Here is a 71,426-nt window from a genome sequence, read left to right as displayed (position 1 = left end):
TTTCATTAAATTTCACTTGACCCATTCAAAGCATGAAATGTGACATTTGACAGGCAAAGTCTTGGTTTCAAACCTTCTTACAAATGATACTGATTGTATTAATCGCTCCGTTCGATATCGATTCGAGTACAAGCCTGCCTGTCCTTGATCCTAATCTACCTGACAAATGACGGACAACCTATGTCCGACAATGTTCATTGATATTGATTGAATTGTAATAAATTTCATTAAATTTAATGTTATTTCAAGGTAATCCAAGTAGTTCTGTTAATTTACTTCAATTCCTTGACTGATTTTATGATTTTTACCAGTCATTTTACTTTAGTTCAAATCGGAGCAACTACTATTGTATAGCAATGCAATTCACTTACTGTTATTGTATAATTATTCAGGTCAGTTACTGGTATTTTACTTTAATTCATTGAGTGTTTTAATGCTTTGCAGTGATAGATGTAATATAATCGAACCTATTGATCTAGTGTTTTCTTAGTTTGACGGAATATGTCAGAAACAATCTTGATTGAAGAACCTCACTATCTCCTATATCTCCCAGATTATTAGAGATTAGGTGAAATGTGTGAAGAATTAGAGCCAGTGATCCCCATGTACAGATACTTGTCCAGTGCCTTGTTTGGGGTGAAGATATAGGAAGTGACCACGCATAATATATTGAGTAAGATTGGCTTAGTGGTCAGTATAAGATTGGTAACCAATGATTCAGATTATAACGGAGAGGGGCCCTATACAAAAATTTACCTGTCCTATTGTCAAAGAAGACTGCACGCGTTCGAATCCGTTTTATCTTCTAAGTTAAAAGCTCGATTTTGGCTCGAAATTTAAAAACTTTTATAGGGGTGAACGATATATCTGCAATCATAATTCACCCTGTTACGTCATACATGCTTGGTTACAGCGCAGTTTCATTTCATGCCTCCAATATTCACAGTTGATCACGCTTGGCCTATGAATAAATCCAAGTGTAATTCATAGATATGAGCTAGGCCATGCATGGTAGGCTCAAACTATACCTTATACACTGTAAGTCTACATTATTAAAAGCATTTACATAGGGATTCAAGTAAAAATACTGCCAGGTATTATTGTAAATGTCCTTGAAGTCCATATAAGTTTCCAGCTTTTCATCTTTAAAGGTGGGTTACCACGCAAACATTTTTGTAGAAAATTTGATTCTATATAATCTATTAAGATTTTTGGCGTTTACCGTTTGCATAAAATGGACTTCGTTTGCGAGACTCGAATTTTTAAAAGTCGATCCTGCCGAAATCGAACGCAAATTAGTATGTCCCTTTGATGACGTAGTGGTGAGAACTCAATTATAGCAATGAGTGAGGCAATTATAGTATTCTGTGTACTTATTTTGAACCGTGTGCTAGTTCTATTGGGCGGTGCATTTGGAGGAAGGTTTGTTATTTAAAACAATACCAATATCTTTAAATAATATTATTGCAATATGAGAAATTACAGTAAACTCAACTAATCGAGGTCAAGACGTACTCGAGTTCTGTGCCGGACATTTTGCTGCAATATATTTTTTAGTGAAATAGCGCATACCAGGCCATTTTTTGTCTCAAATGATTTAGATTTTATAATTGATGTGTGTTTACTATACTTATCTAATTCTATAACTAATCTTTTTGTTATATTTTCGGTATATATAGACTATCTGGCTATACCGGTATACCGTAAAGGTAACACTACCGTAACGTATGGAATGTGTAGTTGGTGGTTACAGCAGATTTCACAATGATGGAATGTCTCGAAGCAGGAAACAAGGAGAAAACTATGGATAAAATTTTCGCAAGTAACCTTTTCTGATGTCTTCATGGAACTAAAAGAAGACCTCTAAGTCGAAGGATCGTTTCAGCCTTAAAATTATGTTTGAATCCATGCAAACTTCAACCCACTGCCCGAAACAACAATACCTCACGCAGTTATTCAAATCAGTTTTTATTTATTTTTAATATTTTATTACAAGTTGTGTAAGTGCAAGTTGTGTGTTACAAGCATCATATGTAATTCATTATTGCCAAAAATGTGTTGTCACGAATCTCCATTAGTTGATCGATAACAGCTGGACTGTGTTGTTAATAGCAGTGTGCACCGGAAAACAAAGTATACAAATTAAATTGATCGAACCGTAAATATATAGAGGATTTGCAGGGGTCACGTGACTTTGTTGGACGGCAAAAAACAAAAACGTCCATTTGGCTCCTGTCAGTTGCAAGTCGGATTATACGTTTCCGTTTTGTTTGGCTGTTGAAAATGAGTTTTTTGTATTGTTCCGTTGGCTGTACGTATAATATACTATAGACAACGAAATGGATCTTCGGTATATTCCACTGTTTTCAAAAGATCCGGAACGTCGCGCAATGTGGATATCATCCATTGGCAGGACTGTTTGGTGTCAAGTCCAAAAGTCATATCGCTTGTGTTTCACTGTTTGCGGACAGCACTTCGTTGATGGTGAGTGATAATGTGACGTTATCAATTTCTTTAAATATTCATAGGCTTCCTCATTTCAATGGAAAGCAGATGACAAACTACTGTTATTGGTAGACCTAGGCCTACTCGCAGACTTGACTTGTAAGAAATTAACCATCAATTGCCATAAGGTATTGTTTCCCTAGTTAGCAGGTAATCTATTAGTAAGTGTGAAAAGTTGAATAGATAACTAAAGTTTAACGCCAGTGCTCATGAAAAAAATAACCAGAATTCAATTGAATTTGCCATCTAGGAATACGCTCGCCACCGCGTCTCTGATCACCCTGGTAGTGTCACAGGTTCCAATTCCATGCGGGGACAGTTATGTGCGAGAGGATTGCAGCTCTACTCCCACCGAGGGTGGTTGACCATTCCCCACCATCCAAGTCCATGCTTCTGAAAACAAATAACTGGCTGCCCCCCCCCCCCCCCCCCCCCCCCCCCATTTTGAAGAAAGGCAAAAGCCAGGACCATTCCAACAAATTCTGTTAACTTGTATGCGTTGCAATATTACTTTGCAGTTGTTAGCATAAACATTTAATGTGTCTTTCGACTAGACCTACCAGACTTTAAAAGAAGCCGCCTACACCCCTTTTCACTAGAACCATAATACTGTAAAATATTTGATAGAAATTACCCCCGAGGCATCATATCTTCCATTTGAAAGGGCTGTGGAGGAAGATACATTTTTACTCTAAATTATGGAATGTTATTTCCAGGTTATCTTATCCTTGCTTATAGATATCTTGATGTTAGTGACTCCAACTGACCTGACCCATGCATGCCACACTGAAAATTCTCTTATGTACCGATAAAATTAGGCTGTTGGAGCCTTCAGAACTTGAAAACAGTCGAATCTGAGCACGATGGATTCATGTGAAACACGTAATATGCATTTAAAACCAAAAATACCCCATCCTGAGCAGCACCGAACCACAACCTCCTGCCTATGGAATCAAAACATTAGACAAATTAGTGTACTGTGCGCATTCACAAATCTTTGCGAATCAAGTGTGCCTTTTGACTTTTGATTTCATATTTTTCAATCTCTGACTGATTGATGACAGTACAGTTGGCTACGTCATTTCATATTTTTCAAACACGACGTATTGATGGCGTCACAGTTGGTTACGTCATTTCATATTTTTCAACCTCTGACGTATTGATGACAGCACAGTTGGTTACGTCATTTTATATTTGATAATTTGGCATGTGTTATCTAGTATGTGTAATATAAGATTGTACTTGCATCATAATTGAGTTATGCCCGATGACGTAGTTTGTAGTTACGTCATTCCCAAGTGGTTCCATAGCAACGTATTTTTTTTATCTCATTTTTCTTGTTAAAATATATGATTATTGTTTTCACAATACAGTTTGTATTTCATATATGAGTCTGTGTTGCGGGAATATCGGAAAATAAGTTGCCGGCAGACTCGAGAATTCGTCTGTAAAAAACGGTGATATATAACCAGTGATAAGACTCAGGGTGTTTACGCGAACCCGTTCTTGTTAATGAGTGTGTATCGTTTTTGTTTTAAACGTTAAGCGACCTCAGAAAATGGATTACGTACATCGCAGCTTACAAATTGCGTTATGCTAGGCGTTTCGAAAGTTCTTTATAAGATTAATGTAAAGTGGTTATGTTAATGTGGCTTACATATACGTTTTCAGAAATGAGGGAACCCGTTCTAAAAATTGATTCTCATCACTCTTTGAGAACACGGCATGGTTTTCTGAAATGTGATTATTGTTACAGCCAGTCATACGTATCCACAGACATAAAAGAATAGAGAAACAGGAGTATTAGATAGGTCAGGGTGGTCCAAATCCAGGCCCGCGCGCCACATGTGGCCCGCCGCTTCATTATTTGTGGCCCGCGTCACACTCGGAGAGTAATAAAAAAAACGCATTTCGTGTTGTTTCGTTATAAAATTATTCAGAAAAATCTTTTGACATATTGTTACATCAATAATGTCACTGAATTGACTAGTGTTATGGTTAGCTTAGGCAACTAGCGAAGTTGAATGATGTGCTTGGCAGTTCAAATTATTATCTGGCTTTCTATCTTTTTGGTCGGGAATATATGCTAACAATATAGTCATCATAAAAAACTTAAAATCGAATGCGGATTCTATTAGCCTGCGATGGCTATGTCTGATAGCTATGTGTTTGCACAATAGAAGTGTTTGTTTTGTATTGCACAGTTTACCTATTCTTGGCACTATTGTGGCCCGCGAACAATGCAAAAATAATTTTGTGGCCCGCGGCGCCGACAACCTTGGATCACTCTGAGTTAGGTAAATGCTTTTCAAACCAACCTAGAAGAACCCAGTTGTTGTAAAAATTGAAGATCCTTACTTATAGAAGGTTTTCAAAACGTCACATAAAATGTTTGAGATGTTGAGCGCATCTATTCATCGGTGCTCCACAAGTATGTGTACTAAATACCAATATGGAGGTAACTGTTCGCTTACTTTACATCAAGTTATGTAAAGGTATTGAAACCTATGGTTGGGGGTATATTCACTTGGCTAACACAGACAGTCTCGAACTCGTAATAGAACCTCAAATAGGGAAAGTATGAATAAAATTATGATCTAACCCAGTGGTGTTCAACCTTTTACTGACCGCGTACCACTTTACTGTTTTTACAATGGCGCGTATCACCGACAATGCTCCTTTTTTGCGAGGGGAAAAGACACAAGAAACGTGCCGTGGAAGTACTTTATAATGTGGCACTACATCATTTGTGGCGTAACATGCCCGTATAGGTACATTTAATAATAGGAAAGCGGGCGAGTGCAATCTCTGAAGACAAGGACTGGTAGCGCACCAGCGCTGAGGACGTTTCCCCGACTATTAGCCCCGGAAACATTATCCTTATAGACCTTTCCCCCGAGCATCGACTTCCGTGTTTTTTTCGTGACATTGGCCAATCAGCAAGATGCAAAAAGTGAGGTAACAATGCCCCCTTTTCGCATCCGCCATCCGACAGATTTTCAGGCGTGGTTGTGAACATTACCTCGTTTTCGCGTTTTTGATCTCTCTTCGTCCCCATTTTAAAGGGCCAACTCGCGAAACCACTCATAAAATAAGTCCCGGCAATTTTGCAATGGTAAAGCATGAGAAGATTTTTTCGGGGGATAATGGTCGGGGAAAGGTACATACTTTACTATTGTAAAATTTATGTTTATTCTGAGAGTGTTCTGATGTGTTGGCGCTTATAAAATGGTTTACGTGTTTGAAACCATCCATTTTATTGAAATTAACCAACCATGTGTCGATTGCATGTACTGATACAACTAAGTCTAGTTTTGTCCATCGCAGCATTTACGAGATTCAATTTTGATTACTGCAACTAAAGTAAAGCTACGCGGAAGACATACGGACAATTAAGTTAATTAATTCACAATTATTTTCATGAAAAACTACTGCAAACTGGCAAATATCACTCAAAACTACAAAAACTAGGAAATGTTTGCAACCATGCTTGGATATCTGTTTGAGGAGCTGGGTGGAGAAATTGTATTTGTTACGTGTTACGTCGTTATTGACTTACTGCTGATTGGTTATGGTTACGGAAATAAACAAGGAAACTGATCCTTGGAGGAACATCCATAAACGCTGTTCAGCGAATACATACAGTAAGGAAGATAAAGCGTTGTCGTCGTATTTTAGCCATATGAAAGGTTAATTGTTGCAATAATTCAAATCGGCTCACGTACCACTTGAAAAGCTCACGTATACCACCAGTAGTACGCGTACCACAGGTTGAGGACCGTTGATCTAACCCTAACCTGGTACACATACTACGGGAGTACCCATTTAACCTATGTTTTGGTAAAGGCCTTTTATCGTAATTCTCAGAATGAGATTGTTCTAAAGAAATGGTCCGTGATGTAAAAGTCGGTGGTTGGATCGCATAATTGATCGTGCCAGTTCATAACAGTGGATTTCACTGTTATTGCAGACGAATTTGGCCTGCAAAGTAAGCATATGTTTTGAGTTTTGAGCTCGGGATGATATAGCCCAGTGCGCCAGTTCAGTATCTGTACCTTTAGATTGGACACAATGAGATATAAATTTGAAACATAAACCAAATTATCAATCGCAAAGTGATTGAATTGAGCGGTAATACGATTTTATCGACGCCATTCTTTATTATTCTCAGTCAGCTAAGTCCATCACAACAAGTCTCAAATGATGTATAACGTCGTAAAAGTGGCGTGGCTAGGGTGTTGTAATCCTATTGCTGCCGGCAACTTTGAATTTAAGATCACACTATACAGGATTCAATTAAATTGTATAACACCGCATTCAATACCGCACAATAGAAAAGCGTATCACGGATTAAATAATTGCAAATCAATATTTCCGGGTTCAATGAATCTTCCTGCAATCTTTGATCCTTGACCTCACTTACAGTGAAAAGTAATGTTCAGCTGACCTCTAATCCGTGTATTAGGAACTAGCGTGAATTTCTTGCATGCAAAATTTAGCCTCGATTTAAACATATCCGAGGTTGAGCGCCCTGGCCTTATTTTAGTGAGCGGCAGTGCAGCGTTTCTCAAACTGTGTTCCATGGAAGAGAAATAGAAATTGCGACTAAATTGGCCGCCATGGCGATCTTGGTCGTAGTTCGTCGCCTCTAGGTCGTAATTTTGTCTCCTAATTAGCAACAAACAGGCCCTATACGTAAACATGCGGACAGTAATCGTGCCAGTCTGGAAAGCATGGCGTTTCCGTCAAACGTTTAATGTCGTTAACCGTCGGCCTAATTCTTTAATTGTCAAGTTTACAGCAAAATTTTTCAACTTTACTATAGGCTTATTTTTGGGCAACAACCCTTCTCAATGAATTGTTGGCTTAAAACTGGAAGCCTCAAAAGATATCACGATAAGCCTGTTGTGCAAGTTGACGCACAAAAAGTGAATCCATTATACAATTCTTTTGTTATCAATTTTACCTTCAATTCATGAAGCAGTAAACGAAGTAGCAATGGACAATGGTGACGCGACGAAAGGAATTTCGGGATTTTAGTTCATTTCTTGCGGATAAGATCTGTATAGTGTCCAAAATGACGTCACATAACTGGCGTAGCGAGGGTGTGTCAAACATGGCTAGTACCATTGGATAGAGGAGGGAATTTTTGCTGCAAATTATAGATGCAATTGAATTGTAAGCAATACTGCTCAACAAGGAAATGACGGTTGTGAAACTACAAATCAATAGAACGGGAACATAATAATGATAATGTTTGATAAAAATAGAAGCTGGGAGAAAGTATGAACGATATGTCTCGTTAGAATAAAAGTTCACTTTTCTGGTTCAATGAAACTTTCAACAATCTTTGATCAATGGAAGACGTCACTAACGGTGAAACGTCGGTACTCCCGAAGTATGTGAACCACGATGGCAGACGCCGGAACGTAGAGTGTGTACCAGGTCAGACCATAATTCCATGTACATATACTACGGGAGTCACTTGGCTAGTCCCGAAATTCCTAACAGAACTAAAATAAGAAAAATTTGAGTATAAATATGCCATATTAGTTTACATACTTCGGGTGTACCGAAACATTACTCTCTTAGGCGACCTCTAACCTATGTCAGATTTTCAGATTGGGCCCACAGTAGTTTAGAAAAAATAATTATAGCCTTCTGCGGCACATTTTCATCCTGGACTATTGAAAGCAATTGGTTCAGTGGTCGAAAGATAAAAGCGGGTGCTGCTCGCATGGCAGCCCAATAGCCCTATACGACGGAGCGATATTCAAGTGGAAATTGGGTGGGGCCATATATCTAACTCTATTTCAAACCTTCTGTCTATATGGAGCACAATATCCCTTTCCGAGTCATTCAAATACCGATTGGGACCGTTCATATTCCTAACCTGCTGTATTTAAGGCAGCACAATAGCCCTGTATGAAGGAGATATTTGAATGGCGATTAAAACCATATATATGAAAACACCATTCGCGAGTGTTTTCGCGAAACCACAACCCCATATCGTACAAACTCTATGTTTTTTTTTGGGGGGGGGAGGGGGGAGGTTGTTGATGAAAATGATGGCTTTGATTGTTGGATTTCGTTCTAGATTTTTTTCCGATAGCAAAATGCGTAATCAACATTCCAAAATAACTTTTCATTGTTTCGTTTATTCTAATTTCTAACAATATGAGATCAATTGTAACTTGCTCAGAAGGATTCAAGTTTGATACCCACTGAGACATTCATATACGGAAATTTAATAATGGAATTCCAAACTTCCAAGTTTTCATCAGAAAGTCATTCGTGTAATCGCTTAAATTAGCAAATAATACAATCTCCATCATGGCTATGCTTACTCTGTTACAGTTAGCCATCTAGCAAAAAAAAATGATTCTACGCAAGCGTTGTTGTGGAATACGGGCGTATTATTGTCCCAACTCCCAAGTGTCCCAGAGTCCTAAGTGACGTCACATAACTGGCGTAACGAGGGTGTGTCAAACACGGCTCGTACCATTGCGCAACTTTGAATGTTGCGGAAAATTTTGCTGCAGCTTATGAATGCAATTGAATCGTAAGCGATAAGGCGCAACAATACAAGGAAATGACGGTTGTGAAAATCAATGGGGCGGTGATAGAAGAATAAGAACGTTGAATGAAAATAGAAGCTTAGAAACCAAAGGCTGTTTCTCGTTTTTGTAAGATATGCAGAATGGGCCTTCATTACACCAACAAGTACTGTACAGTCTTAGTTTTACACAGCTCGTTAGCATGTGAATGTCAGATACAAGAAGATTCTTTAAAAATAAAAGCAATGGTAGAAAATTTTAAAGATTTGTTTTAGTAAAAGAAAAGGGTTGAGATTTAGTTGTAATTGATATAAACATAAAATTAAAGTTGACGCCAATTTAATTCGGCCACTCCGAAAGAAAATTTTTAAAACTTGAATCTGCTTCGATGCGTCCTCGAATTGCCTAATCTATGATTTCAATCTGACGCGCGAAAATACGTTAATCAATTTCAATCTGGTCTCCGTAAAAATAATTTCAGCGATCACTCGCAAGCTCAAGTCGGATGCGCGAATATAGTCATTAGATCACAAATCACGATAAAATAATAATTAAACTGATTTAATGCGGGGAACTAAAGCTTGTCATCGAGCAACGAGACCCGAGGTCCTAATACCTAATTGAAAACTTTGGAATTTTAGAGTAATGATCTAACTTTGTAATGGAAAGTATATAAATTAAGGTAGATATTTTCATTCCTTTCCCGGAGAATTGGAAGTCGTTGAGACGTTTATTTGTATGGTGCGCCTTCAAGCGCGACGAGAAGTAATGCAGTATACTTTTGCCTGTGCCTAAAAGGACGCACCATTTTTCCGTTTCCGTGGTCGTTATGGATCGCTTGTGCAAAGCACAAGCCAGCGCTCAAACTCAAAATAAGAAAATTAGTAATTATCTGGTTAGGGTTAGTAACGTAGATTGTGTTGGAAATTCATAATTTTTAAATCATTTCTAACCCGAACTGAATAATTACAAATTTTTGGAGGAGATGTTTTCCTCAAATATGAAATAGATGCATTAGTGGCGGGATTTGTACATAAGATCCTACGTTCATGTATGATACTTTCTACATTCACTATGACCCGTATAAGAGTACTTTACCTTGCGCTAAGTCGTTGCCAACCTCTAAAAAATTCCTACTTCTTTCCTTCAGAATCTTAAGGTTAGATCTTATTTATATTATATAAGATTGGAATTGTGCTAATTCGTAAAATGGCTGAAGGAGGATCTCAACCACCAGTTATTAATGTTCAACTCCCAGCTATCACCGTGAACTATCAGGAAGGGACGAGATTTGCTGGAGACAATGTCGGGTAAGGCAATAGATATATTTGATGGCGCTCCGGAAGTATGTGTACCAAAATGACGCACAATCTGAACTCAACCTGGTACACATACTATGTTCAGGTTGCGTCATATTGCTACACATACTTCGGAAGCACCTATTGTATAGCATTAGTACTTGATCAGAGATGCCAAGTTGGATAAAATACTGATAAAAAATATAAATAAAATAGTGAGCTGTTTCGATATATTCACGCATTACTCCAATCTATTCAATTCGGCTTCAATAACAGGAAATAAATACTCCGGCTCCATAGCCCTGGTGTTGGGTTTGATTCACCTACTTTGCTATCACATGTAGATGAGCCGCCCATCACATTGGTTTGTTCTATTTCCAGGCAGAAGACTAAAATCCAGGCCGCAGAAATTGGTCAGATCGTCGTCCCAACACAAGGTATTTACTTAACTTAGATATTGTTTCTCATATTCTCAGCGGTAGTGGGATTCTGTTGAATTAATAATCTCATTCCTCATCTGATATGTCAATATTAAGTGCAACAAACATAGGATATCCGTTTTCCAGCTTAATAAGTGTGAGTGACTAACTTAAGTTTAAACTCTTAAGAAGCTGAGATAACTGACGACCAGTCAGTGGTTTATTTGTACACATGCTGAAAATTAGGGCTGGGCATTTCGAATCGAATGGTAAATTATTCGAATCGGTTCAGACTGGAATTTCGAATCGCCGCCATCTTGTTTTTATCTTTCCGCTAATGGTCGAGGTGAATTCCCCAATTTTTTTTTCATTAAAGTCATATTTTTTCAACGAAATTCTAACATATGACTATTTTCTGTAGTGAGTTATTGATAAAACGTGTTTGTTATTCTGTGGGAACGCTCAGTAATCTATCTGAGTGATTTATTCTATGTCTTCAGTAATTCATTTGTTGAGAGGACCAATTACTATGATAAAGTCGCTTACAATTTTATATTTTCAAGTATTCGAGATTCGATTCGAAAAAATTATTCGATTCGATTCTGAAATCACAAGGTATTCGAAAATGCCCAGCCCTACTGAAAATAGACATTGTACATAGAGAATAATGGAAGATTAAAAAATGCATTTCAGTGTGGAAGGAGGCGCGACAAACCAGCAATGGTTATCAAGCAGCGTCACCTATAAGGAAGTCATATTATGAGGAAAAATTGATTGAAATATTTTGCTTTTCGCAGGATCAAACGTTCAGACACCAACTCGTCCTTCCCCTCGTGACGTCACTGATAATCTTGAGAAAATGAATCTGGCCGGAGGGATGCATTTCGTTACATACGGTGAGCAGGTTTAACATGGACATAACATACTTCTGCTGACAGAGTAATACTCTCTGAAAAAGGCCTTAAACAAGCAGTCATTCATATATACAGAGATAATAATAATGTTACACTAAGGGGATCACTTCTAAGATTTACCTAGACATTATCAATACTTTACGCGGTGTTGCATATTTCAAACCATAGTTACAGTATTGCTGATTATATTAGTAAGATTTTATGTGTGACAATCCAGCACACCAGGGCTCGAAGCAGAAGATAACATATTGGCAACAATAGGACGAGTCAAACTGTAGTATTGATTTTCATAAGTTTAACCAAATCTTTGTCTTTTCAGAGAATATAAGACGATTGATTCACCAATCCAAGTTCGTGGACGCGCTGATCACTTTGCAAGATATCCCAACTTCTCAAGAACAACAATTCATGATGTCAGAATGCTACTGTCAACTTGAAAGACCGGATAAAGCATTGAGGTGCATTGAAGCGTTACAAACAATGATGACGTCATCAACAAGACTTAGTGTTGATGACATAATCAAATTAGTTGATAATTACGTTTCTGATTCGTTCTATATTCGTGCATTGATTTTACTTTCTTGTTGTGCTAAGTTGTATAAGTTCGATTGGAACCCGAATATTTCGGTTGTTGGGATTCAATTTTGCTCATGGAAATGCAGCAACGTCATCAAAAAGATGGTTGGAAAGGGGGATAAAATGAAAGTGATTGCGAGAGATGTTGGTTTGAAAATAATCACTGATATGTTGAGAGAACTGAGATCAGTATCAGGAGCTGATAAGAATAAAAAGGCTGTTATGGGGGCTGCATGCTCGAAATATATTGGGTATAGTTACCAAATAGTTGGTGATTATAAAGAAGCTATCGGGTTTTATAATGAAGGTTTGAATTCAATGAATCAAACGTTTGGTTCGAACGCTGCAAAATCTAGCGTGTTTGGGGATTTATTACACGACATTGGTTCAGCGCATTATAATCTCGGTGATTATTCCAAGGCTGAATCGTTTTATTCACAATCTCTGGATGCGAAAAGAAAAGTTGAGGATTGGCCTAGTGATAAGGTGAAACAGGGAAGTATAGAAATGACAGAGAAAAACTTAGAAATTACGCGAAACAAGATGAAAAAGTGATACTGTGTCTTGAATCAACCTTGTAGTTGGGGACGCCATCATTCTATGTTTTATAAAATATTTTTGGAGTTTCTAAAATTAATGACAAAAGTTTTTTTTTTCTAAAATTCTATTCAACAAATCACTTCGAATTTTCTGAGGTACATTGATCAGCAAAAATAATTATATCAACAAACTCTGTTTCGAACATGGAAATCAATACCACTTACCAAGTTCATAACATATTCGAAAAAAATTAAAAAAAAACCTTCAAACTTCTCTTTAGATCCCAAATATATTCTTCATAAAACTCCCAAATTATCTTTCATCCAACTCTTTTATCTCCCACAAACTTAGTTGATTAGAAGTTTAAATCAAGTTAGATGCAGATTAATAAATAAAAATCACAAATTTCCGCTCATTCATAAAAATATTTCATTCCCATTCATGGTGATCATATCTTAACAATGTATATACAAGAATATCGGTCGGAGACCGAAGACTTATCGATCGAAAGTTAGGGGATCCCCCATTCATTCACTCTGACTCTATAATGACACCGCGTCCCACTATTCATTCACTCTGACTCTATAATGACACCGCGTGTCCCATCACTAATTAATTAGTAACTCGCTAATTATACGACATAATTCATCCAAAATCAATAGGCTCCTGGTCCGAGCTATGATGAATGCACATGCAATTTGGGGCAGATTCTACCTCGCTTTCGTGAGATATTTCGTGCATCTAACAGACAGACAGACAAATACCTATCAACATACTTACCGATCTAAGTAATAACTGTTGATTTGAGTACTGTATATATTTCTTGTGCATTGTAGCGAATCGCCCAATTTATTTCATGTGATTGCTTTGAATATAACTTTGTTTCGCTGCAATATTTCCAGTCAAGTTTCCAGAATTATTCAGTCAAATGACAAGATTTGTTCGTCTATCTTTTGGCAAATTCTCTTCAAAAATCGTGGATTTATGTACTTTTAGGAAAACGCATCAAATTACTGACATTTCATAGTTAATTCTCATCAAATTTTCATCGACTCATTCAAAGCATGAAATGTGACATTTGTCAGGCAAAGTCTTGGTTTCAAACCTTCTTACAAATTATACTGATTGTATTAGTCGCTCCATTTGATATCGATGCCCAAGTACAAGCTTGCCTGTCATTCATTCTAATCTACCTGACAAATGACCGACAACCCATGTCCAGCAATGTATATTGATTGTATTGTAATAAAATGCATTAAATTTAATGTTATTTCAAGGTAATTCAAGTTAGTTACTGTAATTTTACTTTAATTCCTTGACTGATTTTATGATTTTTACCAGTCATTTTACTTTAGTTTAAATAAGAGCAACTATAGCGTGGTAATGTAACTGTTATTGTATATTTATTCAAGTCAGTTACTGATATTTTACTTTAATTCATTGAGTGTTTTCATTATTTTGCAGTGATTGAATAAATATAATCAATTCTATTGATCGAGTGGTTTCTTAGTTTGTCGGAATTTGTCAGAAACAATCTTCATTGACGAATGTCGCCTACCCATATATTGCCCAGATTGTAAGGAATTGGGTGAAATGTAGGAAGGATTAGAGCCAGTGATCCCTATCTACAGGGGCTTGTCTAGTGCTTTGTTTGGAGCAAAGACATAGGAAGTGCCATGTAAATGCGGGTAGATCACTGAATATATTCGCCTGTTATAACATATTAAAAACAATAAAGCATGCACACTCATAATTTATTGAGTGACATGGGCTCGGTGGCCAGTAAAAGATTTGTAACCAATGAATTCAGGGTTGCCATCGACCTAGAGTCGAAAATAAGCACGGGTGTCTAAAGTTTATTTTGGGGGATACTTAACAACGGCAGAAAGGCAGATTGAAAATGAGAAAGGAATCATACACAAGTCTCTTCCGCACTCCAACTTTTTATTATTAGAAGTCGAACAAGGTTGCATGCAGCCCCGAAATCGCGCAAGGCCATGTAAAACCATTAAATAACGGCCACACGCAACCTCTAAAATGTAAGAAGCTACAGAAAAGTAGGCCGGTACACACATAAACATCCAGCATTCAACATCTTGCACAGGAAACAACAACCCAAAGGGCGTCTGCGCATATTCAATGAGATGCGCAGACATCTAACCCAAAATGTGGGTAACAAATTAATTATTAAATAACATAAACACATAATTTTAAATTGAACGCTATGCGTATAATAAAAATACATCGTCCCTCGTTTCTACGGAAGCTTTGTACGCAAAACATAAACAAGTCATCCATGCTTCTAAGACAAAATGAGCACGTAACTCAAAAATAATCACAAATCTTAAAAATAAGCACGGTATGGCAACCCTGCCAATGATTCAGACTTTAAGGGAAAGTGGCCTTATCCAAAAATCTACCTGTTCCTTTGTCCTAAAACTTCAATAGGGGTGAACGATATATCTGCATTATTAACCCCCCTTGTGACGTCATACATGCTTGGTCATACAGCACAGTATCAATTCTGCTTTCGATGTTCATAGTCGATCATGCTTGGCATATGAATAAGTAGAATTCATAAATACAGGCCATACATGGCACGCTGTCAAACTATACATCACACTGTAAGTCTGAATTAAAAGGATTTACATGGAGATTGAAGTAAAAAATACTGCCACGTATTAATGTAAATGCCCTTGAAGTCCATATAAGTTTCAAACTTTTCATCTTTGAAGTGTAAATCCAAATAATCCATACCTAACCACTGATCAGCATTGGCACTTCCTGGACCAATTAATTGCCACCTTGTCTAAGTTCAAATTTTTTTTATTCCAAGATTGTAAAGTCAACTCAACCTAATTTAACTCTATATTCACGTTAACCATTGTCATTCCATGCAATTCAAAACTTCCAATTTCAATATTGTGAATTACAAATTGACATTCCTGGTACCATCCTGTTATTGCCCCACCAATTCCTATTAGATTTGTTTTCCCTGATTACGTCATCTTTATTCAGGTTGGGTTAAGTCAGACTTATTAAATCCTGTCTGCCTTTAGTATAGCAACTCATTGGCCTCATATCTAAGCCAAATAAGGTCAAAGATCTGCAACAGGGGCGTAGCCAGAAATTTTCAAAGGGGGGGTTCTAAATTTTTTTTTTTGCTAAGTCAGATCGAAACTGCTTGCGGGTTCGATCGAACGCTGGAATACGCGTGTTTTCATTAGTCTTGGGGTCTAAAAAGCGTTTCAAGCTACATAAAATTGATCATATTTTTTTTACATTTAAAAAGGGGGTTCGACCCGCAAAACCACCCCCCTGGCTATGCCATTGATCTGCAATATCCAAAACACAACCTCATCCTATCTCAACGTGATTCCACACTGACAACAACCATAAACAACAACCCGCTCAGCTGTTTTAGAATAATATAACGCATGAATGATTTCTACCCACGTGACCTCCGCTCCCGCAAAACTATTTATTACGTTCAACATTGTAAGTGCGCATTCCTCACCCTCGCTGTTCTGATAATAGCTTAGACCTGACATGGGCAAACTACGGACCGCGGACCAAATCCGACCGGTTTGCCCGACCCGTTGGCTAATTCAATCTGACTCGCCTGATGCCGTCATTTTGCCTCAGTTCCAAAAACCTTGCCCATCCGTGCCTTACTCACCATTCAAATAACATATTTACCTTTTCTCTGTTGCCAATAAGTTGGAATTTTACTCAGCTGCCACATTTCGGGGGGCTCCCGAAGTATGCGAACCAAGATGGCGGACCTCGGAATGTAATATGTGTACTGGGTTAGGGTTAGGCCATAATTTTAGGTATAAATATGACGGGAGGCTCTTGGCTAGTCTTCGAACTGATAATAGTACTAAAATAAGAAAAATTGGAAAAAAATTATCGCCTAACCCTAACCTGTTACCCATGTTACGTTCCGATGTCCGCCATCTTGGTTCGCATACTTCGGGAGCACACATTTCGGAGTATTTGCGGCTCCACATTTACAAGCAAGAACAGGCGTATCAAGCTATACTTTATATACAGTAGTAAATGTCCTAAACTTTCCCCGCATTTCGAAGATAAGTTACTCTCTTAAAGTGTTTGATGGATAGGGCCAAGCATGGGCAGGTGTTGCATCGTTGCGTGATTCTATAATCTGACCAAGCTTGGTACAATGAGTTAAACCTTTTCGCATTGGACTCGGAGTCTTTCTTTTATATAAACGAGCTTGCCTGGACAAACCAAGCCGTCTCCGCGTACTTTCTTATGAGTTTTGTTGTATGAAGTATTTAATTCGACTTCCTATTTTATTTTTATTCATTTGATGTCTCTGCTTGATAGCTAGTATTTTTTCGCGTCTCCCTTCACCATAAAATGCCATTTTTACACTATTCTACAATGTATATGTACGTTACGTACTTTCAGTATTGGTTAAAAGAGTAGATTGCTGGCTGACTAACTCTGAAATAGCTGAGACCTAGAAATACAGATAAACAGACCTGGAAGGTTTTTATAGTTCATGTTCACATGTGCGCAGTTTTCTTTTTTATTGTGAAACAGAGTTCGTTTGAAACCTTTTTATATCACGCCCTCCTCTACGAACAAAGAGCCACTGATATCTAACGACATGTAGAGAGCTTCTCACTATTTTCAAGAACCGCAATCTTTCCCGCTCCACATTGCCTACCCAATTTACACTCAGGGCCGGATTTAGACGATGAAGGATCCTTTTTGGACGCGTTCAGTGGCCATAACGATCGTTTCAAAATTTTGTTGTTATTGATTTTTTCTTCCGTCATTATCATCAGGCTATTACTTTTTTTTTCGCTATGACGTCATCAAAATTATTGCCATTGGGTGCCGCTACGTGTCCATATATTTGAGCATAGCTCTCTTGTTAATAGTGACGTCATGAACAAAATGACGTCATTATTTGTCCCATGTTGGCGTAAAATGTATTATACCACCATAAATGACTTTTATATTGCGTGAAATACGAAATTTAATCTACGGGATACGTACGCTAACCACTCAAGTATGTTGGATGGTAAGTTGTATTTAACAACACTTTAAAAATCGAAAGGCTGTCATAAAACGACATGTCATCAGAAAACCCGACGTCATAATACTCGTTTCTAATCGCAAGAGTTGGCGTGGTGGGGAGGGGTGTGTGTGGCCCAAATACTGATTAATATAGCATTACTGATAAATGAAGTTTTTTTTTGCATTTTTAAAATGAACAGCTCTACGATCGAAAAAGATCCGAAATATTGAAAAATATATTTCATTTTTAGATTCGTTGTTACCTAGATAAATTAGAACAGAGCTACTCAACTATTTTCACCAAAGGTCCGTTTAGAAAACTTCAGAATCACTGGAGTCCGGACATTCCAGAAAATTTACTTCATTAAATAAACGAAACTTCAAATGCAATATTAAATTAAATACAAGAGCAATGAATGGCTCACAAATATGGACACAAATGTCGCACATCGGTAGCGGTGTATTTAAATAGTATCAAAATCATCTGAAACTATAAAACGATGCTTAAGCTGCCAAAATAGACAAGCAGACGCGGTCCAAATTAAAAGGTCGAAAGGTTCGGATTCAGACCGTGGTCCGCCAGTTGAGTAGCCCTGAATTAGAATATATACATAGGGTGTCCATGAAGTCTTAAAACTTTTTAAATTGCAAAGGGAATTTATCGATACCACATATTGTTTCGGCCCTCACAGATGTATTAAAAGAATTGTAATATCTAAACAATTACTGGTTCTAAAACAACAAACCTGGTTAAGTGACTCCATAACAAAATTGTGAAGAGACTTTAGGGAAACCCTTTATATCTATATTTTCAAAAATATGTAGGTATTAAATTTATCAAACACCTGAATAAATGATCGTCCTAATGTAGGCTACTTGAGATCATAAATAACCACATCAACTGGTATCTCCCAACTTTCCTGCCACAAATATAAATGAAGCACCTAACGCGTCCTCCGAAATTTAATGTGAGCATTAGAAGAAATCGTATCGTTTTATGATAAACGCCATTCCCGAACTATCAAAGCAGACTTTTTTAGGATAGAATAGAATTCACATATTTATCCCGAAGAAAGCTGATACAACGGCTTAATCATATGGGGAACCAGCGCAACTCGTCCGGTTACAAGTTCATGACGGGTATGGGAGCTTTCGTTTTTGTCTTACGACTTATTTGAGGAAATATCATCGAAATAATTTTTAACAGGTAAGACGAATTGTGGTAGTGTTTCCCCGATTCAAATCAGCGCCATTGGTGTTGGTCCTTCGTATTAACGCACGGTCCGTTCGGATTACCTGGTACCCGCAGGATCTTAAAAGCCTACGAAACTATCCAAGATGCTACCGGTACTGTTAGCCTAACACCTGATTTTGGACTAGTCTATCCCGAAACAGTTTAACAGTGCCACAATAAACCATAACCTTTCTATTAACGACATATAATATTACCATAACTAAAACTGAACACTATGAAACGGGGCAACAGCCAGCACTACTACTTTATTCCGTCCAACTGAAACACCTGCAAGCAAAATATCAATTATGACGTCACTATAACTTTGTAATTACCCGTTGTTACGAAACTAAGCCAGAACTGGAATCGGTTTATATGTGAAAGGTCCAGATCAGCGTAGCAACGAAATCCTGACAGTTTTCGCCCTATATTACGGCTATATCGCGATCCCCTTTACACTGACATATGTGCTTTTATAGCTTTATTTTGCATGTACAATGCGTATTCCGGACACGTGAATAAATAAACTACCTTCTGGAGCAATGGCATTCTCGAAGTATGTGAACCAAGATGGCGGACATCGAACGTAGTATGTGTACCAGGTTAGGCCATACTTTCAGGTACAAATACCATGGGAGCGACTTAGCTAGTCGCCGAACTCGTCATAGAACTGAAACCAGGAAAATTTGAACAAAATTATGGCCTAACCTGGTACACATACAATGTTCCGGAGAAAGCAGTCGAGACCCTTACCCCGCTCCATTTCATGCAGTTCCTACTGGGGGACTGCATTTTTACTGAATTCGGCTGTGTAATGAAACTCCGCCGAACAGAATCAACTATAATTAAACTCCAAACAGACGAAATTATGCTCTGATACAGAGAAACAGCCCAGCACCACAAGACTGAAGTTTTCGAGTACATAAAGCTTCGCAAGGTTTCATTAAGCTTTGAACACATTTGAAAAACGCCACAATAGCCTCACCCCGTGCCTTTGTCAACACGTTAAAGGAAATACAACGAATCATTTTTATTGAGGAACATTCGAAACATCTGCGACATTTCGAAGGCAGAAACAACTTATGGAACAATTTTATGACAGTTTTGAATGACGGGTCAACCTGGAACACAATTCTTTGCACTCCCAGATGGGGAAACAAAAACTTTGTTTTTAGGATTTAAAATACAATGGGACAAATATTAATACGAAGTTTCAATATCACAGCTGGCCATTACATAAATTACTTCTAATTTTTGACAAAAAATGGTGAAATGGTTTTGATTTGTCAGTAGAAATCACCTTCAAGATAGACTCAAAGAATTATGCAGTAATTTCATATACATCATAACAGAAATTCTTCAGGCGAGCGTTGACTATATGGCAGAGAAGATAATTGTTGAACAAATTTTACAAAATCAGCTTCAGATTCACTTTTTTACAATAAAGTTATTCTAGTCATTGTGATGAGTAAATATTTAATCGACTTCTTCAATGGTTGGTCCTCCAGCGCTGCTGTCTTGTGGTGGGGCACCTCCTGCACCAGGGAAACCACCTAAAGAATGAAAAAAGCTTTGTTAAAAGAGTTAGACTCGGGAGTTAATGAAGATCTTCTCTAAAAATCGGGCAAAAATACAGGTGGTCCTAAACTACATAAAGCAGTGGTGACCGTACATTTGAACCCATGTGTATATCCGCGGGTTCAATCTATATGCGGGTGCTAAAACCCATGGGTTAGGGTTAGTATGGGTTCAACTATCCGAAAAACAAAAAAGATTCCATAGGTGCAATAGCATACAGGTGCAATTGTCATGGGTTCAAATGTACGTGAGTTCAAATGTAATGGAACCAAAGCAGTGGTTCTCAAACAGTGAGGTGCGCCTCACAAGGTGTAGGTAGACATTTTTGAGGGGACGCGAAGCTAATTAAAAATAAAAATATTTGTTGGATTTGATATTGCCCTCCTTATTTGTTTGTTTTTGAAACTTCCATTTACTCATTATTTACGTTCCATCCACATATTTTTAACGTTTTTTTAAATAAAACATACTTTCGTCTTGCTGTCTTTTATTTGTAGCTTACTGTTAGCTAGGTATTTTCGAGGCGGTCTTGGACATCCCTTTTATACATTGCAGTTAGAGACATTTTTTCTGCCTACACTACTTAAGCACTTCCTATTTGTGATAAAATGAGAAAGATGACGAACCTGGCATACCACCCGGCATTCCTCCGGGCATACCGCCTGGCATTCCTTCCGCACCACCAGCTGATTGGTATAGTTTGGTCATAATGGGGTTGCAAACAGATTCCAATTCCTTCTGCTGATGCTCGAACTCATCCTTCTCTGCAGTCTGTGAGGCATAAGAGAATAGGTTTTACATATTTATCCAGAGTGAGAAGTAGATAAGACTGCCTAACCAGTGTAATGGGCTAGCTAGACCACTTCATTCACAAAATTATATTGCAGATTACACCAATTAAGAGTATGAGTGAAATATGTAGAATTAGGATAGTAGGCGCTATGGTACTGAAGTATGGGGGCTCCCGAAGTATGCAAACCAAGATGGCGGACATCGGAACGTAACATGGGTAACAGGTTAGGGTTAGGCCATAATTTTAGGTATAAATACTACGGGAGGCTCTTGGCTAGTCTTCGAACTGATAATAGGACTAAAATAAGGAAAATTGGAAAAAAATTATCGCCTAACCCTAACCTGTTACGATCCGATGTCCGCCATCTTGGTTCGCATACTTCGGGAGCGCCGAAGTATGTATTGGAATATATTGGTTAGCAAAGGTGTTTTAACCAATATATTCTGATACCTACTTCAGTACCAAAGCCTACTGCCCTAATTTAATTGTATTTTACTCATACTGTCACTGTAGCATTTGCATATACTTATCCAGGGAGTGGAAAACCGATAAGATCCAGTCACCAGTCCATGTTGGGTTTGGGATTAGTCAGCCAATTAGAATAGGATTCACTTATTTATCCCGGATATGTCAGCTTAATTATATGACGAACCACGCACTCTCGTCCGGTTACCAGTTCATGACGGGTATGGGACAGGTTAGCCAGTTATTTGTTTTCAGTTGCATGGACTAAACAGCCCAATATTAGATCTCAAGTGAGATTTGATGAGAGAAAAAAGGTAGTTGGTTATGAGAGACGATGTTACTTCGTTTTGCCAATACATGGGCACAATGTTAAGTTACCTAATTGTCATGTAATGATAATGCCACAATTTCCCGATCTAATCGGAAAGTTCATGTAACATTTTAGAAATACTTCGCGACCCACAATAGGATAGTCACTGCTCAGTTTACTAAAAACTCCACAAATTTATTTTCAGAGTTGGATTGTCAAAGCTCATCCCAGCAGTGGTCGTTTATAAAGCGAACAAATTAGAAAGGATGACAAGACAGTTTACCTGGTTATGATCCAACCAATCAATTGTCTCCTTGCATTTGTCGAGAATCTGTTTCTTGTCGTCGTCAGAAATCTTGTCCTGAGAATGAACAAGGCAGTTATTTAGACGATACATATTTATTTGTGGGAGAGGAAAGCCGGTAAGATGGCCTAATCATAGAAATGGATTTTAATCATAGGATAAAACTTTCATATTATCCCAGGGTGGGGGAAAGGCTGTCAGATGGCCTAACTTGAAATTCTCTGAGAAAATAGGAAAGTCGAAAAATATGGGATAAATTTATTTTAGTCTGAAGAAAGTCTATACGAGATGACTTAATTTTAGGGCCAAGTTTTCTCTCCAGGGAGGATTTTGTGGTTCTCGAGAGGAAGTTTGATTTTAATTGCTGTAGTATTACTAGGATGTTTAAAACGAGTCGAATATTAGAATACATTCGAAACTTAATATATTTGATAATAGTACATTTTTGGATTGAGGAATAACTCAGAACTTTTATTTAAAAAATAGGGATATAAAGCCGTCAGACAAGTCGATCAAAACATACAATATATCAACTCAAATAATTTTCAGAATGTATTCGGAATAGTAAAATATTCATTTCTGGTTATCCCCGAGTATTAGTAATATTCTTTTTCATTCCTATCATACATATTTTCACAACTACTCATTCTATACAAAGATAGGGGTGCGGCTTGCATGTAACAGTGGTTAATCAATGACCAGTTTGAAAATGGTGTACTAAGGGTGCTACTGTAGTATGTGCACCAAGATGGTGTACTAATATAATCAAAAAAAAAACTTGTTGAAACTTTTGGAATTGTCCAAGTCATGTCAGTGTCTCCTGCCATACAAAAGGCAGGTGACATTGGTTTTAGACTCATTTATTATGGCATGTTGTCTGGCCACAATGATCACAGGAATACATCAAAGTGGAATCCTGCTTCATGCAATGAGTTCCCACTAGGGCAGTCTGTATTCCTATAGTATGTTAACCAATATGGCGGACACCCGAACGTATTATGTGTACCAGGTTAGAGTTAGGCCATAACTTTATTCAAAATTTTCTTATTTAAGTTCTATTATTAAGTTCTGGGACTGGCCAAGTGCCTGCCGTAGTATTTTTACCTGAAACTATGGCATAACCTGGTACACATACTACGTTCCGGTGTCCGCCATCTTGGTTCACATACTACGGTAGTACTATTTTATGCATAGCGAGGGAGAAACGAAGAGTTCAAAAATAGTCAAAAGTAACAAAAACGTTTGAAACACTGTACTAAGAAAAAGGGAAAGCTGCCTCCCAGGCATGACACGAGGTTTGGCGGAAGTGCGACTTGAATGTAAGTAACACTTGTTAATCATATTATTAGCCCATTGGAGATCTGAATACTTTCTCAAGCATAGCGAGGCAGGAATAAACATTTCTGAAAAATAAAGTAACGAAAAGGTAGAAACCACTATCCCAGAGGAAAGGAGAGTTTCCCCCAGTCGTGAAGTTTGAACAAAAACCACTCCTTTTACCTTCAATTTTTCATCTTCCACTGTTTGTTTGATGTTGTACGAGTACGACTCCAAAGCATTCTTTGCGGAAATTCGCTCCTTTTGTTTTTCATCTTCTTCCTTGTACTTGTCAGCTTCGGCAACCTTTGATGAATAGAAATGGAAATAAAGTTAATTTAGGAAGAAAATATCTTGGGCTCTGGGTTAGAAATTGTTGCAACTTGCTCCACTCAGGGACTCTAGTCAGTCATCATAGCTAATCTCAGAGGCCTAGACACAGCTGATAAAAGTTGTCATCATAGTGGTGCAAGAATAATGCGTGGCAAATGCCGAAGAATATACGGAATATGCCATGAATCACGACTATCATGCCACGGTCCACGACACAAAAGCCAGTCCGTGACAAATTCCACGACCCATGTCAGAAAAGCCATGGTGCATGACACAAAAGTCAAAGCCGGCTGTTACAATCCATGGCATAATGCCACAGGTCACAGTGAAAATGCCACAATCTGTGACAAATGCCACAATATCACGACCCATGACACAAAAAAAAGTCACAATGGCAAAAAGCCATGGGTGACAGCAAACATGCCACAGTCCGAAACAAAAATGCCACAGTCCATGACAAAAATGCTGCAGCACTTACCATTCTCTCAATATCTTCCTTGCTGAGTCTGCCCTTATCATTGGTGATTGTGATCTTATTCTCACGTCCAGTGCTCTTGTCAGAAGCCGACACATTCAAGATTCCTGAACAAAAAGTCAATGTTACATAACAGAAAGATCGATTTAAAGCAGGGGTTTCCAGAGTTGAACGCATGTCAAAATTGGCCAGAAGAGGGGAACGCCTGCAAGGGGCCAACACCGATACGTATAATTAAGATACCGAACTGAATTGTTACAAATAGATACATACTTAACTATGATAATGACGTAACAATTGGCAGCATCTAGAATGGTTAAACTACTTCAGTGGGCCATATTAAAGCGTTACGCAGGGCGTCATTGCCGCGTGGTTTGGGAACCACTGACTTAACGATTCAGATTTTCAATTCTAGCATTAAATCTGGATCAGTGATAAATCAAGTCAAGAATACCTAGATGTTAAAAATCGAAGAATCTTGAAGAAAATTTCTCAGAAAATACTAGGATACTTAGATACTAGGGATATTAGGAGTTGAAACAGACAGGAGATCCTAAACTCATTCAAATAGGCAGTGATATGCGTGGAGTATTAGGGGTTGAAGAAGACAGACGGGATATACATGGGGAGATCCCCTACCCCCAGAGTAACAAAAATTTAAATACAGAAACTTACCATTGGCATCAATGTCAAAGCAGACCTCAATCTGGGGAACTCCCCTTGGTGCGGGAGGGATGCCAGTCAACTCAAATTTTCCAAGAATGTTGTTGTCTTTGGTCATGGCTCTCTCCCCTTCATAGACCTGGAATTAGAAAACCATAATCAGGACATTCCGAATAGAAATGCATCGATATATCGGAGTTGCATCCTTGCATTAATTACATACAAAGTTAAAATGCAATAAAGTATTTTCTTATTAAACCGTTAGTAGCGAATCTTAAGTTTAGATTTGAGGTTGCGAGTTCCAGGATGTGTAAAATACCCCTTTTAAGTTTTTGAAGACTTGAAAAAAGTCAAGAGTAGCGACAACTTGAAACATCAGTGGCAATATTGGCACCTTTGCATTGGTATCGGACAATTATACACAAAAAAAGGTCACTTATGAAATCACCACTCAGGGACTCTAGTCAGTCATCACAGCCAATCTCAGAGGCCTAGACACAGCTGATAAAAGATGTCATCATAGTGGTGTAGGAGTAATGCGTGGCAAATGCCAAAGATTATGTCGAATATGCCATGAATCACGACTATACTGCCACGGGCCACTACAAAAACGTCACAGACCATGACAAAAATGTCATAGGTTACTGCATGAATGCCACTAAACAGGACAAAAGTGCCATAAACCATGGCTAAAATGCCACAAACATTGACAAAATGTCACAAATATTACCTATATGCCACAGAACACAAAAATGATGTGACATCAATCTTACATCAGCTTTTAACATACCTGGATGAGCACACCAGGCTGATTGTCCGAGTAGGTCGTGAAAGTCTGTTGTTGTTTGGTCGGAATAGTCGTGTTACGCTTGATTAGAGCAGTCATGACGCCTCCAGCGGTCTCGATACCAAGAGACAACGGAGCCACATCGAGGAGCAGAAGATCTTGCACCTGAAATAAAACTTTCATTTTGATCTCTGCATTTTAGTTTGCGATTAAACAATTGTTTATTTATGTAAGATACTCGAAGCTGCAAGAACCCACATACCAATGCTGAGAATCGACTGATCTGATGTGTATTTTTGAGGTGTTTTATTTTTATTTTTTTAAAACCATACAAACACACAAGTTTCACCAAAGTGAAGGAATTAAAGCGATCCCCGTTAGGAAAATTTTGATAACTGTCAGCCGCATGGTTTTTCTCCCTTATCAGCGCCCACTAGTGACTACAGGAAGATCAAGGAATATGCGACATTCCGAGCCGCACCAGTATAAACTGGGGCTCTGGATTGCTTTGTGACACTGTGGCTCAGAATATACACCACATGAGGGCGCTCCAACACCACACAGGCAGAGCCGAGAGGAGTTCAACCCTCCCAGAATACCTTGCGTCAACCATACGTTAAATATTATTTGTTCGTACAGATCAGAAAAAGACCCCGTGCAAGCAGAAACCTAATACAGGAGTTGGGGACAGTCCCCTCCCAATATATGAAAAAGTAAGAGAATACCCCCACAACAAGACCCTCAACATAGTTCGGGACCACCTATGGGAACCTCATGCAACAAAAAGTACAAACGTTGGGGACATCCTTCAACCCCAAAGAGACATCAATGAATGTGAGCTAGGAAATCAGATATGGAAAAATCTATAAACCGGATTTTGATGACTTCCCCCGGAATGACCCTGTAAAGGTTTGGGGTCATCAGATCGGATTCGTCTCCTGAGAAAATGGCAGCACCATAGTCGAGAGAGCTAGGGACATCCCCCTCCCCGAATATGAAAATAACTTAATTACCTCCTCAGATTTGTCTCCTGAAAGAATGGCAGCCTGTACTGCGGCACCATAGGCTACGGCTTCATCAGGGTTGATGCTCTTGTTCAACTCCTTGCTGTTGAAGAAATCTTGCAGAAGTTTTTGGATCTTTGGAATTCGAGTCGATCCTCCAACCAAGACGATGTCGTGGATCTAGGAATAGAATGCATGATGAAAATAGTCGATCAAAGCAAGGTCAAGCACATTTACTCAGAAGTGAGTACCTACGGGAGGCCAAGAGCCACTCAGAAAACTATGTAGAATTATGGAGGTGCATTATTCGCACTCATTCAAAAGTAAATGAGACTCCTCTCCTCTGAGCGAAGTAACGCCCATCACCGAAGTGCCAAGAGCAACTGAAGTATTAGACATATGGCAATGCAATACATGCAAGAAATAGGTTTGATGCAATGTTGAAATAAGTCGGAACAAACCTTGGCTTTATCCATCTTTGCATCTCTCAACGACTTCTCGACAGGTTCCAGGGTTCCGCGGAAAAGATCAGAGTTCTGCTCCTCGAATCGAGCACGAGTGATGGAAGTGTAGAAATCAATGCCCTCGAAGAGAGAGTCGATCTCAATGCTGAAACAGAAGGATTTCAGTTCATGACAGAGTTTCCAAAATTGGGCCCGGCCCCCCTTTCAAGGTCAGATGGTTTCCTAAATTGGGGCCAGGCCCCCTTCAAGATCAGAGGGTTTCCTAAATTGGGGCCCGGCCCCCTCCATGTTCAGTGTTTTTTTGGGGGCCACAATCACGGGTTTACTGTGCCACTTGATACCACTACATTAAATGAAAGTGAATTGACTGATATAAAGCAGTGGCAGCACAAACAAGGTCTTATTCAGAGTTGAAAAGGCTTAATACCAGCTAAAAAAAACTACAAAATGCCTAGACGAAAGTAATTAATAGAAGACCGATAACAACTCCGTAGCTTGTGCAGAGCCATGTTCAGAGTGAAATATAAAATAGCCCATTTGACAGCTATGAGCAACATCTAAAATACCATGACATTTACGTTAAAGTGCGGACAGAACTAAAGCATCAACACTGTAAGTACCAACCAGTAGGTGGTGTGAAAGAGTCGAAACTATTACCCATAAAGAAATGTCCGCTAATACAGGAACCCAGTGCTAGGAGGAAGCACCATCAATTACAGCAGTAGCAGGTATGTTATTATTGCACACTAATGACTCAAAAACATTCCATAGTACAACTTAGTTGCTGCGGCCGGGATTCCCCCTCCCCGACGAGATTTAACTGGAACAAATATATAAATGTGCCAGAAACCACATCAAGGGATGAGGGGAAACACCGCCCCGAATGATGGGATTAAAATATGGCAACGAAAAGAAGCCAGATAATACCAACACCAGGGATGCCGCGGAATGCAGATCTAAGGGAGTGTGCATTGCTGGCCAAATAAATTCTAACACTCAGAGCAGTGGTTCTCCAACGGTGGGGGCCGTAGACAATTATTTGAGGGCGCAACCACTGTTCTTAGATGTTCCAAAATGAGCTGGGTATAAAATAACCCGACCTGAATGTAATGATCGACATTTCAGGCCCGACCCGACCTTCAGAAATTACTTCTACCTTGCACCCACCCAGATAAAAAAAACTCTTCATTACCTGGCCTGAGTGGAAGATGACAGAGTTCTCTTTGCCCGCTCACAAGCCGTTCTTAAACGACGCACAGCACGTTTGTTCTGGCTCAGATCCTTCTTATGTTTGCGTTTGAACTCCTGGGTGAAATGGTTCACCATCCTGTTGTCAAAATCTTCGCCTGTGGTGAGAGAAAAATTTTAAGAGGCTGAATGGTTCATGTAATCACTTGTCAATTACGGCCTACTTCAACGGTTCCCAAAAGTTCACTTTTTGGTATGTAGAGTTAACTCCATTAATACGATAACCATAAAGCTACACTGCTGACTGCAATCTCGTGAGCTGCAGTTTCTTTGTCTGCTGAACAGAGTTTAGCAAACATGAGTGATTTTTTAGCATTTCAAAAAAATCAGGCAGAGATAACGAAGAAGACTTGACCTTTGTGCCCTCATTCCCTAGGCATACATGTTTTCAAACTTGGGACCAAATGATAATGTCAAATTTGGTTTTCTTGTCGTCATAACCTGGGATCTTATGCCAAAATTAATCAATCCTAGATAAATGATGGCTCACAAATAAGGACAGAAATGTCGCACATTGGTGCCAGTGCGACAAGCTGTATTCGGACCGCCAGTTAAGTAGCCCTGCTCATAGAGCACCCAATTTTATACACCATTTAACCAAGCCTACCTCCGAGATGGGTGTCTCCAGCGGTCGACTTCACTTCAAAAATTCCGTCTTCGATCACCAGGACACTGACATCAAAGGTTCCGCCACCAAGATCAAAGATAAGGACATTGCGCTCTGTTCCCACCTAGTGTTAATAAAGAAAATCAAATAACACTTTGTACTGCGCTCATGTTAAATTTACAACAATTAGTAAGTCATTATTATTATGGACACACAAGGCAGGATTTCCATAGTCATCTCAGGGAAAGAAGATAAAATGGCCTGATCATCCGATAGGATTTTACTTATTATCCCGGGCAGCCGAAGACCAACGAGCTGATCAATTACAATCTATTGGTTACCGCAACCTTATGTCGCTATGAATTATTTCAAACTGTCAGCCGCATGGTTTTTCTCCCTTATCAGCGCCCACTAGTGACTACAGGAAGATCAAGGAATATGCGACATTCCGAGCCACACCAGTATAAACCGGGGCTCTGGATTGCTTTGTGACACTGTGGCTCAGAATATACACCACATGAGGGCGCTCCAACACCACACAGGCAGAGCCGAGAGGAGTTCAACCCTCCCAGAATACCTTGCGTCAACAATAACGAGACTAAAATATTTGATCAGAAGACACTTTGATAAGGGGGAACCCAGTACTATGAAATACTAGGTTACTGTAGGGGAGATCCCCTCCCACTTGTATAAAAGCAAAATAGAAACTGCTGACAAATTTTTCTTATGTCTAACTAGAAATGCCTTGCCTAGTTTTCTTAACGAGATCCAAATTTCTTGCTACCAAAGTCTCGAGTCCATATATGTTCGTGATTTACAGTCTGGTAGAAATTTCTCCACGCGAATAGGATAGTATGCCTTGCCTAGTGCCTAGTTCTGAGTCAGCAATGATATGTAAACCCACCTTTTTATCCAAACCGTAAGCGATGGCAGCTGCAGTCGGTTCGTTGATGATACGAAGAACGTTCAAGCCAGCAATCGTACCTAGAAAAGAGGGATCAAAGGTTAATTCAGAGCTGGGCTCACAACATTTATTATATTTCGAAATCTTGTTTTAAGAATATTACAACTATTTTTCATGTGAAGTTTACCATTTTTGAGTAATTGAAGTCTCATAGCACCACCAAAACGTTTTTTAGGATCTAAAATTCCATGAATAAAATTTCGTCCAAAGTTTTAAATAAATTCAATGCATGATAGCATGAGATGATCATGTACTCTTGCATTTAATGCAGTCACATTGGTGGTTTATCTGAGGACCGTTATTTTGCAACAGTAATAGTTTTTGCCCAATTTTAAGATAAGTTGAGATAATCTAACTTTAGAAATGTACAAGAGACTTAACCAAAAATCAAAACTAAACAGGCAGACTCTAAAACCCAACCCAAAAGATGGCCGGCACCTGGGTTAAAATAGATCGCAGAAGTCTATTTCTGAAAAATGTGGCATAAGCTAAATTGGTTTTACTGAACTTACATTGATGCTAAGATAACAAAACATACCAGCGTCCTTGGTCGCTTGTCTCTGCGAGTCGTTGAAGTAAGCAGGAACAGTAATGACAGCGTTGTCAATCTTACATCCAAGGTAAGATTCCGCAGTCTCCTTCATCTTGGTCAAAACCATAGAGCTGATCTCTTCGGGAAAGAAGGTTTTCTGCTCTCCTTTGTACTCAACCTGTAAAGTTAATTTTATTCTTGTACTGTCCAGTGGGTTCTTTGGGCCATCTACTTTTTCTATGCTTTTGTGCCATTGTATCGGTATGTGTATAATGAGAAGATTTGGACCTCCTGAAGTATGCAACTTGAACTCTGGTTTTGTGTAACAGGTTAGACTTCAGGTTGTGTGACATCTTGGTGCGCATACTTCATGAGTACCGAAGATTCCATGGCAAGAGTAAAGATAACTATCCTAAGGGATTAAGAGTCATGCTGCAAATTAACACAAATATGTTCCAGTGGTCCTGAAGACTGCACCCGACAAGGGGGGCCCGTAGCCAATTTTTTGAGGGGGCATGTATTTTCAACATGTTTTTTGGAATAAAACATACTTTCGCCTTACTATCAGTTATTTGCAGCTAAAGATTCGGTCGCTAAAAGTTCAGTTTTCACGCCACCATTCACATCTTGCTGATTAGTGAATGCTAGGGAGGTAAACAAGGGGGTCGATGCTCTGAAAATATTATTTTGCCTCAATGTTTTAGCGGAAAGCGCATTACATTACGATTTCGAAATGAAAAACAAAAACTATGTATTCAAAGTCAGGAAGCAGCTTCGGTCCAAATTTAATATTCGAAAAGTCCCGGTTTAGACCGCGTTCCGCAAGTTGAGTAGCTCGCAATTGCCTACCTTAACCTTGGGTTTTCCACCATCAGAAATGACATCGAAAGGCCAATGTTTCATGTCGCTCTGGACAGCTGTATCCTCAAACTTACGACCGATGAGACGCTTGGCATCTAACAAAAAAGATTAAGCAATCAGTTTCATCGGTTCTAAAATTAACAAATTCTAATGTGATAGCAATCAGGGACCGCAGACTTGTCGATCTAGCGGAGTGTATCCTCTGACTGAAAAGCGACACCACGTGTCCCATCGCTAATTATTCAACATAATTCATCCAAAATCAATAGGTTTCTGGTCCGAGATATGATGAATGCACATGTAAAATTTGAAGCAGATTCAACCTCGCTTTCGTGAGATATCGTGTAACATACGAAAGTGTCTAACAGACAAACAAACAGACAAATACCTATCAACATACTTAGCGATCAAGATCAAAAATTTCTTACCAAAGACAGTATTGCTTGGGTTCATCGCCACCTGGTTTTTAGCGGCATCTCCGATCAAACGTTCAGTATCGGTGAAGCCAACATACGAAGGGGTCGTACGATTTCCTTGGTCGTTCGCAATAATTTCAACCTGTCATGAGAATATTGAGTGATTACTTGTCGGCTCATTCTCAGCAAAATATACACATCAGATGTAAGTGATAATGTTAAGCTCGGGACTCGGTAAGGGGGGATTTAAAATCAACTCAATAGTCTAGTTTGAGAAAACTTCCAGCTCCAAATCAATTTATAGTTGTGAAAATCAGAATTTCAGCTTTAGCTTTGAAACTCAAGAATATAAGATTGATAAAAATTTTGTCAAAATAAGCCTTTTTAATAGTCTATATTAAGCCAAAACTTTTATGTGGAAAGTTTTGACTTTGTTTTTTCGAATTTTTCACCTGGACAAAGAAAAAAACTTGCATATGGATGCAATGATATTATAATAAAAAATAATAATCCTATATCATTGGGTTCAGCATATTACGGTCGAACAAGCACTATTCGTGAAAAAAAAAAATTTAAAACTTTTTGAATTGTCCAAGTCATGTCAGTGTCTCCTGCCATACAAAAGGCAGGTGACATTGGTTTTAGACTCATTTATTATGGCATGTTGTCTGGCCACAATGATCACAGGAATACATCAAAGTGGAATCCTGCTTCATGCAATGAGTTCCCACTAGGGCAGTCTGTATTCCTATAGTATGTTAACCAATATGGCGGACACCCGAACGTATTATGTGTACCAGGTTAGAGTTAGGCTATAATTTTAATCCAATTTTCCTTCTTTTAGTTCTATTACGAATTCGGGGACTAGCCAAATGATTCCCGTAGTATTTGTACCTGAAATTATGGCCTAACCCTTAACCTGGTACACATACTACGTTCGGTGTCCGCCACCTTGGTTTGCATACTACAAGAGTACCAGGCAGTCGAGATTAGATTCACTTTTATTACATTTGAAGTCTTACCTTCAAAGTTCAAATTTTCATATTAATAATAATTTTTTTTTTTTTTACAAAAATCTAAAAAAAGCGAGCTCAGCCAAGCTTTTATCAAATACTTTGAGCCAGAACTTAGGAATTTTCAAGGCGTTACCCTGTCAAAAACTTTCAACAAAAGTTTGATAAGTTTTAAGTTGCCTTAGTCTTCTCAATTGTACTGAAGGCTAGCACGTGTTGAAAGTTTCGATTATTAAAATTCAGAAATCGACTGCTAAAAATTCACAACCAAGTGATCGCATGCGACTTCAATTATAATTATAAGCAAGTTTATTAAAAAAGTTAGTTCATTGCAACCCGAACCAATAATCCTCCCTTTGTTTGTCATATTTTGAATAACAGGGAGCACTAGGGGCGACGCCTGATGTTTGATAAGTAAACATTGTTACGCAATGTCATGCTGACTAATAATTAACAGATTGCGTAACCGTTTAGAACAGCATTTCATCACTAATAATGTCACCTTTTGAACTAAAATTAAAGGTTTGGACTGTTTTTATGCCACTTTAGTCTCCTTTACTCTAAATTTATTAGGAAATGACAAACCAGAACAACGTAAGCAGTCAAATGCTGCTATTTTCGCATCAAAATTTCACTAAGGCATAGCATATCACTATAAAAAAGGTAACGCCCAAACACAGTATCTGGTTTTATGCAACGAGCTTTTCCGGGAAATGCCACAGAAATGTTTTTCATACAATACATATGCTAGTCTTTCACTCTCAACAGAGCCACGTTCAGGCAGCAGTTGACACCTTGAGATATGTAACGAGCTACAGTTTAGAAAAGACCATACATTTAAGTCTTGAGGCTTCACTGCTGGGCTATCGTTATTTGCAAAAAACAATCTAAAACATATATTGTGAGCTCACTTTCCCATGCTGAAAGACTCCAACACAAGAGTAGGTCGTTCCCAAATCAATTCCAATTGCATTGACTTTAGCTTTAGTAGCAGTAGACATAATTTCTGAAATGAATAAAAAAACGTGAAAAAAAATTTAAATTAACAACAGGCATGCTATTACTGTATTACAGAACCTAAATTTTCTTCACAGACAGAGTGCTCCTATTAAATTCAAATATTTTTCTAATTGAATTGCTCAATTTGGATTTCCCACCATAATTCTTTGGATTCAATAGCTCTTAGTAGTTCAATGGTCGTCGCGACTTAGCTCAGATGAGTCTACTTTTGAGTAAGTTCAGTGATCGTCTGTAATTTCAGTACTTTGCTCAGAGATGAGTCTTTCCAACTTTTGAGTGAATGGAAATTCAAATAGCCTGAACAGCTAAGCGCATATAACATGTCTACTTCCAATAATGCCATGGCAGAATCTGACTGTAAGGATGTAATGCACCAGTACAGCACAGTTCTGATTCCAAAAATAATAGCAACATTACCAGCAAACCCGCACTGTGCAATTAAGTAAAAGGAGGCGCAAACTAAAAACATGACTATTGAATTACTCTGGAAAAATTCACGCATTTGAGAGTTTTGTCAACACATGTTGCGATTTGGCACACCCGTGCCAGACATGCTCGTATCAGAGATGAATGTAGTGTTTTATAGACCAAATGTCAGGAAGTCTTAAAATAGGAAAACTGTACCCTAATGAACTTTTTTTCCAGAACAGCAGAATGAGAATTCCAATTAATATTATAAAAGCCTTCAAATGAATTACACACAGTCCATAACTCGATAAATTCAGACGAGCAAAATTATTGATTTACATATTTCAGTCAAGTACAGAAAGAAAAAAACTGAATACAGGACAAGTTCTGAGGAAAAAAAATTGTTCTAATGTTTTTTGAACCTCGAAACATAATAAAATTTGAATTTCAGAATATCGGAAGGTAAAAAGACTTTCTGTGCTCATTTAGTTTTCGAAAACCTCTATGATCTTTTTAGTCAAAGCACACAAGAATAAAAAAAAACACATCAAAACACTGGTTTATTCCAGTCATTTGGAATTCCATATATTGGTATAAAACATGAAAAAAAAAACTGAGAAACAGTTCATTAGTCTGTTTAGAGGTTACTGCATTAAAATGATCAAGTACACAAGTATTAGCATATAAATTGCCTACACAGCTGTAAAGGCATAACTGGCGTTAGAATACTGCCATCGTTGAGGTGTTGTCATTTTCCAGTGAAAATCTGAGTTACTGTGACGGACAACATATAGGTGTATAGTGAAGATATTACCGTTGACAAAAGTGATTGAATAGTCTACTCACAGATTAAAGTAGGCACACAACATTACAAGACTCCAAACGCTAATAAAAACACAAAATATACTCACATTTTGGTCCTTTACGCTGATTTATGTTAAAAATTTAGATTTGCCGAAATTCAGCTACCGAACCGCTCGCCAAGAAATTTCCGAAGAGAGTGAGACAGGCTGAACGCGTGGTTTTGCCGGATATGTGCGAGTATAATAAGGAAAAAAAAATCACAAACTCTGAAAAAGGAGTGAGAGAATAGAAGATAGAAAGATGAGACGAGTGGTAGAAGAACGTAACAAGCACGTGCTCGCGCGTTCGAGAATAATCTTTGATGACGTAACATAAAACATGGCGGTTGCGAAATAATCACGCGCTGTAACGCTTCCCGTATTGTTTATGCCAGCGGTTTTAACCGTTTTTATACCCCAATATACTTAATCGTATTCATTTATTGTTATACGAAATTAGTCAAATTACTCCATTATACCCATTTAACGTGACGGCTGCTTTATATATTGGCAACTGGCTGTTCTATGTCTGTGTAGTAGGTAATGCACAACGAATGTCAGATTTAACGCCAAGTAGAATTCGTGCTTTGATCGGTTTACTTTGAATTTATTAACCCATACAAACATGGAAAGAAATTTACCAAAGGTTAGGAAAAGTTGGTATACTGAAACAAAGGCTTTCCGGAAGTATTCGTGCCAAGATGACGCACAACCTGAACCCTAGGCTGGTACACAATACACATACTATGTTCAGGTTGTGCGCCATCTTGGTACACATACTGCGGGGCCAATTGAATTAATAATAAAATGTAGGTATTAGTCTTACACACGAAAAGCGTACGCACAAAACAGGACAAGTCGAACCATAGACTGCAGCAGCGTTTCCCAAATTATGTTCCGCGGAACACTAGTGTACAGTGAGCGTCTCTGAAGTGTTCAGGGAAAAGGGATAAAAAATGCGACTAAAATGGCCGCCATGGCGATCTATGAAACGTGAAGCAGTCGCCCAACTAACCGTTCTATATCGCATCACCGACGGCTTAAAGCGGACTAACTAGGGTGGGGTAGTGGCATTTTCGTTAACCGTCGGCCTAGCATTTTGACTGTTTAGGTTCATTATCAAGTTTACAGCAATCCTTTTGGTTATGTCATAGCCAAATAAGTAGGTCTAAAGAATAAAGGCGAAAGGTCAACTCCTCTTTCTCCATCGCTGCCTGGTTTCACATTAGATGTAACATTAGAGGCAAACACTAAGTAATTGAAAGTAAACGACATAGGATAGGATTTACATATTTATCCCCGGGGAGAGGAAAGCCGATAAGACGGCTTATCCATATGACGAACCACGGCCTCTCGTCCGGTTACCATTCCAAGTCGGGTATGGGATTAGTTTTACTGTATTGTTTGTTTTCGGAAGCATGGACTTCGTGGTGGAGGAAGCCGTAACCGACCAGCGGTTACGTGAACCACCCAACGACGGCGAGGAGTCCAGCAATCCTCTCGCACATAACCATCCCTGCATGGGATTCGAACCTGCGAACCCACGCAGAGTAATTAGAGGTGCGGTGGCGAGCGTATTCCTAACGCTTAGCCCGTTGAGCCACACCGCCGCGCCATGAATGAATGAGCCACACCGCCGCACATAGAATGCTGAAATGAATGAATTGATTAATAAACACATCATTTAAATTAGGAAACAATAAAACATTTATAATAAATGCAATATGTAAAATATTCAATCATATTTTAGGTAAATATGTTTAATCCAATCCTGTTAGTTTCCGCGACGCATTTGGCAACTCGCCACGGTGAACCCATTGGGAATCGCTACATTACACAATTTTTCTCTATCAATTTTACCCTTCCATTTTTTGGTGTACCGCGAGGCGAGATAAAAAGTGTAAGTGTTCCGTGGCCGAAAAAGTTTGGGAAACGCTGGACTACAGCAATGGGCCCTACGCTCATTCTACTCATATTTCAATAAATATTATTCATTAGAAATCCCCTCACATGCGACGCACTTACACAGCTAGAATTTAGGAGCGCCTGGCGCAGTGGCGTAGCATCCACCCTCGCGGTCGCGGGAGGGCCCACAGCGAAAAGGGGCCCAAGCGGTTAGATTAGGAAATTGAAGCCGCAAAACCAAAAGCTGCATTGCAAAACCAGTAATGCACATCTTATAACGTTGATGTTAGTTCTGCTCAAATCGTTTTGTTACGTAACAATGCCAGGGAGTCGTCGATTTTCGGCGTCTCGTGGTTTGATCGCACCGGCAAAATTACGAAGGCTGTTAAAATGATGTCGAAAGCAAAACCTCTCAGTGGCGCACAGAAACACAGAAAAAGGACAGAAGAGGAAGCACGTATGAAAAAAAGTAACCAAGATAGACGGCAAATTTTAGGTTACCATTGCCTTTTAATAGCGACATGTTAAGCTTCTTGACGAAATAAAAAAAGGGTTGTTTTAGCTTATGTCCAAGAGTTTTAAGGGTTATTCCCACGAAATATATTTGCGGGGGGGCCCACGAGAGTCTTGCTACGCCACTGGCCTGGCGTGATCATACTTTTAGCTTACAATTCATCTTCGAGTCAAAATTGACCAAATATAATAATATTGAGTCAATTTCAAGTCCTGCTAAACTATATTTATATCTAACGAGCCAACTTTCCCTCTAAGCTGCGCGGCCGCGCAGCTGGCCGAAAATCCCCGCGCAGTACTTATTCGTTTTGCCGCGCACTGCATAAGTAAATAAACTCTGTGTTCGTTTAAAATGTTGTTTTCTTTTCTATTTTTTCTGATTTTCCGCACAGACCTTTTTTTGGAAGCTCACATGGCCTTTTATTCCGCGCAACTAAGTAAGCTCTTACTTAGAGGGAACGTTGCTTACGACCCGAACGAGAGGCTGCGGGTTGGTATATGATTAAATTTCGGTCGTAGACCTCCCCCCCTCCTGCCGCCATCCCCCGAACCCTAAATGAATAATTACTATTTTTTATTTCAAAACGTGGCGGGGTGTGTTCACCGTACGCGAGTAACCGTGGTGGTTCCATTACATTTGAACCCACGATAATTGCACCTGCATACTATTGCACCTATGGACGTATTTTTACGGATATTTGAACCCATACTAACCCTAACCCAGTGTTTCCCAACCCGAGTCCGCGGTCTCAAATGAGTCGTGGCACGTGGTCCGTAGTTTGCCCATGTCAGGTCTAAGCTATGGACCTTTCCCCGACCTTTGACCCCCGAAAAATTATTTCTATACTTTACCATTGCAAAATTTTCGAGGCTATTTTAAGAGTGCTTCTGCGAGTTGGCGCCTATAAAATGGGGTATGTGTTTCAAACCATCATTATGATTTAGCGCATACAACAATCTGTATTTTAAAAATACTGGTAAAGAATTTTAGACTAGTCTATCACAGCTATTTCTACACTAATTTTTATTACTGCAATTAATTTAAAACTCCTAGGAAGACAGAGTGATCATTGAAATATCAGATTTATATTTAAGTTTCCGAAACACAACTGAAAACTAACGAATGAAGTTCAAAAACGCGAAAACGAGGTAATGTTTACAACCATGCTTGAAAATCTGTCTGAGTGAGAAAAGTGCCTGGGCGGCTGCGAAAAAGGGCATTGTTACGTCACTTTTTGCATTTTGCTGATTGGCCAATGTCACGAAGTAAACAAGGAAGTCGATGCTCGGGGAAAGGTCCATTATCGGAACAACAAGGGTGAGGAATGCGCAATAACAATGTTGAACGTAATAAATAGTTTTGCGAGAGCGGAGGTCACGTGGGCCTAAATCTTTCATGCGTTATATTATTCTAAAACAGCTGAGTGGGTTGTTGTTGTCAGTGTGGAATCATGGTTAAGATAAGACGAGGTAGGGTTTTGGCTATTGTGGATATCGGAGCTTAGTTGGCTTATTTACAAGGCCAATGAGTTGCTATACTAATGGCAGACAGAATTCAATAAGTCTGAATAAAGATGACGTAATCAAGAAAAACAGATCTAATAAGTATTGGTGGGGCAATAACAGGATGGTACCAGGAATGTCAATTTGTAATTCACAATATTGAAATGGGAAGTCTTGAATTGTACGGAATGACAATGGTTAAAGTGAATATAGAGTTAAATTTGAGACTTCAGGATTCCGACGACTGGTGACAGTTCTGCAATTGGTTGGTTCAATTAAATGACAATTTGGATCTGTGGTAAGGTAAGGAAGAATTGGCTTTGCACTCTTAAAATGGGAAAGTTTCAAACTTATATGGACTTTACAATTTAGTATCTGGCAGTATTTTGACTTGAATTTCTATGTAAATTCGTTTAACACAGGCTTTTCAGTTACAGTGTATAATAAATAGTTTGACAGTCTGCAATGTATGGCCTAGCTCATATTTGAGGATTCTACTTATGTATATGCCAAGCATGATCAACTGTGAATAATATTGAAGTCATGAACTGAAACTGAGCTGTAACCAAGCATGTATGACGTCACAAGGTGAGTTATGATTGCAGATATATTGTTCACCCCTATTATAGTTTTTGAATTTTGAGCCAAAATCGAGTTTCTAAGCTGGATAAAAACAGATTTCGAAGTGAAGCATTCTTCTTTGACAAAGGCACAGCCAGCTTTTTTGTATAGGGTATATTTTTGTATTTATTTTGTATAGGAATTGAAGTAAAATATCAGTAACTGACTTGAATAATTATACAATAACAGTAAGTGAATTGCATTGCTATACAATAGTAGTTGCTGTTATTTTACTTATAGTAAAATTACAATTAAAAATCATGAAAACAGTCAAGAATTAAAGTAAAATTACAGTAACTGACTTGAATGACCTTGAAATAACATTAAATTTAATGCATTTTATAACAATACAATCAATATCAATAAACTTTGCCGGGCATGGGTTGTCGGTCATTAGCCAGGTAGATTAGGATGAATGACAGGCAAGCTTGTACTTGGGCATCGATATCAAATGGAGCGATTAATACAATCAGTATAATTTGTAAGAAGGTTTGAAACCAAGACTTTGCCTGACAAATGTCACATTTCATGCTTTGAATGAATCATAAAAATTTAGTGAGAAGTAACTATGAAATGTCAGTAATTGGATGCTTTATTTTAAAAGTATATGCATCAAAGATTTTTGAATTTGCTAAAGGGGAGACGAACAAAGCTTGTCATTTGACTGAATAATTCTGAGAACTTGACTGGGAATGTTGCAAAGTTGGGGTCAATGGAGCAATAACTATCATCAAGGCTCAAATGAATTCAATATTGTTATAAATATATAAAATCTACGCTATATTAGAAATAGCAAAAATACATAATCAAAGTACAATATTCCTCGAAAACTAAAATAAATTGAAAGTCTCATCCATTTATATAGGGATACAGAAAAACACAATTACATTGAAAGCAATCATGTGAAATTAAACTAATTGAGCAATTTGCTATAATGCGCAAGAAATATATACAGTGCTCAAATCAACAGTTAGTTATACATTGTATTGTTAAGATGCGATCACTATGAGTAGGAATGAAATATGAATGAGCGGAGACTTATGGTTTTTATTCATTAATCTGTATCTGCTGCATCTAACTTGATCTGAACTTCTAATCAACTAAGCTTGTGGGAGATTAAATTATCAGAGTTGGATGAAGGATATTTTGGGGAGATTTATGAACAATTTGTTTGGGATCTGAAGATGATTTTGGAAATCTTTAATTTCTTTTATAAAATTCGAATTAATTGTCATTGATTTCCATGTTCGAAACGAAGTTTGTTGATAATATTATTTTGCTGCAGATTGATTGATCAATATTTTAAAATATTTGAATTGATTTGCTGAATATAATTTTAAAAGAAAAAAACTGTTTTGTCATCAATTGTAAGAACTCCTAAGATATTTTATAAAACATGGTATAATGACGTCCCCAGCTACAAGATTGATTCAAGACACAAATCACTTTTTCATTTTGTTTCGAGTATCTTTCAAGTTTTGCTTTGTCGTTGCTATACTTGCCTGTTTAACCTTATCACTAGGCCAATTCTCAACTTTCTCATACGCATCCAGCGATTGCAAATAAAACGATTCAGCTTTGGAATAATCACCGAGTTTTTCATACGCAGTACCAATGTTGTTTAGTAGTTTACCGTACACGTTATACTCTATAGCGTTAGAACCAAACGATTGATTTATCAAATCCAAACCTTCATTATGAAACCCGATAGCTTCCTTATATTTACCAAATTCATCGTAACAAAATCCAACGTGAGTCAAGCATCCCGCTTCCATATCCACCATTGTATTTTTATCAGCCCCTGATACTGATCTCAACTCTCGCAACATATCAGTGATTATTATCAAACCAACATCTCTCGCAATCACTTTCATTTTACCGCCTTCCCTAGCCAGAGATTTGATCACATTCCAACATTTCCATGAGCAATACATAATTCCAACAACCGAACTATTCGGGTTCGATCCGAACTTATACAACTTAGCACAACAAGAGAGTAAAATCAATGCACGAATATGAGACGAATCAGCAATATAATCATCAACTAATTTGATTACGTCATCGACACTAGGTCTGGATGATGACGTCATTATTGATTGTAACGCTTCGATGCATCTTAATGCTTTATCCGGTCTCCCAAGTTGACAGTAGCATTCTGACAACATGAATTGTTGTTCTTGAGAAGTCGGAATATCTTGCAAAGTAATCAGCGCGTCCACGAACTTGGAATCGTTAATCAATCGTCTTATATTCTCTGAAGAGACAAAAATTTAGTTTAACCAAATTTCATGTTTAACCAAACTATTTGAATAGTTGATCCACTAAAAAGTTTTCAAATATTAACAGGCTGGCCAACTATAATGCCATTGAAGCTAATTTGGTTTCGTTTCGAATCCTGACAAGGATTGACTGGGACGCATGTAATCGGTCGGCCTTACCAAATAAATAAAACACGAGTTTAGCTTTGGTAGCCCAAGGTAATGAAATGGTTGCATGGACACGAAAAACGAAAGCTCATTGCGATTGCTTGGCTGCTGTTGTAAATAATAATAACCGATAACCACACGAATCTACCATTTCACAAATAAGTTTATTTAATGGGTCACAACTCACAGAGCATGTCATAAATCAGAATGGAAGCAATATGGAATTTTTAAAATAAATTCATTGTGATCAGGTAAGAAGCAAAATATTCGATAAAAATGCTACGTTTGGGACATATTTTCTACCTAATAGCGTATACTCTCTGAAACTGTATTTAGGAAAAAGGCTACCTATACGCAACATTACAATTGGTATAGCAAAGCAGCTAATGCTAAAGTTACAATGTGTTAAACGTGTGTGTGGGGAGTGCAAAAATATGTAAAAGCGAGTTGCAGAAAGAACCACAAAGTAGCCTTTGGCGAATGTGGATGAAACTTCGTTCTCTGATTTTCATTACATAAGTTTGATGGGCCACCACCAATACCGTTCTAGTCAAAATGGGCCACAAGCAGAAAACGTGTGAAAACCTCTGGACTATGTGGAAAGGCTTGAATATCCGTGATATTATTTATAGGTCCGCATATCCAGGATTATCGCATATTAGAGGAAGTACGTCATTCCATGTTTAAACCTCCTTACCGTATGTAACGAAATGCATTCCTTCAGTCAGATTCATTCTCCCAAGATTATCAGTGACGTCACTTCTCCCAGGGTTATCAGTGACGTCACGAGGAGAAGGACCAGTCGGTGTCTGATCGTTCGATCCTGAAAAACGAGAAATATTCCAATCAATAGGAGACAATGACTCAGAGAAGTGGGAATCATTTCAAAAGTCAGCGACCCCTTCTCTTTAAAGGAGTTTCAACTTAAATGGCTTTCGACAAAGTCGGTACAGGGGGAAAGCTACATCCCCTTTTCCATAGCTTCGAGATTTGCCACTTAACTCGGATTGTTATGATTCGTTCAGATAAACTCACCTTTCATCATTAAATTCATTAATAAATCACGACCAGGCGTTCAAATGATGAGACTGCCACTTGAATAGACTTGAATATTGAATTCTATCTATATCGCAGAATATGGCTCGAGAACATCATATACAAGATTTCTAGATCTATACAACGATCCTAAGTTTAGCTGTTAGGAAAACATTGCTGTCAAGAATATCCGCATTTAAGCAGCACAAAAGTTTATTTACCATGTAAAATTGGAGCAGTACGCGAGGGATTACAGTGCTATTAGCGCAAAATGCACGTTCGACGTTCACTTTAGCACAAGAAACGTACCCAGCAACAGTTTTGCCGGAAGCACGCGCAACGAGTGTTAGAGTGCATCTTTCCCAGAAAACGTTGCGTACCGGTAGAGACTTTTGGTCTATTTTATCACAGTTATTTCTGGACTAATTTACTACAACTCCTAAGAAGGCAAACAAATGATTGAAATATTCGATCCATAGTTAAAATTTCTGAAACACAACTAAAAACTAACGAATAGCATTCGAAATCGCAAAAACGAGATATTGTTTACAAGCACGACTGAAAATCTGTCTGAGCGGATGCAAAGAGACATATTGTTAGGTCACTTTTTCGCATCTTGCTGATTGACCAATGTTACGAAATAATTTCATCGTGTTATTGAGGGCCAGATGAAAGGTCGCCGCGGGCCGTGTTTGGCGACCCCTGCACTAATGCTTTGGCTTATATGAAGATTAACTTTATCAGAACTTGATCTTTTGACTTTGTCTTCCTCGGAGTTTTTAAAAACTGTTGGAATAGAATCGTGTTGCAGCTCAGTAGCTTCGGCTTGAGAGTTCCCTGGGAATTAGTTGAATATTTTTCAACAAACTACTACTGAGAATATAAGGAAGACTTTTCAGGACGTACCTACTGTTGGGACGACAATCTGACCGATTTCTGCGGCCCTGACATCCGTCTTCTGTCTGGAAATTAAATAAAAATGGTTGATGGATATAAGGCAGTATTGAAGGCATTCGTGTTCTACACAGTATCTGGTTCGTCACCAAAATTCACGAAAACATTTCTTACATCTTACGTTTTCTATGATTTTGGTTTCAAAATTAATTTTCAACTTTTCTCAAAGCAAGGTTCCAATCCTTAAACTATACACAGCAAAAAGTTGCAAGCTACCACTGAAGATAGCTATCTTGAGAATCGATAACAGTTGGCATCAGACTTGACTTCACGTCGGAACTGTCAGGAAAATATATTTATTGCGCAAAGTGTAAGTATATGAGTAAAAAACCTCTAGCTTTCTCACCCGACATTGTCTCCAGCAAATCTCGTTCCTTCCTTATAATTCACGATGATAGCTGGGAGTTGAACATTAATAACTGGTGGTTGAGATCCTCCTTCAGCCATTTTATGAATTGCTCTCTTCAATGTATTTTAAAATATTCCAATAATATTCAATAGATCAGGATCTGCTTTGAGTATAGCAAATATAGGTTCGAATGTGGATTAGCTAAAAGTATATTCAGTCTCAATTCTAATTGAAAATATATATGTTGTTAACTCTGATTCCAGCCGCCAACTTGGTCATTACAAGACTCATTAATGCAGCTAAAATTTAAGTAAAAGTTATTGTTCATCTCACCGCTCTGCGAGCTGCTATAAAATCTCTGCGACCAAATTTAATCTCAAATACGGCAACGAGAGGCCCAAGCCCAACTCTTCGAAACAGTTGGCGTAAATCCTACATAGGAGTCATTTTACTGGAAAATCTGATCTTTTCCGATTAAATAAAATCGAACTTGACACTTGTGCCAACTTGCTTTCGGCCGCGATCGACCAAAATCTTTAAAATAGCTCACGTAATGATATTCTCTATCCGGGCTTGTCCAGACTCAAATACTGTGTGTATATTGTATTTTGCGCAGGTACAGTACTGTATTCGTCTGTTTTAAAACACAACAGGCGCTGCATGAGACTGGTTCAAGGCAAAATTTTGAGGTGTGATATTTAAACTCACTCAACAACAGACGCGATCAACTAATCGAGACGCGGCGATCGACGTGCATATCATCGAAACCCTACATAGTTGGAAATTGGAATATCGTCACGCTAATAACCGAATTGCGTAAGTCATTTTTGGCGGTTTTGAGTTTTTCATAAAATAGGTATTTATGTAATGCTGCGCACCTGTCTGTTAACTCAGATTTTATTTTAAGAATTCCGAAACCCATAAAAATAGAGATTTTGTATGATATGAAATTTGTTCAATTGTTTCGTCATAATGAATTATCACTGTTAACCCAGGACTATTGTGACGTCACAAAGGGAAAATAACCTCGGCGGAGGATTTTCGAGTTTTTGCATCTCAGATTCTAGCTTAGCGCTTATAAATTTCAATTCATACTACAGTATAGGAAGGCATGCACTTGTGATATTCACTGTCTGAGTCCAATTCACCTTGGTTGGCTTTTGTATAAGGGTACATTGCTGTTTTATTCTTCATATTTAACTTTAGTCTTATTTCGGTGGATGTGCAGAGCGTGTTATATTGATGAAATATATATTTCAAACATAAAAAATAATGTAATTGAAACAGATTAGCTATTTTGGGGATTAGACTTCGTATATACTAAGAATTACATTCGTTTATGGATTGTTTGGTTTTCAGGAATGGTACATATAGTCAGGTTGCAAAATTGCGTATGTCCCCTAGTCATAGACACATTTCTGCCTAAGTCACAGTGCGCCATTATGACGTCACATGACTGCGTCATACAAATTAACTTAGATCCGGCTACGATCAAAAAATTGAACCATGGCAAATTATTGACTCTCAATGGCATAGCAATATCATTAGGAAGTTTTTTACGTCTTTCTCGAAACTGCTAAAAATGACTTACGCAATTCGGTTATTAGCGTGACGATATGATGCTCGGCGGATACAGAACTAGACAATTTTAACTAGAGTCTAAATAACTCGCGCCTATCTAAACCATACAAGATATAATCCGTAGCGCTATATCAACTATATTTAACGCGAGTTTGCCATCCAGAACGCCCGCATGACGTGACATCCTGAATAAAGTGCGATGGTATTTTGTTAAGTTTATCCCACTCAACGCGTCGCCTTATTAAACCGTTCACGAAACCTTTTAAAATCGGTTTACGGAAGTGACGACATAGCATAGTGATTTTTTAAATTGAATAAGAGTTCAGGTATGGGCCGGAGATATAATCTTACTATTGGAAAGAGAATGATCCGAGAAACATTTCTGGCCAATCTTTACTCTTAGATCAGGCGTTAAGGAGCCCGTAAAGACATTGACGATAATTTACCTATCCCCACAATGAATTTATGAAAATGAAAAAACAAATACATTTTTGTACGTATAGAAAGAAAATTTAAACATAAAGAAAATACTAAACCTTTTTAAATATGGTTAATACGAGCTATAAATAAATTTCACAGATAAATATTTCAAGCTGTAAATTTGACACTTGACAAATATGTTAATAAAGTAGTGTCGACATGTGTCATCTTTGAATTACCTCCTTGTTGCCGCTTTTTGACGCTACCGTTGTCAAACTTTATTAATGCCGTTATTGCTTCTTTGGACAGTTAGTAAGTAAACGAATAGATCGCGGAGCACCTAGGTTTCTTTCACGGAGCCCTGGGGAACCGCATGGGCACTCCCGTAGTATTCGTGCCAAGATGACGCACAACCTGCTAACCCTAACCTGGTACACATACTATTATCAGGTTGAGCGCCATCTTGGTACGAATACAACGGGAGCACCACCGTATGAACCTATGTCTTAGATATAACAAGAGTATACAAAATAGAGCACGTGCTTTAGATGGATATGCCAATTAAAAACCTTGTTCGGAGCGAAATAAAGTTGAATTAACTCTAAACACGCAATTCTCTCGAGCATTTTTTTATTATCACCTTTTCACCTAATCCGTCGGGGTTGCACTCGACTTTTTATCAAATTAATTAATAATAATATTAATGTAAAGTATGTTCAATCAATTTTTTAATGTAATAAAATAAAATGTACGTTTTGGGATTTTATCTCAGATCTTGGAATTTTTCTAATAGCGACAATGAAATTGCAAGATCGCAGACATACGAATCAAAACTAAATATTATCGGACAGGTTTATTCCAATGTTCGCATATTATCGTGATATTTTACAGTAAAAATAATGCTTTCATTTCGTCATACGTTGATGAAATACCTTGTTTCGTCGAACACAATTGAATTTATATAGTATAACGTTTTGAATGCTGGTATAGGCAGCGAATTGAATACTTTATGCGATATAAAAAATCATTATGCAACGAAGAAGCTGGCTCTTTCAACGAGTGGCGTCGTTGCCATCATATTTCATAAAGTGTTGAATGGAAACTTTTGATTCCGATTCTGGCTGGCTCCGATCCTGGCATTTGTAATGATTTAGACTTTCTTTCCGCATTATGAATGGATGTTTACAAATGTTACTTGTGATATTCCGTTAACGACACAACTACTGCTATAATTTTCCGTAATAGTCAAGCGGCGAGATAAAAAGTGTAAGTGTTCCGTGGCCGAAAAAGTTTGGGAAACGCTTGACTACAGCAATGGGCCCTACGCTCATTCTAATCATATTTCATTAAATATTATTCATTAGAAATCCCCTCACATGCGACGCACTTACACTTAGCTAGAATTTAGGATCGCCTGGCGTGATCATACTTTGAGCTTACAATTCATCTTCGAGTCAAAATTGACCAAATATAATAATATTGAGTCAATTTCAAGTCCTGCTAAACTATATTTATACTTTACGAGCCAACTTTCCCTCTAAGCTGCGCGGCCGCGCAGCCGGCCGAGAATCCCCGCGCAGTACTTATCCGTTTTGCCGCGCACTGCATAAGTAAATAAATTCTGTGTTCGTTTAAAATGTTGTTTTCTTTTCTATTTTTTCTGATTTTTCGCGCAGACCTTTTTTTTGGAGCTCACATGGCCTTCTATTCCGCGCAACTAAGTAAGCTCTTACTTAGAGGGAACGTTGCTTACGACCCGAACGAGAGGCTGCGGGTTGGTATATGATTAATTTCGGTCGTAGACCCCCCACCCCTCCTGCCGCCATCCCCCGAACCCTAAATGAAAAATTACTATTTTTTATTTTAAAACGTGGCGGGGTGGTTTTTCAAATCTCACATTTTGCATTAGTGGCGGGGATTTCGTGTATAAGACCCAAAGAATGTTTATGAAACATGTGTTGTTAAAACGCTTATACCTATTCACCGTACGCGAGTTACCGTGGTGGTTCCATTACATTTGAACCCACGATAATTGCACCTGCATACTATTGCACCTATGGACATATTTTTTACGGATATTTGAACCCATACTAACCCTAACCCAGTGTTTCCCAACCCGAGTCCGCGGTCTCAAATGAGTCCACGGAGCGTTTGAATGAGTCCGCAACGAGCCAGAAAATCAGCCACGTTGCGATTTAAATAGATAGATAGTTTATTTGAATACTTCATAATATACACAAATTTAAAATGGAGAATTCTGGAGCAAAACCTTAAAAAAGTTTAAAACATGAAAGATATCATGTGCCCGCCCACCAGCGCACACACAAAAAACACAAACCTAGTAAAAACGAGGCTTGGGCCAGAAATAATCAAACAAAAGATACTCGAATGTATTGAACTTCCGGGCTGTTATACTTTTGAAACACCTAAGCTGTTGCAGTAATAATGATCATAATATGCCAGCAGTACGCTGTTAATTGAATGTTTGTTTTGTGATATTGCGATAAACCGAAGATCTTTGGCGTCAAATGTCAACCTTAACGGATTAACGGATAATATTATTTCCAATTCTCAAAAATTTTCTACAATATGGTCTATTGATCATCACAAAATGAAACCCTCGACACCATTTACGTTAGAATTTACATAAAACATAAAAAGCAAGTTTAGTAACATAACATTAATCGAGTCAATAATTACTGGTTATTGAGTATATCTGGGCATATATCCGAACATTCAACTATTAGAATAGTAATTTACTATTCAAAAATTTGGTAACAGGTGACGCGATTGGTCACTTGCGCTTAATCAGACGATTGGATTTTACGGTGACCGTACATTTGAACCCACGTACATTTGAACCCATGTGTATATCCACGGATTCAATCTATATGCGGGTGCTAAAACCCATAGGTTGTGGTTAGTATGGGTTCAAATATCCGTAAAACAACAAAAAAGTTCCATAGGTGCAATAGTATGCAGGTGCAATTGTCGTGAGTTCAAATGTAATGGAACCGGATTTCACAACTCACTTGCGGATTTCCGACGAAAACACGAGTCTGCACACGCTTCGATAAAAACCTAAGTGGTGTTTCTCGCGAGTTCTCACAACGAGAAATAATTTTTTTTTCTGGTTGGTGTCAATGGTGGCAACCCAAATTTTCTAAATTGAAAAGCGTCAACACAAAATAATAAGAATAAAACGAAGAACACCAAAAGTTATGTTTTATGATGGTCCGCGACTGATTAAAAACACTTTTTCGACATTGCGAATCGCAAAATTTTGGATGCTACCGTACCAAGGCATTTTCCCTTAGGATTCTTTTCTTTACTGCTTCCACATTGGTACGTACCGCCGTAGGTGTTGTACGAACAGCTCAGATTTGACGAATTCAGAAAAAAAAACGAATCAAAACAAAATATAATCGGGCACTTCACCACGCATTTTAGTGCTCATGGATTATCATCAGGTGTATATAACACATCTATGGTTGAGCAGCATTATCCAATTCAATTACCTTCAACACGTAAAAACAAATTTCCCGAATTTTCGTACTCAATTCTATGTTCTCTTATCATTATTATAAATATATTACTTCTAGTTGAACTTGTAGCATGGAGAATTTATAGAACATTTTCGTTTTGAATTTATTGAATATTGTTCAAGAAAATCAGTAGTGAGTTAGAAACCCAGGGAACACCGTTTGTGCGCGTAGGATTATGCATGACAACGTTGGTCCCCAGCAATAGCAAATTTCCTCAAAATGAAAACGCGTGACAACGATGGGCCACGAGGCGGCCCATCGTTGTCAACCTTTTTATTTTCATTCACGTTTTTTTTTTTCAATTTTTTTTTTGCTTTTTTTTATTCTGTTTTTATTTTATTTTAATTTTTTTTTTACATTTTATTTTATTTTTTTCATGTTTTTTCACGACTATTTTTTTATTTTACTTTTTTTTATTTTTTATTTTCAATTTCACGCGTGACAACGATGGGCCACCATAGTTAAGGAAAACGCCATGCTTTCCATAATAGGGAGAGGTCTGTCAGCCTGTTTCGATAGAAAGTCATATCTACCTGTTTGTGAGGCAAATTTACGACTCAGCTTTGCCCGAAGTACGGCCGAGATTGCCATGGCTACCAATTTAGTCGGAATTTCGATTTCTGTCCCGCGATTTGAAAAACGCTACCGTAGATAGTGTGAGCCCAAATTAGTCGTTAGATTAGGGTTAATGCAGCTGCTTGGATAAAATGGCGACAATACCATCAGTTTTAACGCTAAATTATGATAACGCCAAAGACTAGTTCCATACAGTCTCCCTGTGCGCCTGTCAGTGTTTTCGTCTTGTTTCGTGATTTGGGTATGGATTGGATGATTTAGCTTGCGATTGAGTTTACCTGTAGTCCTGGGAAGACGGTAGGATAGACTAAGCCAAAATTAGTTGTCAAGATTGAAGACTTACAGCGATGCAACACCTGTCCATGCCTGGCCCTATCCACACTCTAAAAAATATTGACTCAAATTTGACTCAACGAGCCTCCTACTCTTTCAAAGAGTCAAGAAATATTTGACTCTTTACTTGAGTCACGCACATGACTCTTCTTTGAGTTAAATTTATCCCTTGATTGAGTCGTCAAAAGAGTCACGCACAATGACTCTTTTTCGAGTCAAATTTCCGCTTCAATAGAGTCGTCAAGAGTCATGTGCGATGACTCCTCTTTGAGTCAAATTTATCCCTTGATAGAGTCGTCAAGATCATTTGCGATGGCTCTTTTTTGAGTCAAGTTTACAACTCGATAGAGTCACCAAAAAGTGAGTTATTGGTTTCCTCTCCAATTCCCCCAGCCCCATTTCAACTTTCTTAAGTTACCCATGCATTTACCAAAAAAGCAGAAATTAAATATACCAAATTTTTCTTGGAAAAGAACTTCAAAAACACTCAAGCGTGAGCGCATCTGCATTTTCGGTGATCGCTAATTGTGTTGCTATATAAGGGTATAAACAGCAACACAATAAACAATCACCGAAGATGCAGACTAAACCACAATCACCAATGAACAAAAGAAAATGAAATAAATTTCACAGAAAGAAATTATAATGAAAATTATGACCCCAGTGTTTGCTCACATCGACGACTCAAAACTGCAGTGGCCTATGTCAAATTTTGGCGATATGAGACAATCGCTTTAGAAAGTTCCGAAAAAAAATCTCATTTTGAGATGAACATCGGGCTATAAAATCTGCATTTTTGAACGCTAAAAAGAGACGATGCATAATTCGTGTATACATATCGATTTTTTATAAAGTGTATAAACTAACAAGTCGTACTCTGACATGATGGTTTAACATAGGGCCAAATCAGTATAAAAACAAAATAAACAAAGTGGACACACAAAAACAAGAGAGCTATGCTCAAATATATGGACACGTAGAGTCACATAATTTTGATGACGTCATAGCGAAAAAAAAAGTAATAGCCTTCTGGAGAAAATTTTTATCTTTAACCACTAAAAATTTCAAAGCAATTGGTCCAGTATTCGAAGAGAAAAGCGACTTTTTAAAAACGTGTCAAGCGGTACTGAGTTAGCAGTCAGGCAGCATCTTACCTGTACACTGTAGGCCATATACGGTAATTGATCACAGAACAGTTGTTCCCTTGCAAATTTTATGTTGTTTACATTTTAGGACAGATAATTGATCACAGAACAATTCTTCCCTTTCAAATTTTATGTTGTTTCCAGTAGACTCTCATCAAAATAAACAAATATAGTAGGCTACAAGTGCTACAACGCTTGCATTACTGCACTGGTAGGACCGTGAAAGAATAAGGTACGGTAATTTCATTGTGGTAAGACACCGGTACCGGCACCAGTACCAGTATCGTACTTACGTACTGAGCTACCAGTACCGGTTAGCAGTCAGCCAGCATCTTACCTGTACACTGTAGGCCATATACGGTACCGTAATTGATCACAGAACAGTTGTTCCCTTGCAAATTTTATGTTGTTTACACTTTAGGACAGATATTTGATCACAGAACAATTCTTCCCTTTCAAATTTTATGTTGTTTCCAGTAGACTCTCATCAAAATAAACAAATATAGTAGGCTACAAGTGCTACAACGCTTGCATTACTGCACTGGTAGGACCGTGAAAAAATAAGTTACGGTAATTTCATTGTGGTAAGACACCGGTGCCGGCACCAGTACCAGTATCGTACTTACGTACTGAGCTACCAGTACCGGTACCGAACCTGTAGGTCTGATATTCCGTTCCGCATACGATAGGCTATAAAACTTGCATTGCAGCATTAGTAATACTGCGGAAGGAATAAGTCAATTTCACTGCGTTACGGTACCTGTATGGCAACTTACCAGTACCGACCTACAGTAGCTGTAGTACTGAGCAAGACAATCGATCGCGAAACCGCTTGAAATAAGTGTAAAACAGTGTTCCCATGAGTAAAAATAAATACCGCGAAATTTTGTATGAAATATCATATCTCATAGGATTCATATAAAATTTAAGAATAAACAAAAGTAATAGCCTTCTAGCGAAAAAATTAATCTTTAACCACTGAAAATTTCAAAGCAATTGGTCCAGTATTCGAAGAGAAAAGCGACTTTTTAAAAACGTGTCAAAGAACAACAAGAACAAGAACAAGAACAACAACAACATAATATTGAAACGATCGTTATGTCCACTACGTGTCCAATTACAAAGGGTGGCATCAGCACATTTTCATTTTGAGCCGTCTATGTAGGATCATTTTTTTTTTTTTTACACAAAGTCCAATGCAGCCAACAATGAGGCCACTGAAGGTTTGGGATCCATGCCGAAAAGAATAGCTTCAAAAAAATTGAAGAAAGTTGCCAGTTTTTCATAGTACTCAATTCCAAAAATCCAAAACGAAGCGAACAGTCTATAAAAAGCCAGCAATGATGAATTTCCAACTGGCACCACTTTCTTGTCAAGAATTAAGAAGAATTCCTCAGGATGAGATTTCGGACCAATGACCAATAAAAATGGCTGTCTCAATGATGGAGGCTTGGTTTCAGCATAATATCCAACGTTGCAGCCGGCCTGAATAAAAAAGAATGAATAAGTTTCCAAACGATGTCATCACTTTGAAAATTCATTCAGAAACATGTCACGTTGCATCTGCTATGGTATTTTGCAAACAAGTTAGGAAACAGAGTACGCACCCCTTGAAACTTAAATAATGCCCACTGCTCTTGTCCTTTCCTCCCCTTTGTGTTGAGAGGTGGCAAAATCTTCGATAGAACTAGAAGACTCTTTAGTCCATTTAAAAAGTGTCAAGTACTCGAAATATGCTCTCACACAAAAAACATAGATATAATAAAGCTATTTCACTGCCGCCCAGTTGGAAATGTGGCAGAGATAGTTCTAAGTCAACCAGTATTTATACATAAAATATCAGTAATATAAAGCATAAAGCACATACCATCATCACACTGAACACAATCCTGATCCATTTTAAGAATTTTTTGAATGAGTGGTGGAAAAATTTCCATAAACTTCTTACACTCCGGGTAATTCATCTCAAATTCACAGTCAATCTGAGTCCACAAGAAGCACATGTAAAAAAAAAGATGCTTTCTATATCCGTACTTCTTAAAAATATCTTGATGTGATGAATACAAGGGGCTCCTGAAGAATGCGAACCAAGATGGCGGACATCGGAATGTAATATGTGTACTAGGTTAGAGTTAGGCCATAATTTTAGGTACAAATACTACGGAAGGACTTGGAAGAACTCATAATAGGACTAAGATAACGAAAATTGGAATTATATTTATCGCCCAACCCTAACCTGTTACCCATGCTACGTTCCGATGTCCGCCATCTTGGTTCGCATACTTCAGGAGCACCGAATACAATAATAAACAGCCTATGTACATTGCACTTTACATCTAGATTTATTGCTAACTTACCAATCCACCCTCATAAGCATCACAGAACCTTGGGTACTTTTCTAAAATGTCAGTTAAGGTCATAGGCTTCAGCTGTATTTCAAGCCTACGATAGTCATGACTTTCCTTCATTATGTTATATATTTCTGCCTTATTGTCCTTGTTAGGTGTGGTTTCTTTCAGCCATTTAATCTGAAAAGCAATATGCATATAAAATATTCCAATAAAATACTAGCTGCGGAGAAATAAAAATTACCACCTATAAAAAATAAGAAATTTCCCACCTTTTTCAGTATAGGGCTATCGTCTTCCAGAAGTGAGGCATCCAGTTCAACAGTACTCCCACTGGTGTCAGCATCTTCGCTACTCTCAAAACTGGAACTACTTGCATATGTTGAGTGGCTTCTCTTTTGTTTTTTATACATCTTATCTTCTATTGCCATTTGTTTTCGTAAAGTTTTGAGCTTGTTTTCTATAAAGCCGGAACCACGAAGAGGATCATAATAATGGCCCTAAAAACATTTTTAGCAATTTAACAATAACAACAAAAGAGCCCTAATGACAAAGCTGACAGAGAGCAGACTCGCAGTAAACACAGAATCATATTTAACACTCATTTTGGCAACTTCAGAAGAGAGGAATACAGCCTTAATGACGAAATATTGTGTACAAGATTCATGAGATTAAATAATGCCTTGTAGGGAAAGCGAAATTATCTCAAAAGGATAATACGTGCATATCCGGTTGTTCCCTCTAACTTTAACTTCAGCTTTGGAAATTCCTCGACAATTGATTTTGCGAGATCAACTTTCAATGCAGATGGCGGGTAGCTAATAAACAATAAAAAATGTATTATATCAAACGAGTAAACTGCAATTGTCAAAAGCCCGGATCAATTAGACCCAGAGCATAACACTACAAAAATAGTACCGGTAAGTTCCCATGGCAGGGTGCCACAATAATAGGACATCAAGGACTGACCATAATTTTTTTATGAAGGTGATATGTTTCTTCGCTTTTCGCTTCAAACCAGGCTCTATACCAGTAGCCACTATATATTGTGAGAATGAGGTTGGTCGGATTATTCACAGATTATTCACACTTTCGAAGGATCCATTGCCAGTTTTTAATTCCTGGTCATAATCTGAAGAACTATAAAAGTTGAAGCACTGATCCACCTGATTTTTGAATGCTAAAGATTTGCAAATATTCTTAAAATTACATATAACATGTGCATGTTTTTTAAACACATTATGCCTTGCTTCATAACGCATACAGGACATGTTGCTCATTGGCCCGAACATAAGAATACATCTCGGATAATGTACCAAATGATGGTGCTTGTTAATTAGTTTTACATCAGGAAACAGTTCCTTGAAGAGAGTATGGTGAGAATAAATCAAACTTTGCAACTGATTCAATTGACCAAAAGATACAGATGATGTAAAAACCAAATCCATGATTTGCAGGAGAAGCAATATCAACTCCAGGTGCAAACTATTTTCGCCCAAAACATCGGCAAATATCAAAGGAAAATGACGGATGAGACACCAAGTTTGTGCTGACTTTTGCTTCAATGTGCCATCTGCCTTGTTTCTAAGATTACTTTCCACAATGTTTGCAGAAGGTTTGTTTGCATTTTCAATTATTCCAAAGTCAAATGATGATAACCGTGAATTTATCTCCTGCACAGATAAAAGTTTCATTTCGTATACCAAATGATGAAGCACTAATTTTATTTCCTTTGGGACAATGCCTTCTAGTAAGTCGTGCATAGGATCAAAACAAAAATTTTCAACAACATGAAAATATTTTGATTTCAGGAAAGGCGATGGATGAGATATGCCTTGTGCAGGAAAATTACCATTGTCAACAACTGACTGGTAATCTTCGGCCTTTCTCAAAACAAAATCAGACTCCATAAATTTTTCCTGAATGTCTTTGCGCTCAGCACAGCATAATCTACAAAAGTATCTTGAAGATGGAGATTGAAAACCTAACATTGAATGAGCTGCTAGTGTGTCTGCTGTGACCATTGATATTGTGCCACGTAAAATAGTACCGTCATCTAATAATACACCATCTTCACTTTCAAGTTGTTTTAACTCGTCGAAAAAAGGTTCGAGAAGTTGTGAAAATCCATATTTTTTAACATCAAGAGAATAAGCAATCGCCAATAAATGAATGTTTGATAGAGCAGAGTTAACTTTTCTTGGAAGATTCTGTATAGTACAATAAAACAATGCCAACTCATGAACTTTAGTCTTGGATCCAAGAGGATTCACAACTTCAACATCATCATAGTAGAGTTGAATTTGCAACGCTTCAGGAAATTTTTGATAGAGCTTATGCGACTTGAATACAGATCCGTCACAATAAGAACCAATATAATTTAAAGACTCTTTTGGGGGTTTTAAAAATGCTTTCAGGTTAGCGGAGTGTTGTAGCATTTTTTTGATAACTTTTATCATTGAAATGAACTGAAATGATTCAGTCACAGCAACTGACATGTACTTTGCCGAATCTTTATCATACCGCTGATCAATTCTGGAACCAAGAGCTACTTCTACAGGGGAAATCATATTTAGGACTTTGGAGAAGTAATTATTTTGTTTATAAATGGTATCCATTCTTTCGATATAATTTAATGTTTTTTCGAAACCAACAATCACTACGTTCAAGAAAGCATCGGTACCGTCATTAGCTTGTAGTGATGAATTCCTTATAGAATGTATTAGGTAGACTTTAAAATCCAACAAAAACTCTTTCAAAAAGGTCAAAAAAAGTACCAGCGTACATTCGTTAATTCCACTCTTGCATCGTAACTTCAAAATCAAACCTTCCACGCTCTTCAATAATAAATCTTCTGGAAAGTGACTCTCATTAGCACTCATATCGGGCATGTCATGAATTTCAGTTGATTCAGGAATTCTCAGATCTGTATTATCAGTTGTCTCACGTCGAGATTCTAATACCGGTACTAGTTGGTGGAATTTTTTCACATGCCGTAAAAAATTGTCAAGTCGAGTAAAGGTTGTGCAACATTGATTTTGAGAACAAGTAATATTTATATATTTCGTCTTTGACGGATTATGTTGGTGACGTAAATGAAGTGATAGTTCATCTGTCCCCCTCATCTTACATTCACAACCTTCCATTGGACACGCATAAAAATTCATTATGAGGCTCAAAAGGGCCTAAAACAAATAACAGTATATATACCAGGCCTATAGCTGTGCAAGCAGTGTGATAAAAGTTCCTGTACCAATTTAACACTGCAATGAGTTATCGGTAACTGTTTAAGAAAGAAAGAGATGGCAGACTGACATAGGCTAGTTGTACCGGTACTGTCTTATAGACCCTGTAACTTGAGCTTGAACAGCATGTAGCCTACTTCAGACATAAAGTTAACTTAACAGTCAGACAATAGGCCTACCGGTAGCTTAGGCCGGCAGATCTAACTTGGCTCAGTAGCCAGTTGTGCTATACTGCAGTTCATGCTCATTTCGATAATCTTATTTGAATCCACTGCTAGCAATCACTTACCGACAACGGACAACCTCTCCAAAGCTGTTAGCACTGTCAGAATGTAGCAGGTGAAAGCTAAATTCCATCTGTCATAACAGCAATTCACTTTGTAATCCACTTGTAAAAAAACAACGACCTAGCCTACCCCATCCAACTGTCCTATTGGCCTCTCACGCAAAATAAAAATCCCAGCATAATATATTTAACCGTAACTGATAGGCGACGCAAGCTGCGAGTGGCCATGCTGCATGATAACCTCCGGCCGAAACAACCGCCGTCGACAACGCGAGAGGAGAAATGACGATTTCCCCGCCAATTCTACGCTTCGCCGGTTCCAACTTTAAAAAATATACAGAGAAATTAGCGGCGAGAGAAAGAAGGCGGTCGTCAAACGAGAGAATATTTGACTCAAAAACGAGTGAGAGTGCGAGAGAAATGACGCTCGAGTCACGATTGAGTCATTTTGTTCCTAACTCTTTCGAATTAATCACGCGATTGACTCAAGTTTTTTTAGAGTGCATTGACAGTAGTTTATCTTTTTCTTGAAAGGCGGGGAAATTTTAGTTGGCTCTTAGTTGGCTTGAGGCCAATGAATTGCTATACTAATGGCAGACAGAATTCAATAAGTCTGACTTAACCCAACCTGAATTAAGATGACGTAATCAAGAAAAACAGATCTAATAAGTATTGGTGGGGCAATAACAGGATAGTACCAGGAATGGCAGAAAAGGTTTTGAACTTGTGCAGTTCTCTTTGACAAAGGAACAGGTAGATTTTTGAATAAGGTCACTCTCCCTTAACACTTTCGATGCCAAGATCAGTTTTTTCAATTTTACCGTTCCGTGCCAAGGTGAAAACGAGAGAGTTCTCTCCTATTCATTCTCTCTCGTATTTAGTTTTTGATTCATCGGGAAAGGGGCGAACCTAGCGGTGTCATCAGTTATCGTTCATTCCGACACTTCAGTCGTAGGTGAAAGAACTCACCTACACACGCGTATCTTGTCGGAATTGCTCTCTCATGCTATTATAACATAAGTTGATGATAACTTGTCTTGATCTCTCATTGCGATAAAGATTCAATTCGAACATTTTATTCAGCAATCAGAATCATTTTATTATACGAAAATATCAAATTTGAACAAAGAAAACAAAATCGTTTACTAGCATAAAAATATATCCTTCATTCGCTATATATTCCAATAACATTAATAATGGCCAATTATTGTCACTCACAAGGATAACATATTGCAAAATAAACAAAGTAGTCACATTGCATATTCATACAACTGTAACACATATGTATCTCTATGACCTCGTCACCATTACAATACGTCGAAAGTATTGAAATCGGCCTCTTATCTTGCCATAGTAGTGCGAGTAATTGTTCTTTTCGTATTGAGATGATTTCCCCTTTCTTTAGTTTTGTTTTTATTTCTGCTGGAAGTCCCTTCCGGTTTGCCGTGACTGTTCCCGTTATCGGTGTTTTCCTTCGCTGCAATTCCTCGGCTAATGCGACAGAGTTATAGAGTCTAAATTAAAAATGAATATTATTAAAAATTGGTTGTGATAAAACAGTTTATGCAATTGATTGATATATCCGACAATGATTCGTTATCTAAAATAGAACGCAGTATGGCGCCGAGACGTAAATTATCTAATTTGTCTTATCAATACCGAATAATCAACATACCTATCCACAAATACGTGATATCCTCTATCCAGATGACTTTCCATTAGTTGCAAAACTAAATTCGAAGTTTTTGTGACGCCGGGTGAAAGTTGTTCCAAGTTTGGATTACCATAATCTATTTTTACATTGAAAATGTATCCAGTTGTTGAATCAGCAATCGATCTAGCAATGATGCCCCATTTAACCGGTTTGTTTGGCATATATCTTCTGAATGAAACTCTTCCTTTATATGCAATCATGGTTTCATCGGTTCAGTCAGTAAACGATTCGTGGGTTCAGTCAGTAAACGATGAAATTCGAAGTCTTTACTTGCCTCGGCAAACATTTCATTCAATCTGGTATTTATAGCGAGCAAATACTTATTTGTGTTGATATTTGAACTAATATTGGCGTGCAAATTAAGTATTTCCAAATGCAATTTCAATATTCATTATACGCATCCGGTGTCTCTAAGTTGACATAATAAAAAGGTTTAAAGCTTCATCGAAATTCGTCAGTTGATCTGTCAAGAACACGATTTTCCGAAATTGTCATCTCACGCAATTTGCTACGCAAGTCGTCTCGACTGCACGTAGTCCAGTCTTCGTGGCGCCAGACACGTGATCGCTATTGCGTAGCTACGTAATCAGTACGCCATGGCTGCTTATTGAACTTGTTCATCCGACACAAAGTCGTAGGATTGCATATTTTGCTATAATTATGGTTATACAATAGCTACGGAAGTAATTCAATATGAGCTGAAAGCATACGAGGGGCTCTGTGTTATTGGTAATATATTTCCCACTAAATTACTATATCTCGGATCATATCTCACTGACAAGTAGAAAAATATATGTTCCGAATAATATCAATTTCTCACTTTATTATTTCAAAATGTAACATATCACCTCTCAGGACGATAAAATTTGCTTTCGTTGCAGATGTCCGTCAATCCGTTACCCAAAAATGATAAAAAATTAAAAAAACGTTCAAAAATACCAACATTTTGAATCATTTCATCGTCCTGCCAATAAGACGACGATCATGCATATAAAAATATTCGAATTATTTCACGGTTTAGTAATGTTTTTCTACATCTTCGTAACATGATTGATAATATTATCATCTCTCCTCACACCTTTCAATCATTTCACCGTAAAAAGTTGAAACCGTGTGTTGGCGTCAGTCGGTCTCGTACAAATTTTTGATGATAATTTGCGGCTAATATGTACCTCGGCCATGCTAAATAAGTTGATAATTTACTTCATGGCAGACCCTCCTTCCATCTTGGTATTTCTTGAATGACGCGATTGGCTGACGACGTCATTCTTTCCCCCTAACTTGACAACAAGAGAGAGAGAGAGAGAGAAGAAAAAAGACGGCAAATACCTGAACTCGACCTTCTTCTATCTATTAAACTTTTTCCGTTTCGAATGACGTATATATACGTCATTTTGCATTGATGGCACGGAACGGTTGGCGCCAAATGACGTATATATACGTCCTTGGCATCGAAGGTGTTAAAGTCTGAATCATTGGTTACAAATCTTTTACTGCCACCGAGCCCATCTCACTCAATAAATTATGCGCGTGCATGTTTTATTTATTTTTTTTATGTTATTACGGGCGAATATATTCAGTGATTTATCCGCATTTATGTATCTTCCCTTCAAACAAAGCACAGGACAAGCAACCAATTTTCCACTGGCTCTAATTATTTTCACATTTCACCAATTCCTTACAATTTGGAGAACACATGGGAGGGCGAGGTTCTTTATTTCTGACAAATTCCGTCAAACTAAGAAACCACTCGATCAATAGGTTTGATTATATTTATTCAATCTCTACATCTATCACTGCAAAAATTATTAAAACACTCGATGAATTAAAGTAGAATACCAGTAACTGACTTGAATAATTATACAATAACTGTAAGTGAATTGCATTGCTATACAATGATAGTTGCTCTTATTTGAACTAAAGTTAGATGACAGTTAAAAAACATAAAAAAGCACTAAATGAATCAAAGTAAAATTACAGTAACTGACTTGAATTACCTTGAAATAACAGTAAATTTAAGGCAGTTTATTACAATACAATCAATATCAATGAACATTACCGGACATGGGTTGTCAGACATTTGTCAGGTAGATTGGGATCAATGACAGGCAAACTTGTACTTGGGCATCGATATCAAATGGAGCGGTTAATACAATCAGTATCATTTGTAAGAAGGTTTGAAACCTAGACTTTGCCTGTCAAATGTCAGATTTCATGCTTTGAATGGGTCAAGTGAAATTTAATGAAAATCAACTATAAAATGGCTGTAATTTGATGCGTTTTTCCAAAAGTACATAAATCAAAACATTTTCAAGAGAATTTGCTAAAAGGGAGACGAACAAATCTTGTCATTTAACTGAATAATTCTGAGAACTTGACTGGGAATTTTGCCAAGTTGGGGTCAATGGGCTATCATCCGGGCTTAAAATGAATTCGATATTCCTATAAATATGTAAAAATCTATGTTATATTAAAAGCAAAAATACATAATCGAAATACAATATTCCTGGAAAACTAAAATAAATAGAAATTGTCATTCATTGATATAGGTAAACAGAGAAACGCAATTATATTGAAAATAATCACGTGATATAAAATTAATTGGGCGATTCGCTACATTACAAAAAAATATATACAGTGCTTAAAATCAACAGTTATTCATACATCCCACATATTGTTAAGATACAATCACCATGACTAGAAATGAAATATTTTTATGAATGAGCGGGGACTTGTAGTTTTTATTTATTAATCTGTATCTGCTGCATCTAACTTGATCTGAACTTCTAATCAACTGAGTTTGTGGGAGATTAAGTTGGATTAAAATTAATTTGGGGAGTTTTATGGAGAATATTTTTGGGATCTGAAGATGATTTTGGAATTCTTTGAATTCTCTTATACAATTCGAATTTTGAAATTCAAAGTTTTGAATATGTTCATGAATTTGGTAATTGTATTGATTACCATGTTCGAAACGAATTTCGTTGATTTAATTATTTTGCTGCATATTAGATTAATAGGTTTTAGAATATTCGAATTGATTTGTTGAATAGAATTTAAAAATATCGAACTGTTTTGTCATTAATTTGAAGAACTCCTAAATATTTAATAAAACAGAATGATGGCATCCCCGACTACAAGGTTGATTCAAAACACAAAATCACTTTTTCATTCTGTTTCGAGTGTTTTTCAAGTTGTTCTTTGTACTTTCTATTATTTCCCGTCTCACCTTATCACTAGGCCAATTCTCAACTTTCTTATACGCATCCATAGATTGCACAAAAAACGATTCAGCCTTGGAATAATCACCGAGATTATAATGCGCAATACCAATGTTGTTTAATAGATCCCCAAACACTCTATATTTTGCAGCGTTCGAACCAAACGTTTGATTCATCAAATCCAAACCTTCATTGTGAAACCCGATAGCTTCCTGATATTTATCAACTGCAACGTAACTAGCACCAACATTAATCAAGCATATCGCCTCCAAATTCACCTTCGTATTCTTATCAGCTCCTGATACTGATCTCAACTCTCTCAATATATCAGTGATTATTTCCAAACCAATATCTGTTGCAATCACTTTCATTTTATCGCCCTCCTCAGCCAGAGATTGAATTACACTGTAACATTTCAATGAGCAATCCGCAATCCCAACAACCGAACTATTCGGGTTCGAATCGAACTTATACAACTTAGCACAACAAGAAAGTAAAATCAATGCACGAATATGAGACGAATCAGCAATATAATCATCAACTAATTTGATTACGTCATAGACACTAGGTCTTGTTGATGACATCAGTATCGTTTGTAACTTTTCAATGCACCTCAATGCTTTATCCGGTTTTTCAAGTTGACAGTAGCATTCTGACAACATGAATTGTTGTTCCTGAGAAGTTGGAATATCTTGCAAAGTAATCAGCGCGTCCACGAACTTGGATTGGTGAATCAATCGTCGTATATTCTCTGGGAGATAAAAATTTATTTGAACTAAACCTTGACTAATTGAATCTATCTATCAAGTGTTCTTCTAAACTTTTCAATGCTTGGCATCATCGCTTTGTGACATATTTCTAGTTTTATTATAAATTTTTCGAACTGAATTTTCTTATATTCACATAAAAACAGTTAATCGTCAATATACAATGAATATGTTGAATTATGGGATAGTTATTATTAATATGCAAATATGTCTCGTACAATATCATCTAACTCAGTGCGTTCCAAAGTTGTCGGCTCCGGGAGCCACAAAATTATTTTTCATTGTTCGCGGCCAAAATTGTGCCAAAAATAGGTAAACAGTGCAGAACAAACACTTTTATTGTGCAAACACATTGGTCAGTATTTGTCATTTATCAAGCTAAAGCATGCAAAAATCACCAAGAACTTACTAAAACATGCAAAAGTCTTTTTATATTCAGTGTAAAATTTGAAACTCTTTTAAACGGAAAAAGTTCTTCCGCAAATGTAAGTGCTTCCGAACATCGAGAGTAATTACTAATATATGCAGCATTTTTTGTAATTCAGATTCAGATATTTATTTTGTCGTTTATGAAATAGCGTACACACAAAATTAAACAAACATAATAATAAATATATAAAATAAACAAACATACAATAATTCCGCAATTGACGCGGGGCCGCGAGAGACTATAAAGTAAGACATCGTGTCAGCGACACCTTGTTTGCCCGGTTGAAAAGCAGATGAAATCAAACAAACGTTATTAATTAGGAATTATAACATCATGACTTGCTGAATAACTCCAATTTTGAAAATATAAATTAAATATTGCTCGAGTCAAAAAGGGAAAAATGACTGAAGTAGTCACTTTTGCTTTGCGTCATGGTCGGGTGAGCGTAAATACAACAAAGAAACTGCTTAATAACATGACGCGATAAAGCGTAGTTAGCAACCATAAAACAGGAAAATCGTTTTATGTGTTTGGAGTTTGAGAAAATCAATAAAATTTAAATTTTCCAAGAAAAACATCAATTCATTAGTTGGAATAACCTACGCTAATAAAATCCGCATTCAATTAAGTTAATCTAAGTGGCATCTACGATGCCAAAATTGTTAGCATATATTCCCGACCAAAAGAAAGAAAGCCAGATTACGATTAAGACTGCCAAGAACATCATTAAACTTCGCTAGTTGCCTCAGCTATTCATAAAATTAGTCAATTCCGTGACATTAGTGATGGATAATGAAGCCTTTCAGTGATGTAACAATACGTCGAAAGACTTTTCTTGTGAATATTATTACGAAACAACACTAAATGCAATGCTACTAATGAGACGCGGGCCACAGATAATGAAGCCTGAGTTTGGACCACCCTGCTCTAAATCATTATCTCGCACAAGGGGGTTTTCTAGCAAATATAGTAATATATATGTCCTGTTATTGAATTGATGGTCAATTGTCGGAAATCTTATTTTTAGCTTCGCAAGTCTGAATGGCTGCTTGTTTAGGTATTGCTCCCCTAGCAGAAGTTTGTTGTGTCAACAGTTAAGCCTGCTTACCATATGTAACGAAATGCATTCCTTCGGTCAGATTCATTCTCCTAAGATAATAAGTGACGTCAATTCTCCCAGGGTTATCAGTGACGCCATGAGGGGAATGATGAGTCGGTGCCTGAACGTTCGAACCTATGAAACGAGAAATATTTTAGAAAATAAGGGGAAGTGACTCCGAAAAAAAAGATTCTTTATTCTGAGAAATCAGCGCGGTTAGAAAATTGCACAGTTTTAGGCTTGGACACGCTAGAATGAATTGTGCGTTGCTCAAAAGCGATTTTTGTTATAATCAAATTAAATGCTTCAATTTGTTAAATTGCCATGTTATGTCTGGCTATTAATGTCAACTCAATACGGGAAAGAATACAAATTACATATAAACTACGCGATCAAAAAGATTTGCTCATTTGACTGAGATCCTTGAGAATAGTTGTAGATTCATTCAAGAAGCTACTATTAAGCATTTGAGGAAGAATATGAAGTTGAAAATACCTTCTGTTGGGACGACGATCTGACCAATTTCTGCGGCCTGGATTTTAGTCTTCTGCCTGAAAATAAACGAAACCAATGTGATGGTCGGCTCATCTACATGTGATATTAAAAGTAATTGGTTGTTAATATCAAACGAAAACCAGAGTCTGGCGTCCATTTGCAGACGGCGGATCTCATTTGTAACTGAATCGAAACAAATGACCGATTTCAGCATCGCTTCATTGCCTTCACACCTGGGCGAGTCGATCCGTTCTGACTGCAAGTATACTATACCAAGAATTAAATCAGCATTTTCTTACCCAACATTGTCGCCAGCAACTCTCGTTCCTTCCTGATAATGGACATTGATAGCTGGAGGTTGCCGCCCTCCTTCAGCCATTTCGTGTATATTTGTTAGACTGTTAGGATATTTTAATCTTATTTAATACAAATTATGCCTGCAAAAATTAAATATATATTTTATAGAGATTTTCCCAGTTTGATGTTGCGTCTGCTTCTGAGCCTTTGGGTTGTTTCGGGAGATTAGCTCGGACCCAACAAGTAAACATTCACTGGAGATGAAAATTGCCTCATGATTAGGCTTACCATACGTCCCGCTTTAGGCGGGACAGTCCCGCTTTTTAGCGTCTTGTCCCGCCGTTCCGACAAGCCAGCCAAAAGTCCCGCTTTGGCGTTCAGCCTTCCAGCATATTACATGAACATGTTCTCGTTGCTGTGCAGCGCAACCTTAGCCTACTTACTGAAGTTGAATGCGTCATTTTGTTTGTTTCGTTGTTTCCCGCTAACATTGTTAGCGAACGTATCACATGTAAAATCAATTCTAATTGGCCCTGTTCGGACGTTCACATGAATGTAACATTGAACAACGTCTTTTTGAAGGTGTTATCTACAGAAAGGCATGCTTGGGCGAATAAGTCTCAATGCTTGAATACGGCAGACTATTTCATTATTCTTTATTCCTTTTGCTGTACATAAAAAAATTGAATTTGAATCATGTGTATCATTAGCGTCTATCCCTTTCTATTTTTCGAACTGAACCCGATATTTAGACAGAGAATATGCGCATGAACTCTCGATGACAATATGTCAATGAAGAGAGGGATGGCTTTAAATGCAGGCCTATGTAGTAAAATCGGAAAATATAAAGTTACAGAATCACAGCTAACGAATCGTGTCTTTGGGGGCGTCCCGCTTTGAAGTCAAAAAGATATGGTAACCCTACTCATGTTGCCACTTTGGTTTGCGATTGAGGTTACGTTAGGTTAGTCAAACGCAACTTTCAATAAAATTATAAAGCTAAGATCTCGGACCAATCTTCCAAGAATAGTATCATCTCAATATGTGAGTTTATTTCGATTTTCCATAACCATGAAGCAATGCAGGGCAAAACAAACAAATATAAGGAAACTCAGGAAAGTAGGCAAAACCCAAACAAAATTTGAGACGTGCTGATGTACGTGCCCCCTTACCCCGAACGGCAGACAACACATTTAAAAAAAAAATACACGAAAGTTAGTTCGGGCCTAAATACGTCGGTGTGAAGCTTGATGGGGGTGGGGCTATATCTATACAAGCAAATACCGCGAAGTGTGGAATACAGATATCAGTGCCTGCTCCGAAAGACTCTGATTTCGTACAGCTCTACCCAGGCTATACCGAATATCTTTGTATATTTTTTTATTGTTGCAATGCTTGTTTTCTGGTTGATGAAGGGCACGATTGAGCGCTGTAATAAAGCTTAATGTTTTAACGCTCTAGTCACTGGTGATATTTTATTCGCGTTAAGGATTGAAGATTGATAAATAACAAGTAACAGACACTGGTGTCTTCTTATCATTATTAGTAAACAATACGTATAGTATGCTACTCAATCGTGCGAAACGGCAAATAATCTACGTCATAGTTTGTAATCACAATACAAGTATTAGATAAATGCCTTTCAATAAAATTTACGAAGATATTTCTTGACCCCGGCTTCAAATTTAAGGTGATATGCCGACATCGTAGGTTTAAGAATCAACCGTACCCCCGAAGTATGTGAACCAAGATAGCGGACACCGCAACGCAGTGTGTGTACAATGTTGGGGTTAAGCCATAATTTTTTTCCAATATTCCTTATTTTAGTTCTATTACGAGTTCGGGGACTAGCCAAGTGACTTCCGTAGTATTTGTACCTAAATAATAACGTAACCCTAACCTGGTACAAATACTACGTTCCGATGTCCGCCATCTTGATTCACATACTACGGGAGTACCGAGTCAACTCTCATGCCCAATACCGAGGCCGTGATAAACATAGCGACGCATCGAAAAGTTTTGATGCAATTCAGTGACTGCTTCAAAGCCTTGTTCTGAGGGAGTGTTTAATAACATTTGATTAATCAAAAAAGTTTTTTAATTTTGTATTTTCTGCAAAATTTAACTTAAAAAATTTCCAATTTCATATACATGGTATAAAAGTACAAAGAATGCAAGTCCGTCTCCTATGCCAAGAAGGTAATTTTACAGGCGCTCCCGAAGTATGTGCACCAAGATGGCGCACAACCTTAACCTGGTACACATACTATGTTCAGGTTGTGCGTCATCTTGGTGCACATACTTCTATAGCTCCCTTTTAAATATATGTCGTACTTCCGTAGTATGTCCACCAAGATGGCGCACAACCTTGAGCTTAACCTGGTACACATACTATGTTCAGGTTGTGCGCCATTTTGGTGCACATACTTCTATAGCTCCAATTTAAATATATTCCGTACTCCCGTAGTATGTCCACCAAGATGGCGCACAACCTTAACCCTAACCTGGTACACATGCTATGTTCAGGTTGTGCACCAAGATGGCGCATAATACACATACTTCTATAGCTCCATTTTAAATATATTTTGTACTTCCGTAGTATGTCCACCAAGATGGCGCTCAACCCTTACCTGGAACACATACTATGTTGTGCGCCATCTTGGTGCACATACTTCTATAGCTCCATTTTAAATGTATTTTTTACTCCCGTAGTATGTCCTCAAGATGGCGCACAAACTGAAGATAGTATGTGTACCATGTTAGGGTTATCAGGTTGTTTGCCATATTGGAGCAGATGTTATGCATTTGACTGATCGTCTGCACCGGAATATAACACTTTCTGTAAATACTAATACATTTTATCTTGAGAATTAAATTATGGTGTCACACCTGAAAATGAGGGAGAGGGGGGGGGGGGGGCTGAAATTTTAGGGGGTGCTCACCCCCTATATGTGCGGTAGGCAAATTTCTGTAGTGGAATATAGAATTGTTTCATTATAATGTCATAATATATCTTCCTGTACTAATTATAAATAGTTTTGTATTTTATCTTCAATTTTTGCATAATCATGCTAAATTGTACCAATATGTCTCGCTCAGCCCATCACGAAAAAATATTTGGCAACAACTTGAATTCAAAAAAGAATTGGTACCGGAAAGCTCAACGTCATAATACACCGGTATATTCTTCCTAAAATCCGTTCATAAAAACAACACATTATCGCAAAGGCTGATTTTTAATAAAAAAAAGTCTCGCCTACGTATCACATACACAGCCTCACCAATCTCGATATACATCGCATTGGCCTTTCTTCTCCCTCGCTATAAATATATGAATCCAATCCTATTCTTTGTTAAAGTCAATTACTGTGGCTGCCTGGGTCGTAGATCGCTAAGGATAGCAAACAGTAAAACGATTTAAAACTTCAATCGACGTGGCATATGTGACAATCTGCTGTGATAGTTTAATAATTAACAAACTTTGCTGTATTTAGCGAGTGTAGGATTTATGACACTATGATAAGAAATAGAAATGATAAGTAGACCGGAACGTGCCAGCATACTGCATGGTTGGTTGAATATTCTTCTGGCTAGAGCAGGAGTGTGCAACCTGCCACCCGCGCCCGTAAAGAATAAGTTTGCGGTCCGCGGAAATGCGCAAATTTTAAATAGCGTGTGTCCAAGGAACCGAGTTTTTAATTCAGTTTAATCTGGTACGTGCGAGTAATTCCAATCCCTTCTAGTTACAAAACTTATACCCGAGTCCAATTCATTATCTATGCCCATGACGTTACAATGTCTGAACAGCTAGCTTGTGCGAAGCGAACAATGCAAGTCAAAAGATCAAACTACTAGGAAGCTCATGTTAAATTAATGTGCGTCCAGTGGTTTCTCCGCTGTTTATTTGAACCTGATCCTCCTATATTGAAGGTTATATTACTTACTATATATTAATAAAGCTAAAGTTAGTCTTGATTATTCTTGTGGCAAATATGCGAGTGGAAAGCCGTTGTCACGGGTCTTGAAACGATTCAAGTCAGCATTGCCAAGAGAATAAATACAAGAAAGCAGCTTCCACAAACCGGAGATAAGACAGCTAATTCAATTTGGACTTTGCCATGGTACACAAAAATGACACAACACAAGACAGATGTTCACGAAAGTTGCTTCGTAGAGTAAAGTTACTTTAATTATAATTTTGAACTTCGTTAAAAAACAATATGACGTAAATCTTATTCTTCTTTTACAAAATCTTCATTTTCGGCCCCAATTCTATCCGGACTAGGGCTGGGCGTTTCGAAACAATCTTTCGTTTTGAGGACAAATTTTGATTTCAAAACACCAATGTTTCGAGAATACCCAATCCGGACTGGGCTCCTTTTCACGCAGGCACCAGCATTTTTCAAGGCCTATGGTGTGGAAACCATGCTTCGTAGACTAAACATATTCCGCGTGTTTATTGCCACCAGCCTATCTTATAGCTTTCATTCTTACTAGTGTTCAAAGTTCTTTGTCGAGTTACCATGGTTTGATCATAAATTCGACGGTTCATGTGTAATTCTGATATTGCTATAGGTATTGAAAACGACCCAATGCAGTTTACGATAGATAGTTTAAGATAGTGGTGATTATTAAGGGCTTATTATTGATAAAGGCTTATTTTATTATTATTAAGGATTTATTGTAGCCACACTATTGTCAGTAAAATAATTTCCGTATCAGGCTTATGGAATTCAAATAAAAATACTCGCTCGATACGGAAACTGCAGTCACCACCTTTTTAATCAAATTCGTAATAATGGATAGTGAAAAAATGTTAGTGACGCCACAATTGTATTTTGCATGTAGTCCAGGCACACAAGCCTTGCAGGGTTTCGCCCGTGTTTGATTACGTTACCTCGTTTTTGTTGTTTTTTGTTTTATTCGTGAAAGTATTTAGTCGTATTAACTTACTTTAGGTTAAAAAAAGATGTTTCCGCTCCTATTTTTCTTATCCAAAGAAGTTTTAGTTTTGCCGCAGGGTTCGAGAAAAGTTCAGGACAGACTGTTTTAAAATCAGATGTCGGGACTAAGGTTAGCTACTTGGATAGTTCTTCAGGTAGTCATAGTTATGTTA

The 71,426-nt window shown here is 37.8% G+C and overlaps 6 protein-coding genes and 3 non-coding genes across 10 annotated transcripts in view; 2 read left to right on the top strand and 7 right to left on the bottom strand.

The window, feature by feature from the left end:
- The window catches only part of LOC120342997 (uncharacterized), a 4,070-nt gene extending 3,596 nt beyond the window's left edge, over window positions 1-474 (top strand). The window contains exon 4 of the mRNA XM_039412058.2: window positions 1-474. This exon is cut by the window's left edge and continues 1,672 nt beyond it. The gene's annotated coding sequence lies outside the window, so the exon portion shown is untranslated.
- Window positions 475-10,221: 9,747 nt separating this feature from the next.
- Window positions 10,222-14,007, top strand: LOC120342995 (uncharacterized). The gene is made up of 4 exons (XM_039412056.2): window positions 10,222-10,372; window positions 10,742-10,797; window positions 11,577-11,675; window positions 12,013-14,007. The coding sequence occupies exons 1-4, from the start codon at window positions 10,272-10,274 to the stop codon at window positions 12,822-12,824; spliced, it is 1,068 nt and encodes a 355-aa protein (XP_039267990.2). The 5' UTR covers window positions 10,222-10,271; the 3' UTR covers window positions 12,825-14,007.
- Window positions 14,008-20,113: 6,106 nt separating this feature from the next.
- On the bottom strand, window positions 20,114-35,728 carry LOC120342403 (heat shock cognate 71 kDa protein). Its single transcript, XM_039411217.2, has 17 exons — window positions 35,572-35,728; window positions 34,144-34,238; window positions 32,232-32,361; window positions 31,792-31,898; window positions 30,949-31,120; window positions 30,351-30,430; window positions 29,447-29,570; window positions 28,784-28,937; window positions 27,589-27,736; window positions 27,137-27,307; window positions 26,127-26,288; window positions 25,349-25,475; window positions 24,677-24,780; window positions 24,049-24,171; window positions 22,528-22,605; window positions 21,303-21,447; window positions 20,114-20,651 (listed from the first exon to the last, which is right to left on the bottom strand). The coding sequence occupies exons 2-17, from the start codon at window positions 34,231-34,233 to the stop codon at window positions 20,575-20,577; spliced, it is 1,992 nt and encodes a 663-aa protein (XP_039267151.1). The 5' UTR covers window positions 34,234-34,238; window positions 35,572-35,728; the 3' UTR covers window positions 20,114-20,574.
- LOC120343580 (small nucleolar RNA SNORA73 family) lies at window positions 26,517-26,732 on the bottom strand. The gene has a single exon (XR_005569641.2). It is a non-coding gene; the product is annotated as a small nucleolar RNA SNORA73 family (small nucleolar RNA).
- On the bottom strand, window positions 28,258-28,562 carry LOC120343587 (small nucleolar RNA SNORA53). The gene has a single exon (XR_005569648.2). It is a non-coding gene; the product is annotated as a small nucleolar RNA SNORA53 (small nucleolar RNA).
- Window positions 29,818-30,033, bottom strand: LOC120343581 (small nucleolar RNA SNORA73 family). Its single transcript, XR_005569642.2, has one exon. It is a non-coding gene; the product is annotated as a small nucleolar RNA SNORA73 family (small nucleolar RNA).
- Window positions 35,729-40,185: 4,457 nt separating the features above from the next.
- Window positions 40,186-45,364, bottom strand: LOC120342334 (uncharacterized). Of its 2 annotated transcripts, XM_078110943.1 has the most exons (5): window positions 44,806-45,364; window positions 44,412-44,467; window positions 44,243-44,342; window positions 43,168-43,295; window positions 40,186-42,298 (listed from the first exon to the last, which is right to left on the bottom strand). In XM_078110943.1, the coding sequence occupies exons 1-5, from the start codon at window positions 44,904-44,906 to the stop codon at window positions 41,487-41,489; spliced, it is 1,197 nt and encodes a 398-aa protein (XP_077967069.1). In that variant the 5' UTR covers window positions 44,907-45,364; the 3' UTR covers window positions 40,186-41,486. The 2 variants fall into 2 exon arrangements, with proteins under 2 accessions (XP_077967069.1, XP_039267050.2); XM_039411116.2 differs by lacking the exon at window positions 44,243-44,342 and having other exon boundaries at window positions 43,168-43,293.
- An 8,165-nt stretch (window positions 45,365-53,529) lies between these two features.
- On the bottom strand, window positions 53,530-58,749 carry LOC144421038 (uncharacterized). Its single transcript, XM_078111151.1, has 5 exons — window positions 58,291-58,749; window positions 55,029-55,256; window positions 54,766-54,936; window positions 54,276-54,390; window positions 53,530-53,893 (listed from the first exon to the last, which is right to left on the bottom strand). Exons 2-5 carry the CDS (start codon window positions 55,185-55,187, stop codon window positions 53,865-53,867), a joined length of 474 nt encoding a protein of 157 aa, XP_077967277.1. The 5' UTR covers window positions 55,188-55,256; window positions 58,291-58,749; the 3' UTR covers window positions 53,530-53,864.
- Window positions 58,750-62,091: 3,342 nt separating this feature from the next.
- Window positions 62,092-66,409, bottom strand: LOC120342915 (uncharacterized). Its single transcript, XM_039411962.2, has 4 exons — window positions 66,313-66,409; window positions 66,014-66,069; window positions 65,528-65,653; window positions 62,092-63,973 (listed from the first exon to the last, which is right to left on the bottom strand). The coding sequence occupies exons 1-4, from the start codon at window positions 66,390-66,392 to the stop codon at window positions 63,162-63,164; spliced, it is 1,074 nt and encodes a 357-aa protein (XP_039267896.2). The 5' UTR covers window positions 66,393-66,409; the 3' UTR covers window positions 62,092-63,161.
- Window positions 66,410-71,426: the final 5,017 nt, after the last annotated feature.

The sequence above is a fragment of the Styela clava genome, chromosome 3, assembly GCF_964204865.1.
Source record: "Styela clava chromosome 3, kaStyClav1.hap1.2, whole genome shotgun sequence".
NCBI classification, from domain to species: domain Eukaryota; kingdom Metazoa; phylum Chordata; class Ascidiacea; order Stolidobranchia; family Styelidae; genus Styela; species Styela clava.
This window is presented reverse-complemented; position numbering and strand designations above follow the sequence as displayed.

What these genes read in the sequence shown, in the direction of transcription:
- LOC120342995 (XM_039412056.2), top strand. Translation starts at nt 10,272, where the DNA reads ATGGCTGAAGGAGGATCTCAACCACCAGTTATTAATGTTCAACTCCCA. An exon ending in TTTGCTGGAGACAATGTCGG is followed by an intron (nt 10,373 to 10,741) that starts GTAAGGCAATAG and finishes TTCTATTTCCAG; the next exon opens with GCAGAAGACTAAAATCCAGG. An exon ending in GATCGTCGTCCCAACACAAG is followed by an intron (nt 10,798 to 11,576) that starts GTATTTACTTAA and finishes TGCTTTTCGCAG; the next exon opens with GATCAAACGTTCAGACACCA.
- LOC144421038 (XM_078111151.1), bottom strand. Translation starts at nt 55,187, where the DNA reads ATGGCAATAGAAGATAAGATGTATAAAAAACAAAAGAGAAGCCACTCA. An exon ending in ATAGCCCTATACTGAAAAAG is followed by an intron (nt 54,937 to 55,028) that starts GTGGGAAATTTC and finishes ATTGCTTTTCAG; the next exon opens with ATTAAATGGCTGAAAGAAAC. An exon ending in ATGCTTATGAGGGTGGATTG is followed by an intron (nt 54,391 to 54,765) that starts GTAAGTTAGCAA and finishes TTGTGGACTCAG; the next exon opens with ATTGACTGTGAATTTGAGAT.
- LOC120342334 (XM_078110943.1), bottom strand. Translation starts at nt 44,906, where the DNA reads ATGGCTGAAGGAGGATCTCAACCACCAGTTATTAATGTTCAACTCCCA. An exon ending in AAAAGATCAAGTTCTGATAA is followed by an intron (nt 43,296 to 44,242) that starts AGTTAATCTTCA and finishes TTCTCGTTTTTC; the next exon opens with AGGATCGAACGATCAGACAC. An exon ending in AATGCATTTCGTTACATACG is followed by an intron (nt 42,299 to 43,167) that starts GTAAGGAGGTTT and finishes TTGTCTCTTCAG; the next exon opens with AGAATATAAGACGATTGATT.
- LOC120342915 (XM_039411962.2), bottom strand. Translation starts at nt 66,392, where the DNA reads ATGGCTGAAGGAGGGCGGCAACCTCCAGCTATCAATGTCCATTATCAG. An exon ending in GTTGCTGGCGACAATGTTGG is followed by an intron (nt 66,070 to 66,312) that starts GTAAGAAAATGC and finishes GTTTATTTTCAG; the next exon opens with GCAGAAGACTAAAATCCAGG. An exon ending in AATGCATTTCGTTACATATG is followed by an intron (nt 63,974 to 65,527) that starts GTAAGCAGGCTT and finishes TTTATCTCCCAG; the next exon opens with AGAATATACGACGATTGATT.
- LOC120342403 (XM_039411217.2), bottom strand. Translation starts at nt 34,233, where the DNA reads ATGTCTACTGCTACTAAAGCTAAAGTCAATGCAATTGGAATTGATTTG. An exon ending in GTGGAAAACCCAAGGTTAAG is followed by an intron (nt 31,121 to 31,791) that starts GTAGGCAATTGC and finishes TTAACTTTACAG; the next exon opens with GTTGAGTACAAAGGAGAGCA. An exon ending in AGGAAGATATTGAGAGAATG is followed by an intron (nt 24,172 to 24,676) that starts GTAAGTGCTGCA and finishes TATTCATCAAAG; the next exon opens with GTTGCCGAAGCTGACAAGTA.